At 42.0% G+C, this 72,089-nt stretch overlaps 1 protein-coding gene across 1 annotated transcript; it reads right to left on the reverse strand.

Moving 5' to 3' along the window:
- Positions 1–1,428: 1,428 nt before the first annotated feature.
- CrzR (corazonin receptor) lies at positions 1,429–43,851 on the reverse strand. The gene is made up of 6 exons (XM_069301402.1): positions 42,712–43,851; positions 15,868–16,051; positions 8,992–9,188; positions 7,614–7,750; positions 4,675–4,789; positions 1,429–2,634 (listed from the first exon to the last, which is right to left on the reverse strand). Exons 1-6 carry the CDS (start codon positions 43,408–43,410, stop codon positions 2,161–2,163), a joined length of 1,806 nt encoding a protein of 601 aa, XP_069157503.1. The 5' UTR covers positions 43,411–43,851; the 3' UTR covers positions 1,429–2,160.
- Between the last annotated feature and the right edge of the window lie 28,238 nt (positions 43,852–72,089).

Consider the following 72,089-nt stretch of genomic DNA (forward strand, 5'->3'; position numbering starts at 1 on the left):
TAGGTTGGGTTAGGTTGGTTAGGTTTGGTCATATATCTACGTTAGTTTTAACTAAAATTTAAGAAAATTAACTGAGCAGACTCATATGGGTTCATAGGCTTAAGTAGTTTCTTTTACTTTCATGTTCTTAAATCTAGATACACAAAAAGATTTAATATGATCTCAATAATGGAATGGTTAACATAACAGCTTTTGAAGTTTTCTCGGCAAATTGGTCATAACATTTGGGCTTAGTGACCAAAAAGGTTAAAAACGAATTTTAAAATAATCTGAAATAGATGCAGCCGAATAAGCGAGCAGGTTAAATGTTTAATAATAATTCATTTTATTTTTTCCTTTTTTCTGGAGCCACGCTAGCTGAATGTTTGTAATGTATTAAGTATTTCAACATATGAATGTAGTACGTAACCTGATGTATGACTTCACTTCATGCTATTGGTTCTTGATATGCCTGTTGTTAGGTCGCAAATTGACGTATTTGCTCCAGCTCCAAATTAACATTTCTCAGTACAAATAGGTCAACAATTACACCAAAGAATAAAAAGGGACAAAATAAAAGAATGACGACAGGTTAGGATTCTAATGAACCGTTTATTCACAAAAGAGATTTCAACCATCCAAAGGACTGGAATAATGGTGTTGGGTTATTAAGGCCTGTCAACCTTTGGAGGGTTATTATCCCCACCACAATAACTTACTGACCCACCAACGAGTTTAATTTAGTCCTGAACATTGCCTAGGACTAGAGTAAACTCTGTGAATATACACCGTCAAATTCTGGGTGCATATATCATAGCTGGAATAAAAAATACAAATGAAAATCAATTACTGGAAAAAAATGTTTTGTGGGAATTGTATTATAAGTGAAAAATACATTTAGATATTATCCCAGGGGCTATACAAATTACAGTTTTATAATTGGTACAATATGCCAAAAATTCTAATGTAAAAAAAAACTAAACTGTCGTTCAGTGTTAGATCACCTTTTGTTGGGCTCTTACCAACGTTCAACATTCATGGTCTATAAGCTAATCAGAGCCTCTGTCGTAGAAATTCATTTATACCCACCTTTTCTGATTATATCATATTCCTTAAAAATGTGCTAAATACACATTTCTGCATTTGAACTCTGCCCTGAATCGTGTAGAATTCAAGTTCGATTCCTCGATGACCCAAATGATTGGAAGGTATTTGTCCACGACAGAATTACCACTAGGGACCGTCGTGGTTTTCAAGGGAAGATTACCCCCCCCCCCCCCGCCATCCCCCCGAGAGTCACTCTGACTTCTCCATGGTTGTATATATATATTATATATATATATATATATATATATATATATATATATATATATATATATATATATATATATATATATATATATATATATATATATATATATATATATATATTGATTGATTGATGATATGTAGTTTTTAATATGCGTGGTTTAGAAATTTAAGTTATAAGTATTTCATATTTTGATCATGAAATAACATATTCGACTCAGAGGTACTAACGCTCCACTGAAAGGTACTAGAGCTTACTTCAACGGTACTAGCGCTCCCCTCATTGTCACTAGCACTCCTCTCATTGTCACTAGCACTCCCCTCATTGTCACTAGCACTCCCCTCATTGTCACTAGCACTCCCCTCATTGTCACTAGCACTCCCCTCATTGTCACTAGCACCACTAATTCAGCTATAAACGTCAGCTACAACACAACAAATATTTTTACAATATAATTTATTTTTTTAATCATAAACTGAATGAATGAATTGATCAACTTAATATTAACTGCTTCGAATATTTACAAAATAAATGAGCGATTGATATTTACAAATACCAGACACTAGTTTCCAAGTCTTTAGTAAACGGAAGTAACACTGAAGCTAAGAGTTCTAGCCTTATTTGGCTTGAATTGTTCCATGCACTCGAGAAAGTTGTCTGGAAATATCAGTATAAAGAGAGGTGACTTACTGACATTGTGGAAGTTCTGCTCATTCAAAATAAAATAACCTGTAACGTTTTGACCATTTTGGGCGTTAATGCAGTGATTTACATGTGACCCGAACACCAAGCAGCTGTGGCACTGATCACTTAAGCCGCTTCACGTTCTTGCTGGAAGTGACGTGATGGCACAGCGGGCTCTCAGCAGCACCTCACAGTTGAGTGTCTGAGTGCCGCTGCATATCAACTTGCAGAAGAGAGTAGCTGTTACAAGGACACTGTTGGAGTAGCTTGGAGGGAGGAACGACGTTCTCGGTCTCTGAATCTGACGGAAGTAGGTCGGGGGTGTTCTTGCTTCGAGACCACGAGTCTAAGGAGTTTCTTCTGCCGTTGCTGCTGGCCACACCGCTGTCTGCACGACTCCCCTGGTGCGTCTGAGACCATTCCAACCCCTCCTGTTCTTCCTCCTCCTCTGCTAAGCCCTGACTCAGAGGACTGAACCCTTCGTGAGGATAGCTCAGGGAAGTCTTAGGAACATGGCGGGAACCCAGGAGGCCCTTAGAGCTGCCGCCGTACCGGGAGTGTCTGAAGGATCCGTGTAGTCCTGAGTGCATGTCCAGGGCTCCTGCCCGAGGCGATGCTAGCGACCGCTGGCGGCTTGACTGGCGCCGGAACGAGTAGCGAACCTGTTGGGGGCAAGTATGGGAAACGGTTATTGACAGTTAATGGAGGACAGTGTGCAGTGCTTTCTGGCGATGGACAGTGGGTTAGTAGCGACGGGTAATTGTGGATATCGCAATTGTATAAGTGTTGGTCTTAGGAGCAATGGGACAGTAACATTTATTGGTGACTAGCTAGTAGCAGCTAATGAAGAGTGACAGTGATCGTGGCGACGGCCATATGTTATTATTGACGGCCAATTATCAGAATTGACGTCCAAGTGTTAGTATTGACGACCAATTGTTAGTACTGAGGGCCAATTGTCAGAATTGACGGTCAAGTGTCAATATTGACGGCCAAGTGGCATGGCGACGGTGGGAATCACTTCCAGTCTGCCAGTACCTCGAGACGCTCAGCCAACACACACGATACTTGTGGCAGTCTCTGTAAATGCCCCGGCTGTGTCCATGGCTATGACGGACATTTATCATCACGACATTGAGGAATTGTTATATTTTTCTCTTCATATGCAGCAACTTTTACTTTTATTGCATCAGCTGAAGTACTTTTATTACATCAGCTGAAGTACTTTTATTACATCAGCTGAAGTACTTTTATTACATTAGCTGAAGTACTTTTATTACATCAGCTGAAGTACTTTTATTACATCAGCTGAAGTACTTTTATTACATTAGCTGAAGTACTTTTATTACATCAGCTGAAGTACTTTTATTACATCAGCTGAAGTACTTTTATTACATCAGCTGAAGTACTTTTATTACATCAGCTGAAGTACTTTTATTACATCAGCTGAAGTACTTTTATTACATCAGCTGAAGTACTTTTATTGCATCAGCTGAAGTACTTTTATTACATCAGCTGTAGTACTTTTATTACATCAGCTGAAGTACTTTTATTACATCAGCTGAAGTACTTTTATTACATCAGCTGAAGTACTTTTATTACATCAGCTAAAGTACTTTTATTACATCAGCTGAAGTACTTTTATTACATCAGCTAAAGTACTTTTATTACATCAGCTAAAGTACTTTTATTGTATCTAATGTCTTAAATTTAGATTTAGAAGTTTAATCATAAGCTATTGATATAAATCATTACAAGTGTTTGGAGTGAACAGGTGTATAGCAGTGAAATCTAAATAGTTAACAATTAGAACAAATTAATAAGTAATTTCTAGCAACATGGAATCCGAACATCTCGACAATGACTTAAAAATTACCTTCTCATCAAAGAGCAAGGATATTCCCCTATAGTTGTTTACTGATGTCGAATGCTTTTTTCTCTCTGAAAGCTATAGGGCCATAACACAATCATGTTATGGCCCTATAGCTTTCATTCCGGCACTCCTGGCACTCCTGGCCCTTTGTATTTTCACAGAACCAAACCATCAGGAGATAAAATTAATGAAGCACTCACAACCAACTTTCCAAAACGTGCCCTCACTAAGGCACTTGCAAACAACTTGTCCATATAAACTTAAAGGAGTCACAGCACACAACAGAATTGTATGTCAGCCGAACTAGCAAATATGTTGAATGACCTCGTGTTACATAAAGACAATGTAGTATTGTGCAAAACACTTACGATCAGTAGAGTACATATTGATGTACAGATACGGTGTGTGGTTGATGACGTCAATATATATATACACTCAAATCTATTTTTGTACTAAATGGGGGGGGGGTAACTTAGACAATCATAACAAAAGAATTACATCAAATTTATTTAATACTACGTACAAAACGGACATATACTAATGTACGATATTGGTTATAGAATATGTTTATTAATATACTAATGAACTGTATATAATTCTACTTGAATAACATATAAAATATCAAACATGCTACTGCTCTAGCGTTAGGAAAAAAAATTCAACTAAAGCACATAACAGCAACACACAAGCGTCCGAATCTCGCCAAACAAAAACACAGCAACACAATAAAAACCAAACAAAAGTAACGCCACAACACAATAACAAAGCACTTCACAGCTCTCCAAACATCACACCCCCCCCCCCCCCACATAAGACAAGAAACACCCACCCCGTCTTCGAAGACATTGACCACTGATGTGTCCATCTCGGCGGCCGAAGACCTACAGGTGGTGGAGCGTGTGCTGTTCCTTCCACTTGCTCGATACCGGAGGTTTGATCCATTTCTGCAACGACACAGAACTGCGGTAGTGTTAGCCAGCAGCCTCGCTCCTGCTCCAGCAGCCTGTGTTCTTGAGTCCCACTGCGTCTAAAATCCAACCCTCCTAACCTAACCAGATACCGAAGAATCCAAGCAATCCACTTAACCTTATCACTCTGAGGCATAGAAAACGTCATTTGTGACACGTTACTTAGTTCCTGTTTAGCCCTCACTGGCACTCCCCATCACCCACTGAGATCTCCCCACACTTCGTGGGTGATGGGGAGGATATCGCGCTTCCATATGCCTCCAATATACTCATCTCGCGAGATCGGTACCTCGTATCTCAATCATGGAAGCTTAGTCTGCATTTGCGAGCCAGTTCACGAGCTCCAATGGGCTACGAGTTCATACAGAAACCAAGATTGTTATTGTTATGGTCGACCTCGTAGTGCTTAAGAGAGTGTAAACTGTTTAGGAAATACTGTCTAAGCTACAATGATCGAGGAAAGATGAAGAGATCTCATAAAGGGATATGAAATTGCTCTGTCAATCCTGCCCGGCTATGATAATCCCCCCATGGAATGTTGCTGCGTCTAACACAATTCATTTACCTTGGGATTAAAAGTTAAACATTACAATATTATTTTAATTTTAAATGTTGATAGTAGTGGGATTAGGTATTGACTTACTGAGATGGTTCAAAATGAGGGCTTACATTACATTAGCCCATGATGCTAATGTATCGAGACCACCACTAATGGTCTCGATATTTTCGAGTCTCGAGAGTTAAGAGGAAGACTGTAATAATTATTTAATTTTAGGCAATATTTACTCGACTAAATTCACCGAGAATGTTAACAATTCCATTTTAATAACGCAGCAAGACATGAAGATTGTCACTAAATTTACTTCAAAGCAGTGTGAAGAAATATTTTAACTCGTCTACCAACTCGTCCTGCCCTGTTTAGGGATGAAAAAAAAGAGATACTTTAGATACGACTTGCAGCTAATTACATTCGAACAATTTTTGTTTATGAACAATGCTTCGCTGTCTTCTTGTGTTCGAATCACACCTCTCAGAATGATCAGCTAGTTTTCGCTAACGTTGCCTGAACCATGCTCGATGAAGTCAGCTGCAATAAGGAGCAAGGAGCCGCAATAAGGAGCAAGGAGCCGCAATAAGGAGCCACATGCTCCGTGTTTCAGACCCCCAAAAATCCATCGTGTTCACGAATAAAAAGCACTTGACACGCGACTCACAAACGATGCCGTTCAAAATGTTCCCCGAACATTGCTTTGTTCTATTCCTTTGTTCAAATTGCACTTTTTGGAACCTTTATTGATGATAGCACTTATTAATTGTAAAAACAATTTACGATAAGAATTATTAATGATCACATTCTGTTTTTATTGCACTTATTGATTGTAAAAACAATTCACGATAACAATTATTTCATGATGAAATTTTCTTTTTATTGCACTTATTAACGATAGCACTTATGAGTGTTAGCACTTATTGATGATAACACGTATAGATAATAACATGCATTGACGATATAACACTTGTGATAGCAGTTATTGATAATAACACTTATCAGTGTTAGCACTTATTGATGATAACATTGGTAATAACGCTAATTGGTGATATTACTCATTGATAATAACACTTACTGATGACAGCACTTACTGATGATAACACTTATTGATGATAGCACTTTATAATAACACTTATTTACGATAAAACTTGTTGATAATAGCACTTATTAGTGATAACATTTATTGACGATGGCACTTATTTATGATAATACGTATTGATGATAACACTTATTGATGAAAACACTTATTGATGATAACATTTATCGATGAAAACACTTATTAATTCTAACACTAATAAAGGGGAAACACTGATGATAACACTTACTTAAGATAGCATTTATTCATGAAATTATTATTGATGATGTCATTTGCAGGCGATGAGTCACAATAACGTAGTTGAAGCATGTTGACCAGACCACACACACTAGAAGGTGAAGGGACGACGACGTTTCGGTCCGTCCTGGACCATTCTCAAGCCGGTTGTGAATGGTCCAGGACGGACCGAAACGTCGTCGTCCCTTCACCTTCTAGTGTGTGGTCTGGTCAACATGCTGTCATTTATTTGTAATACAATTTATTGGGATGACATTTATGATAACAGTTATTGAAGATGATATTTATTGATGATAACACTTATTAATTATAGGACATTGATCATAATATTTAATATTTATAAGATTTATTGATGACAACAATTGCTCATAATAAAACTTATTGATGACAGCACTTATTTATGAAACACGTATTGTTGGTAACACTTACTGATAACAACATTTACTGATGATAGCACTTGATGATGATAACACTTAATGATGATAGCACTTATTGATGATAACACTTAATGATGATAGCACTTATTGATGATAACACTTAATGATGATAGCACTTATTGATGATAACACTTAATGATGATAGCACTTATTGATGATAACAATGATGATAGCACTCACTGCTGATGATGAGAGTGTACAGTGATGACTGTGGCGCTTGCTTGTGTTGATGTTAACTGAGGGAGGAATCAGGAGTGAACTAATTGATGGTGATTGTTATACCGTGTTGATGATGATGATGATAATGATGATGATGATGATGATGATGATGATGATGATGATGATGATGATGATGATGGTCTGTACATGGTTGCTATGATGGTGCGAAAACGACTAATAGTGTCGTTCAAGGCCATTATGATTGATGGTAACATGAGGTTGATGAAGATAGCAAGACTAGCAGTGGGATGAGACGTGTACCTGTTGATGATGATGAGGTTAAAGGAGGCCTTGCGTCGATGGCAGCGACACAAGTGGAAGGCGCCATAGATGAGTGGATTCACCAGGCTGTTGGACATCCCGAAGAAGAAGATGCCAGACTGCAACTCCGCCGCCACCTGTCCGTTCAAGAGGAGAACCATAGGATCTTTATAGTGAAGCTCATTCAGCTATAGTTCGTGTGAAGCTTTTTGAACTATCGTGTGCACGTTATTAAGCTTTTCACCATAACTCACGCGCATGTGGAGGACTTATGGTGAGATTATGCTCAATTTTTACACATTAAAAAAATTTAATTTAATTTTTTAGCAAATCTGCCGTCATTGGCCACTTAAAACTGCAAAAAAACACGTGAATTACACACACACACACACAAAGATTTTTGGAGGTCAAAACAATTAAAATAACTGATCAGATTTCGTTCAAAATACTTAAAGGACAAAAAGTATGTGGCTCTGAATTCTATCCATAAGGATGGGCTAATGAAAGGACAACTTAATTAAACATTTTCTCACCGTGTGTGAAGATTCTGTAATAAATTGCAAGGCTCGTTAGGGAACAATTTGTCGAATGGGAAAACTGCCGTCATTGGTGGAACCCCAAAATTACAGCAATAAATTATGCCCAAGAAAATGGAAAATTAATGGCAGCCACAGTCAGGAAAATTACCCTGGTAGATTCCAAGCCTTAAAATGGCAGAAGCAGTTACAGAATTTTGTCCTGACTGCAAACCATTCTTTTGTTAAGGAATGAATCATTATTTATCAGATGAAAATGGTAAAAATATTTATTACATATATATATATTTTTAAAGTTCCATTTTTGAGCTTTTCGCTTCGAGTAATTAGCGGTGCAGAAACGAGATAATTTGAGGGTAATATTTTAGCACTAACTCCCTCGCTAATTGGCAAAGCCAAAGTGAGGGCAGACACGATCACAGAAAACTACCGTCTATGTAAATGGAGAAAAAAGAGAATATGCGTGAGAGAGAGAGAGAGAGAGAGAGAGAGAGAGAGAGAGAGAGAGAGAGAGAGAGAGAGAGAGAGAGAGAGAGAGAGAGAGAGAGAGAGAGAGAGAGAGAGAGAGAGAGAGAGAGAGAGAGAGAGAGAGAGAAGAGAGAGGGAGGGAGGGAGTTATCAGGAGGAAGGCACCAAGCCATTACGACTATAAAAGCCCTTGGAATGGATCAGGATAAGGAATTGTGTGTGAGAGATAGATAAAGAGACAGACAGACAGACTGACAGGCAGACAGACAAAGACCAAAATAAGGAGAGTGACACATAGGAGCGTGATTTGAATTTACTAAACAATTTACGAGTTCCAACAACAATGTCGTGACATCAACAGTGGATAAACTCACATTCTCTTCCACTTGCGTGAACATGAAGATAATCATCATCATGTAGTAGGGCGTCCAGCAGATGACGAAGGCCAGCACAATCACTACAGATATCCTCAGCGCCCTCATCTTCGCCTTCCTCAGCAGCCGGCGACGGTTGAATTCTGGGCAAGTGTTCCCTAAAGTGGTTCGCTCGCTCCTGAACACTTTCTCGCTCTCTATGTGGAAGATACGAAAAACGAAGTCATGGATGAGGACAATACTTTCTATGTGTCGTTCAGTTCTAGCAAATTTCAGGACCTCTGTGTGCCGGAATGTAGGTCGGTGTCTTGCATTATAGAAAGATGAAAACAAAGCTTTGGACTGCTAGTGTTCTGATCTCAGTTTTAAACAGCTAAGGAGAGGTATTGATTTTAGGAAGGATTTCAACATTGGACCAAAAAAAGCACACGCACGCACGCGCGCGCACACACACACACACACACACACACACACACACACACACACACACACACACACACACACACACACACACACACACACACACACACACACACAGAAGATTCAGAGGAATGCCACAAGATTGGTCCCGAAACCGAGAGGAATGAGCTACGAGGAAAGGCTAAGGAAGCTGAACCTCACAACCCTGGAAAACAAAAGAGTAAGGGGAGACATGATAACCACCTACAAAATTCTCAGGGGAATTGACAGGGTGGACAAAGACAAACTCTTCAGCACGGGTGGGACACGCACAAGGGGACACAAGTGGAAACTTAGTACCCAGATGAGCCACAGAGACGTTAGAAAGAATTTTGTCAGTGTCAGTAGTTAACAAATAGAATCCATTAAGTAGTGTTGTGGTGGAGGCTGACTCCATACACAGTTTCAAATGTAGATATTACAGAGCCCAGTAGGCTCAGGAATCTGTACACCAGTTGATTGACAGTTGAGAGGCGGCAGGACCAAAGAGTCAGAGCTCAACCCCCGCAAACACAACTTGGTGAGTACAACTAGGTGAGTACACACACACACACACTCACACACACACACCACACACACCACACACCCACACACACACACACACACAGATGCCCAGACCCCATTCGCCTACCAGGCACTCCCAGGCACCCCCCTAGCACCCCCCCACTCGCCCCCACAGCCCCCACTTGCCCCCCAGACACCCCCCAGTTCCCCCCAGACCCCTGGTGAAAGGGGGAACTCTGACACCCGAGTTTCCAAGAAGAGTCTCAAGGTTTGGTACACCAATGCTGATGGGGTAGCCAATAAAGCAGAAGAGATAAAAGAAAGAGTTAGTGAGGCAGACCCAGACATAGTGGCAATAGTGGAAACTAAAATAAATGGCATGATCTCGGATGCAATCTTTCCAGAGGGGTACCAGGTGATAAGAAAAGAAAGGACACAGAGACAGGGAGGTGGAGGGGCACTACTAATAAAGCGGAAATGGAAGTTTGATGAGCTGGAAAATCCGGGTACCAATGAAAGCACAAGCTTCATACATGGAACCCTGACAGTGGATGGGAAGAAGATTGTAATCTTGATACTCTACAATCCCCCACCAAACAGTAGAAGGCCCAGGCAGGAGTACGAGGACAGCAACAAGACATGTATGGATGAACTGCAGAGGGCAGCAACTTTAGCGCATAGAATGAGAGCGAAGCTGCTGGTCATGGGGGACCTAAATCACGGAGAGATAGATTGGGAAACGAGGAATCCCCATGGCGGGGAGGAGACCTGGGGAGCGAAGCTGGTAGACGTTATTGACAGGAATTTCCTAACACAGCATGTGAAAGAAGATACTAGGGAAAGAGGAGGGGATACGCCCAGCCTATTAGATCTCATTATCACTCAGAATGTAGAAGACATCGAGCAGTTGGAACATGAAATACCACTAGGAGCTAGTGACCATTGTGTCCTAGCCTTTGACTACATGATGGAGCTTAAAATTGTGACCAAAGGACAAGAGGTCCGGGAAAGGAGACTTGATTACAGAAAAGGGGACTACAGAAGGATAAGGGACTACCTGGGAGAAGTGCAGTGGGAGGAAGAACTTAGAGGAAAAACAGTGCAAGGTATGATGACCCAAGTCATATTGAAATGCAAGGAGGCTGAAGATAGATTTATTCCAACAATAAAGAAAAAAAGCAGGAGGGAATATAATAACCCATGGTTTAATAGACAGTGTCAGGAAGCAAAGGTGAGAAGCAGGAGGGAGTGGAGGAAGTACAGAAGACAAAGGACAGAGGACAACAGGATTAGATGTAACAGAGCTAGGAATGATTACATTAACATAAGACGAGTGTCGGAAAGAAATTATGAGAACGATATTGCAGTCAAAGCGAAAAAGCAACCAAAATTACTACATAGCCATATAAGAAGGAAGATGTCGGTAAATGACCAAGTGACAAGACTGAGGAAAACAGAAGGGGCATATACAGAAAGCGACAAGGAAATCTGCGAGGTACTGAATGCAAAATTCCATGGAGTGTTCACTACCGAGCCTGAGCAGCTCCCATTGTTAGAAGAGATTACCCAAGATGAAAGACTATCAGATATAGAGGTGTCAGCAGAGGATGTAATGAAACAGTTGACAACACTGGATGCAAATAAAGCTGTTGGACCAGACAAAGTATCACCGTGGATACTTAAAGAGGCAGCGCAGGCTCTCAGCGTGCCTCTGGCAATGATCTTCAATGAGTCACTTATGTCGGGAGAATTGCCCAGTTGCTGGAAGGAGGCAAATGTCGTACCGATTTTCAAAAAGGGGGATAGGGAGGAGGCACTTAACTACAGACCCGTATCACTGACAAGCATCCCCTGCAAAATACTTGAAAGAATAATTAGGCTAAGACTTGTTGAGCACCTGGAGAGCATTGGGTTTGTAAACAAGCACCAACATGGGTTCTGGACAGGGAAATCATGCCTAACAAACCTTTTAGAATTCTATGATAAAGTAACAAGGATAAGGCAGGACAGAGAAGGCTGGGCAGACTGCATATTTCTTGACTGCCAAAAGGCCTTTGATACGGTACCGCACATGAGACTGCTATACAAACTTGAGAGGCAGGCAGGAGTAAGCGGAAAGGCCCTAGTATGGGTGAAGAACTACCTAACAGGAAGGAGCCAGAGGGTAATGGTAAGGGGCGAAAAGTCGGACTGGCGAACAGTAACAAGTGGAGTACCTCAAGGATCGGTGCTGGGACCAATCCTCTTTCTAATTTACGTAAATGATATGTTTACAGGAGTGGAATCATACATGTCAATGTTTGCACAAGACGCAAAATTAATGAGAAGAGTTGTGACAGACGAGGATTGTAGGATCCTCCAAGAGGACTTACACAGGCTGCAGAGATGGTCAGAGAAATGGCTACTGGAGTTTAACACCAGTAAATGTAAAGTTATGGAAATGGGATCAGGTGACAGGAGACCAAAGGGACAGTACACAATGAAGGGGAACAGCCTACCTGTAACGATTCGAGAAAGAGACCTGGGAGTGGATGTGACACCTAATCTAACTCCTGAGGCACATATAAATAGGATAACGACAGCAGCGTACTCTACACTGGCGAAAATTAGAACTTCATTCAGAAACCTAAATGAGGAAGCTTTTAGGGCGCTTTACACTGCCTACGTGAGACCCGTCTTAGAGTATGCCGCGCCATCATGGAGCCCCCACCTGAAGAAACACATAAAGAAACTGGAGAAGGTTCAGAGGTTTGCGACGAGGCTTGTCCCGGAGCTACGAGGGATGGGATATGGAGAGCGGCTGAAGGAACTGAACCTTACGACACTAAAGAAAAGAAGGGAGAGAGGAGATATGATAGGGACATATAAAATACTCAGGGGAATTGACAAAGTGGAAATAGATCAAATGTTCACACGTAATAATAACAGAACGAGGGGACATGGGTGGAAACTGGAAACTCAGATGAGTCACAGAGATGTTAGGAAGTTTTCTTTTAGTGTGAGAGTAGTAGAAAAATGGAATGCACTTGGGGAACAGGTTGTGGAAGCAAATACTATTCATACTTTTAAAACTAGGTATGATAGGGAAATGGGACAGGAGTCATTGCTGTAAACAACCGATAGCTAGAAAGGCGGGATCCAAGAGTCAATGCTCGATCCTGCAAGCACATATAGGTGAGTACATATAGGTGAGTACACACACACCACACACACACACACACACACACACACACACACACACACACACACACACACACACACACACACACACACAGCATGGCCCCAGCATGGCCCCATGGCCCCAGCATGGAGCCCGTACCTTGTCAAGCACAAGACGAAGCTGGAAAAAGTCCAAAGGTATGCCACTAGACTAGTCCCAGAACTAAGAGGCATGAGTTACGAGGAAAGGCTGCGGGAAATGCACCTTACGACACTGGAAGACAGAAGAGTAAGGGGAGACATGATCACAACCTACAAAATCCTCAGAGGAATCGACCGGGTAAACAAAGATAAACTATTCAACACTGGTGGGACGCGAACAAGGGGACACAGGTGGAAACTGAGTACTCACATGAGCCACAGAGACGTTAGAAGGAACTTTTTTAGTGTCAGAGTAGTTAACGGATGGAATGCATTAGGCAGTGATGTGGTGGAGGCTGACTCCATACACAGTTTTAAATGTAGATATGATAGAGCCCAGTAGGCTCAGGAATCTGTACACCAGTTGATTGACAGTTGAGAGGCGGGACCAAAGAGCCAAAGCTCAACCCCCGCAAGCACAAATAGGTGAGCACACACACACACACACACACCACACACACACACACACACCACACACACACACACACACACACACACCGCACACACACACACACACACACACACACACACACCACACACACACACACACACACACACACACACACACACACACCACACACACACACACACACACACACACACACACACACACACACACACACACACACACACCACACACACACACACACACACACCACACTACACTACACCGAGGTACTTTATAAACAGTTGTGTGAAGTAATTTATAATTTTTACACCAGGAGTAATAAATGCTGAACTCCATTGTAACTCGGCCACTTTCTCTCCTCTTAACGACTCACTGTTTCTGATACGACTTCCAGAGACTTAACCAACTTCTCGTTCCTCGGACCGGCATGCAGTTCTCTCAAGGTAAGTCTCCCCTTTCCCCTCTCACTCTCTCTTCCCCTCCACACCGCCCCCCCTCCCCTCTCACTCTCTCTCTTTCCTTCCTCCTCTCTCTTTCCTTCTCATGCTTTACCTACTAGGGTTCACTAGAAATAGTGCTGATGTTTCCAATGAGACTGCTAGCTATAACCTGCAATCCTTCATCAACACATTTCAATGGCGATCCTAGAAAATGATGGAATTAAAACCATTTTATATGCCTTTAAATCAAATCCATCTCTTGTATGTGTTAAGGTTCAAGGGCAATCAGGATCATAGAATACAGCATAAAAAAATTAAATGATGTAGCTCTCTCAAGTTGACATTTCATAGTCAGGGACCAAGCACACTGCTCTACGGAACGCTGGTCCTGGTTGATTGCCTTTCAAATTCTGCTCTATTAATAAGCTACTCCTAGAGTCTGATCTTGAAAGTAGACCAAAATTAACTGCAGATTGAAGCCTCAGATTCCAAGTGATTTAGACTTCGTCACACAGGAGATCCGTCTATCTGCTTACAAACCACTAAATATTTATCCATCGTGGTATAATCACGATGGCTATATTATTATCCATTTATTTCAATACATATATTATATATTATATATTATATTATTAATATATTATAATATATTATAATAAAATATTTTATTATTAGTATTTTATAATTATAATAATTTTATATTATTATATAATATATTATTAATATATTATTATCCAATTATTTCAATACATCTAAAATGATTGTCAGATGTATACCATAAAAGAAATTCAATCGTAAAAATGTTCATGAACAGTTGGGTCGACATCGCACCTGTTTTGTCGCACCTGTTTTAGAGAGAGAGAGAGAGAGAGAGAGAGAGAGAGAGAGAGAGAGAGAGAGAGAGAGAGAGAGAGAGAGAGAGAGAGAGAGAGAGAGAGAGAGAGAGAGAGAGAGAGAGAGAAAAAATAAAACGTAAGCTCAACTAGGTGAATACACACCCACACACCGTTCTGACACCAAAATATTTACATAGTTCCCGAGCACCTGATAATGACTCGCTAGCCCTCTCTCTCTCTCTCTCTCTCTCTCTCTCTCTCTCTCTCTCTCTCTCTCTCTCTCTCTCTCTCTCTCTCTCTCTCTCTCTCTCTCTCTCTCTCTCTCTCTCTCTCTCTCTCTCTCTCTCTCTCTCTCTCTCTCTCTCTCAGTCTCTCACACTCTCTCACTTTATCTCTACCACTATATCTCGCTATAGCCCTGCTCTACGTGTTTACGTAACCCTGCAAGGAGAAAATTATAGTTTTACCTTTTATTTTATCAAGAGAAAAAGACGTAAATCAAGACCCATACAAAAATAGATTCACGATAAGCATATACAATAGGTGAATCGAAGGGTTGGGGATATAGCATGGGCATTAAACTCTGATCAGGCCATAGGATCCACTGCTCTGAGAAATGGACGGACGGAAAGGAGACACTGCTATTCTTGTCTGAATATAAATGAGGATTTGTGGGTGGACGGAGAACGGTCTGCAGCCGCATGCAAATAGTACAATATTAGAGACACAGATCTCTCAGTGTCTGTGTGGACCTCTGCCTACTTAATGTGGGAGAGATCCCTCCCCCCTTACAGTGCAGAGAGAGACCCCTCCCCTGCGTACTTACTGAAGAGGGAGAGAGAGAGACTCCCTTCCTCTTCCCACTTACTGTGGAGGGTGATGAATGTGGAGACGTAGGTGACGAGGAGGACGAGGAGAGGCAAGACGAACATACAGACGAGGCTGAAGATGCCGTAGACCTGCTCCAGCCAGGCGGGAGAGTACAAGCCGTAGGTGACACACTGGTAGAACTCCTCGTAGAAGGGACCTCTCACCACGTGGAACACCAGCGCCTGGGATAACAGAGTACACACACAATTTCAGTCGTAACATAGGTTCGACATAGGTATAAATTTGTTATTTCTTGGTATTTAGTCCAACACAACCCAATTATATTCAGTGCACACATGTGATTGTATACATGGCACCCAGGTGGCTCAGCACACTGCAGAGGGGGCTGTATACACCACAGGTGGTGGTGGTGATCTTCGCAACATCACTACTGAGAGCGTAGGAGAGACTTGTATGCATAATACATACAAAGTAAGCAGAAATGCTGCATTTTCTGTTGAAATAAAATGGCTTCTGTTAAAATAGAATCCTGTAAACCCATATCAACGTATGTGAACCCCTGTAAACCCTTGTGACACTCCCACCTGTGAACCCCTGTGAACCCCCCTGTGAACACCTGTGATCTCACTAGATCTTTCAGAACCTGCACATAGACGAACTGATAAATAGTTTTCTATTCATCAGCTGTAGTTTTCTCAGATGCTGGGAAACATCATCTATCTAAGAAATAGATGCTGAGTTAGACTTTATCAAATAAGCTGATTTTTTTTTTTTTTTTAGAAAATTATAATTATTAGGAAAAAGTGTTAAGCCAGTGTGACTATATAGCTGTTGTAAGTGATACGAGAACAGGATAGGACCTGGGATACGAGGACGGAGGGGAAGGAACAGTGCTTAACCACTTGGACCATTGGGGGATCGAACGCCGACCTGCAAGAAGCGAGTTCGTCGCTCTACCGACTATACCAAGTGATTTCTTAATCTTTCACAAAATAAAATTGATTGATAAAAATATAAATTGCTGACACCGATCTGCAAATTGCAGACAGTTATAAAGCACTGACAGGCGATGTATAACTTGCTGACAATGATGTATAAATGGCTGACAACCATGTATAAATTGCTGATAATTATAAAGCACTGGCAGAGATGAATAACTTGCTAACAACGATGTATAAAGTGCTGACAACGATGTATAAAGTGCTGACAACGATGTATAAAGTGCTGACAACGATGTATAAAGTGCTGACAACTATATATAAGACTTGAAACAATGTATAAGGAGCTGACAGCGATGTATATATAAAGCGGTGACATCAATGAAGTAAGACGTGTTTATTTATTGGATTTAAATAGTCGCTCCTATTTATTGGATATAAATAGAGGCAAAACAAATCCACAAGGGCCGTGATGAGGGTTCGAAACTACGTCCGAGAGGAGCCTAGAAGCGCCTTGATCGAGTGTGCCTCGTATGGGCCTAAAGGTTTTCTGCAGTTACCTTCATTCGTATGTTCTCATGAAACCATGTATAGAGCGCTGAAGCAATACACAAAGCTCTGATTACAATGCATCACGCTCTGCCACCGCTGTATATAATACAGGCAACGCTGTATAAAGCTCTGTAAACTATGTGGATGTTTTCATGCCCGAAACGCTTTGCGTAATAGTGGCTTTAGGCATTGTATGTACTAGCTTTACCTATAAGTCAACCAATCTTTGTAAAAATTTCTTGTATGTATGTACCTTACCTAAATAAACATTTATTTATTTATTTATTTATTTATTTATTTATGTATAAGCGGTGACGACGATGTTGTATAAAGCGCTTTATACAACGACATGGTAAAGCAACAAGCTCCAAGTTGTTGTTTTACTCTTTGCTTTATTTCAAATAAATAATTTCCTAGTTTTTAAACACAGAAATTGCTCCCACATTTGGCAAACAAAAAATGTTTATTACTTTTTATCACGCCTGGTTAACTTCCTTAATGGCGCTAATTTAGTCTTTATTTTTGTTGGCTCCGGCAGATATTGTCTTGTACGCGGCGAAATTTTCAGAATTTTCCAGCCGAGGATCCTGGAGCCGTGTCAACAAGGTGTTGCGCAAGCACCTCGGTCCTGGAAACGATCGCTGACGCTATATATATTGTGTGGGGATGGGCACGTATTGACGAGAGCCGGTGGTTGAGCGGACAGAACACTGTACGCGTGATCCTGTGGTCCCGGGTTCGATCCCGGGCGCCTGGTAGAAACAATGGCCAGAGTTTCTTTCACCCTGATGCCCCTGCTACCTAGCAGTAAATAGGTACCTGGGAGTTAGTCAGCTGTCACGGGCTGCTTCCTGGGGATGGAGGCCTGGTCGAGGACCGGGCCGCGGGGACACTAAGCCCCGAAATCATCTCAAGATAACGTGCCGGTGGGCGTTCAATCCGTGACCGTCCAAGTGGTTGGGCACCATTCTTTTCCTCCGTCCAATCCCAAATCCTTATCCTGACCTGTTCCCGCTGCTATATAGTCGTAATGGCTTGGCGTTTTGATAATTGATAATATCCACTTGTACATCGTAAACACTTACGAAACCTGTACATCTATCAACAATCTTGACGGCATTATTTACATTTATTAAACAGTTTGTGAGCGCCGAAGAGCCACGATGTTATCTATAACAATAATTACCTTGGCTGGTGAAGTCTCACAAACTCGTAAAATCTTGAATAAGTGTTGACCAAACCGTCATGATTAAGGAAGGATATACAGGTTTCGTAAATGGTTGCCTCTCCAGAAGTTTGGATGGTAACACGATGTGGTTACCGGGTTTTCAAGCTAACTGTCCAGGTATGGTGGTCATTGAACGGGGGGGGGGGGGGGGAAATGAGTGTCGTCGACTGGTATACGTGGAACTTGCACCACGGTCAAGCTCTTGCACCACTGTCAAGCTCTTGCACCACTGTCAAGCTCTTGCACCACTGTCAAGCTCTTGCACCACAGTGAAGCTCTTACACCATTGCACCACTGTCAAGCTTTTGCACTGTCAAGTTATAAAGCACTGACAGGCGATGTATAACTTGCTGACAATGATGTATAAATGGCTGACAACCATGTATAAATTGCTGATAATTATAAAGCACTGACAGAGATGAATAACTTGCTAACAACGATGTATAAAGTGCTGACAACGATGTATAAAGTGCTGACAACGATGTATAAAGTGCTGACAACGATGTATAAAGTGCTGACAACGATGTATAAAGTGCTGACAACGATGTATAAAGTGCTGACAACGATGTATAAAGTACTGACAACGATGTATAAAGTACTGACAACGATGTATAAAGTGCTGACAACGATGTATAAAGTGCTGACAACGATGTATAAAGTGCTGACAACGATGTATAAAGTGCTAACAACGATGTATAAAGTGCTGACAACGATGTATAAAGTGCTGACAACGATGTATAAAGTGCTGACAACGATGTATAAAGTGCTGACAACGATGTATAAAGTGCTGACAACGATGTATAAAGTGCTGACAACGATGTATAAAGTGCTGACAACGATGTATAAAGTGTTGACAACGATGTATAAAGTGCTGACAACGATGTATAAAGTGTTGACAACGATGTATAAAGTGTTGACAACGATGTATAAAGTGCTGACAACGATGTATAAAGTGCTGACAACGATGTATAAAGTGCTGGCAACGATGTATAAAGTGCTGACAACGATGTATAAAGTGCTGACAACGATGTATAAAGTGCTGACAACGATGTATAAAGTGCTGACAACGATGTATAAAGTGCTGACAACGATGTATAAAGTGCTGACAACGATGTATAAAGTGCTGACAACGATGTATAAAGTGCTGACAACGATGTATAAAGTGCTGACAACGATGTATAAAGTGCTGACAACGATGTATATATAAAGCGGTGACATCAATGAAGTAAGACGTGTTTATTTATTGGATTTAAATAGTCGCTCCTATTTATTGGATATAAATAGAGGCAAAACAAATCCACAAGGGCCGTGATGAGGGTTCGAAACTACGTCCGAGAGGAGCCTAGAAGCGCCTTGATCGAGTGTGCCTCGTATGGGCCTAAAGGTTTTCTGCAGTTACCTTCATTCGTATGTTCTCATGAAACCATGTATAGAGCGCTGAAGCAATACACAAAGCTCTGATTACAATGCATCACGCTCTGCCACCGCTGTATATAATACAGGCAACGCTGTATAAAGCTCTGTAAACTATGTGGATGTTTTCATGCCCGAAACGCTTTGCGTAATAGTGGCTTTAGGCATTGTATGTACTAGCTTTACCTATAAGTCAACCAATCTTTGTAAAAATTTCTTGTATGTATGTACCTTACCTAAATAAACATTTATTTATTTATTTATTTATTTATGTATAAGCGGTGACGACGATGTTGTATAAAGCGCTTTATACAACGACATGGTAAAGCAGCAAGCTCCAAGTTGTTGTTTTACTCTTTGCTTTATTTCAAATAAATAATTTCCTAGTTTTTAAACACAGAAATTGCTCCCACATTTGGCAAACAAAAAATGTTTATTACTTTTTATCACGCCTGGTTAACTTCCTTAATGGTGCTAATTTAATCTTTATTTTTGTTGGCTCCTGCAGATATTGTCTTGTACGCGGCGAAATTTTCAGAATTTTCCAGCCGAGGATCCTGGAGCCGTGTCAACAAGGTGTTGCGCAAGCACCTCGGTCCTGGAAACGATCGCTGACGCTATATATATTGTGTGGGGATGGGCACGTATTGACGAGAGCCGGTGGTTGAGCGGACAGAACACTGTACGCGTGATCCTGTGGTCCCGGGTTCGATCCCGGGCGCCTGGTAGAAACAATGGCCAGAGTTTCTTTCACCCTGATGCCCCTGCTACCTAGCAGTAAATAGGTACCTGGGAGTTAGTCAGCTGTCACGGGCTGCTTCCTGGGGATGGAGGCCTGGTCGAGGACCGGGCCGCGGGGACACTAAGCCCCGAAATCATCTCAAGATAACGTGCCGGTGGGCGTTCAATCCGTGACCGTCCAAGTGGTTGGGCACCATTCTTTTCCTCCGTCCAATCCCAAATCCTTATCCTGACCTGTTCCCGCTGCTATATAGTCGTAATGGCTTGGCGTTTTGATAATTGATAATATCCACTTGTACATCGTAAACACTTACGAAACCTGTACATCTATCAACAATCTTGACGGCATTATTTACATTTATTAAACAGTTTGTGAGCGCCGAAGAGCCACGATGTTATCTATAACAATAATTACCTTGGCTGGTGAAGTCTCACAAACTCGTAAAATCTTGAATAAGTGTTGACCAAACCGTCATGATTAAGGAAGGATATACAGGTTTCGTAAATGGTTGCCTCTCCAGAAGTTTGGATGGTAACACGATGTGGTTACCGGGTTTTCAAGCTAACTGTCCAGGTATGGTGGTCATTGAACGGGGGGGGGGGGGGAAATGAGTGTCGTCGACTGGTATACGTGGAACTTGCACCACGGTCAAGCTCTTGCACCACTGTCAAGCTCTTGCACCACTGTCAAGCTCTTGCACCACTGTCAAGCTCTTGCACCACAGTGAAGCTCTTACACCATTGCACCACTGTCAAGCTTTTGCACCACTGTCAAGCTCTTGCACCACTGTCAAGCTCTTGCACCACTGTCAAGCTCTTGCACCACAGTTAAGCTCTTGCACCACAGTTAAGCTCTTGCACCATTGCACCACTGTCAAGCTCTTACTACACCATTGTGAAGCTCTTTCTCCACCATGAACCTTTGGCACCACCGTGAAACTGACGCAGAACCAGCAGAATTATGCATTTGGTTCCGACCTGAGAGATGGTTATTCGTCAATATTCTCTGGAGGATGGAAGGAAATACGTGTTGGTGTATAAACAATACGTATTAATAAATAAGCTATGTGTATTGGTGTATAAGCAATACGCATTGGTGTATTAGCAACACGTATTGGTGTATAAGCAATACGCATTGGTGTATTAGCAACACGTATTGATGTATAAGAAATATTTACTCACACGAATTTCGTACACTACACTGCTGGTCTCAGAATCAGTTCTCTTGGATCCTCCACTATAAACAATCCTGTGGTTTAGCTTAACCAAAAGCGTCAGACTCTAGGTTAACCAATTAACCTACCAATTAAGGTAACCAATTAAGGTCTGTCGGCCGTCTATCACTCCATCAAAGGAAGACGTAATGTATGGGGGGCTTTGATAGGGCTGGTAAGAGCCCGACTTGTTCATAAGTATTAGGCCCATGAAGCGTCAATATTGCGATGGTTTTAATTTCCCTAAACCACAGCATTTTTGGCGCTGGGGTCAAAAGTGTAAATAAAAAAAATACAATGAATTATTTTACAATCATTTACAGCACATTAATCCTGTAGCATAGTTGTCCAGGAAGTCGATTCATAATTGCAAGAACTATTGTTCAATTCATCCGGCAGGACAGTGGTACTTTTCCCTAACACCTGATGCGGCTGTTCACCTAGAAATAAATAGATATCTGAAAGATAAACAACTTTCGTGGGTTGCATCCCGAAGGTGGTCAGTAGTTGACCTAAGTTGAGGGGGGGGGGGGAAGGGAGACCTTGATAAGCCTAACAGCGTTCCTGTCCTCAACTATATAATTGAAACTCTACTCACGAAAATAGTGAGTTCTGTATTCGTTTAAAAAAAATTCTCTGTGATTGGCAATCGTGCATTGAAATATGTCGTACGTTTTGCAACAACATATCTTTGTGAAGGATCCTTTTGTCTTTACACGATAACAAAAACATTATATACAAACATATGCTAGAAAAGGAAAAAATCCAGCGGTAGATAGCATCAATTGCTCAATATATTTGACTTCTATCCAAAGAAAAGCAATTCGCATCAAAGTAATTGAAACAAACATATCTTTAAGTAAATATTAAAATTGTCCTTCAGATAACAACTGAATAATAGCGTTGCAAAATACAACGCTTATATTTAGCTTTGAAAAAATTAATTTTACAAACAAAATATTATTATAATTATTTTTTTTACATTCAATAAACCTAGAACTGTTCTGCTATGCTGATTTGTGCTGGAAAATTAATTTACAAAATAATAGATCATTAACAATTTGTTGTCTCTTTATCCTATTGTTTCCTTTTCCCTTCTCTCTGTCTCTCTGTCTCTCTCTCTGTCTGTCTGTCTGTCTCTCTGTCTCTCTTTTTCGTTCTCTCTCTCTCGTTCTCTCTCTCTCTCTCTCTCGTTCTCTCTCTCTCCCCTCCTCCAAACATAACGTAAATACTCTGCTAATCTTGTAGTATACTATTAAGGCAAGTGTTGCCAACTATCTGGGATCCATTTAAACCACATGAACTCCGCCAAACACAAACTTTAAAAGTGTAGAACCCAAAATAGCTATGAAAGAATTTTGTATTAAAAGTTCGAAGATTTATCCCAGATATAAAGTTTTCTCGCACCATTTGAAGACACTGTGAGGGAAGATATGCAATAAAAAAGATTGCAATAAACTAACTCGTCCACTTTATCCCCTCTTTTAACCCGATTTGTTAGAAAAGAAATCTCCGGATGAATTAAATGTATAATTGATGTCGTTGGCATAAATAATAATAATAATAATAATAATAATAATAATAATAATAATGATACATAGCGAGTAATCACACTAACATGATGTGTGAATGAGAAAATCAGTAGGGGTTGTGTCGAGGATTCGAACCTATGCAGTGGGTATTCCCACGCACAAGCTCTAGTTAACTAGACCAAGACATGGTCAAACACAACATCTTTTTCTTATTTTAGGCTACTGAGTCCCCTCCAAACACACACACATTATATATATATATATATATATATATATATATATATATATATATATATATATATATATATATATATATATATATATATATATGGGAAAGTGTTCTAAAGTTGTATACTTAACTCTCGTGTTTAGGAGAGTTGTGCCTTAAGCATAGACACTGTGTCTTCCCATATTAACAGGGACTTGATGAAATTAACGTCTAAATGACCCCTCACTTGCTCTAGTGCTCTTGGGAGGTGGTGATCTTTGGTGTATTTAAATACTCCGAAATTACCATCTCTTTTAAGGGTCTGAGCGGGTGGTGGAGCGGGTTAAGGCGTACCTGTTATGCCAGTTGCTGGAAGGCTTCTGTGCTGGCTAGGGTTCGAGTCTCCTGGTGGGAAAGTGTTCTAAAGTTATATATATATATATATATATATATATATATATATATATATATATATATATATATATATATATATATTATATATATTATTAAATATGACAGAAAAAGTAAGATTAATAATTCTAACACGAATTTTCTCGATCTTTCTTACGTTTCTTTTCACTGTTGATGGTAATTCAAAGATCAATTCTCCAAAATTCATTTTTATTTCTAGTCTGACGCAACACTTGAGCGCGTTTCGTAAAACTTTTTACATTTTCAAAGACTTTAGTTTACACAAACACACACAACTTTAACTGAATAGAGCTTAAACATCTTTCGAGTTTTTATACCTATATTTGGGTGAGGTGACATGTTACAATAGTTTTGGATGAGGTGAAAATAAACTTTTAACACAAAACAGAACACGAAACAATGAAATACAAACAGGTATTAAAAGTAGGTAACTGCAGAAGGCCTATTTTTATTGGCCCATATTTGTTGATGCTTCTATATTGGAGCGGAGTCTTGAAGTGGGTAGAATATAGTTGTGCATTAATTGGCTGTTGATTGCTGGTGTTGACTTCTTGATGTGTAGTGCCTCGCAGACGTCGAGCCGCCTGCTATCGCTGTATCTATCGATGATTTCTGTGTTGTTTGCTAAGATTTCTCTGGTGATGGTTTGGTTGTGGGAAGAGGCTATATGTTCCTTAATGGAGCCCTGTTGCTTATGCATCGTTAAACGCCTGGAAAGAGATGTTGTTGTCTTGCCTATATACTGAGTTTTTTGAGGCTTACAATCCCCAAGAGGGCATTTGAAGGCATAGACGACGTTGGTCTCTTTTAAAACGTTCTGCTTTGTGTCTGGAGAGTTTCTCATGAGTAGGCTGGCCGTTTTTTGGTTTTATAGTAAATTGTCAGTTGTATCTTCTGATTTTTGTCTGTAGGGATAACGTTTCTACTGACAATATCTTTCAGGACCCTTTCCTCGGTTTTATGGGCTGTGGAAAAGAAGTTCCTGTAAAATAGTCTAATAGGGGGTATAGGTGTTGTGTTAGTTAACACAACACTATCACCACCACCCCACAAGAACATAACCACCACCCGGGCCACCACCCCACACCAACATCACCACCACCCGGGCCACCATTACACGCCGACATCACCACCACCCGGGCCACCACCCCACACCAACATCACCACCACCCGGGCCACCATTACACGCCGACATCACCACCACCCCACACCAACATCACCACCACATGGGCCACCACCCCACACCAACATCACCACCACCCCACACCAACATCACCACCACCCGGGCCACCATTACACGCCGACATCACCACCACCCCACACCAACATCACCACCACATGGGCCACCACCCCACACCAACATCACCACCACCCCACACCAACATCACCACCACCCGGGCCACCATTACACGCCGACATCACCACCACCCCACACCAACATCACCACCACATGGGCCACCACCCCACACCAACATCACCACCACCCGGGCCACCACCCCACACCAACATCACCACCACATGGGCCACCACCCCACACCAACATCACCACCTCCCGGGCCACCACCCCACACCAACATCACCACCACATGGGCCACCACCCCACACCAACATCACCACCATCCCACACCAACATCACCACCACCCGGGCCACCACCCCACACCAACATCACCACCACATGGGCCACCACCCCACACCAACATCACCACCATCCCACACCAACATCACCACCACCCGGGCCACCACCCTACACCCACATCACCACCACCCGGGCCACCACCCCACACCAACATCACCACCATCCCACACCCACATCACCACCACCCGGGCCACCACCCCACACCAACATCACCACCATCCCACACCAACATCACCACCACCCGGGCCACCACCCTACACCAACATCACCACCACCCGGGCCACCACCCCACACCAACATCACCACCATCCCACACCCACATCACCACCACCCGGGCCACCAATACACGCCGACATCATCCCAATTTCCCTTACAATTTCCACATGAACCTCAGGACCAACCTCCAAATCAACTCTCCCCCATTTGTACGATAGTTTTTTGTTTAATCAGCGAATAAACCATTTGAATCGTTATTTCCGGTTTATGAGATAAAATATTCCACGAAACGTTTTTTAGCGCAAACTTTTGCGGGACACAATCCAATTTGTTGAGTAAAAAATAAAATGTGTTGTTTGGATAAGGGGGAGTATGAAATAACACAAACCTTTTATGCTACGCATTTGTTGCAACTTTCTCTCTCCCGTCCATAGGGAGTGAGTGGTATAGGAACGGCCTAGCTTTATATAAGGTCGGGGCTCGATTCCTGGTTTCCATATCTAAGGTTTCTTGTCAATATAATCTTCCATGTAATATATTGCTGTGGCCCAGCGTCGCACGTGTGTTTCTGAGCCACAACAACCTTTCCCTGTCTCCCAGTCCTCTCCACTATTGCCCCCCCCACTCCCGTCCCCACGTCCTCCCACCATTCCCAACTCCCCCGTCCCCTCGTTCTCCCCGCCATTCCTCACTCTCACGTCCGATGCATTCCAAAATGATCTGAGGTTCCCATCATAAAATTGGGAACATCGAATGATCTGATGTTTCCATCACTGAAATATAAGAAAAACAGTTTAAAAAACGAAATGAAAAACAATGTAAAAATACAAAAATAAAGTATACTCACGAAATGAACAGTATGGTAAACAACGTAGCTCATTTCCAACGCAATGTCACACAAACTAATTAAATCAAAATGAAAATAAATCGAAATCCATGAAAATTCAATTTACCAATGCAATAAAAAATATTGAAATGTAATCATAACATATTTAGTATAGAGTGTTTTGCTCTTACGTGCAACAGATGGCACTGTTTTTCAAAAAGAAGCATTGTTTTTACCTGTCACAGGTGTGGCATCACAATTAGTTATATAAAAACCCGTGCATATTCGAATGGAACGTTGTGTCAAAATTACCAAAGCAATCGGTGAAGGACTTTCGGAGATTAGCAATTTTGAACAAACGAACAAGAGAAATCTCAAACGAAGAGAAATTATCTCAAACGAAGAGAAATTATCTCACGCCTTAGGTAGCTAGCTATTCTCACTATGTCATGGAGACGGTAAATTCCTGAGACTTCATTACAGCGTTGACCATTTAGCTAGATCCTAAGATCCGTGTCGCTGGAGAGAGCGCAGCACGCTGTCACAGAGGGGGTACAACTGGCCACACACACGACGACGGCATGTCGACTGGATGGGAGTGAGTAGAGTACTGTTACTGCTCACGTTCCCACCAGTACTCATTGCCTCGCCCGGTGATTCTGATTGGTTATCAGAATTCCCGCCACCGGACGAGCCAAGCCGTGCTGATCGTTAACAACCCTCATGGTCGTTACCTTCGTTCTCATTGCAACATTTTAGGTGGAAAACATTACTCTTAAAGCTTGCAACTTCTACCTTGATGCGACGTAATAACACGACGAACATCTTCGCGTTACAGATTTTAACATTATTATCCAGAATAGATTAAATGTTCGCGAAAGCAGCAAAATAAGTTAAATTGTATGTGCCGATACCGTAGGCTTTTTCGAATATTTCCTCTCTCCGAATAGTTCCTACCTCAATATGTAGGAACTCAACACCACCCGTGCCAACACCACCCGTGCCACCACCACCCGTGCCACCACCACCCGTGCCACCACCACCACCCGTGCCACCACCACCCGTGCCAACACTACCCGTGCCACCACCACCCGTGCCACCACCACCCGTGCCACCACAAACCCGTCAAGAGCCATCTGTCTTACTAAGTCACCAAAGCTGTGAAAAAACTTACAGAAAAAAGTAATATGAAAAAAGGTTTTCTCTAGGTTTGTAAAGATGATAATAGAAATTGTTTGTTTTGGCGTGGGAGGTTTCCTTGGGACCTATGTTGCCCACAAGTTTCACGAGGCACTCCCATGTCTCCCAGGGCCCTCATTCTTTGCGTACGCCATCATGGACTGCCTTGCTGACCAGGAGGACGATGACCTACAGGACGATGACCTACAGGACGAAACCTGGCAGAGCGCCACCCGGCAGAGCGCCACCCGGCAGAGCGCCACCCGATAGGACGCCACACGCCAGGACGCCACCAACGGGGACCAGAAAATGATCCAAGGGGACCGGAATGCCACAAAGGTGATGCATAACGCAACAGAAAGCGTATAAAACCTCCCCAAAGTGCCCCGGAACTCTACCCATGAGACCTGAAAACGGTCTAGTGGTGTTCTGGGCCTGAACAGCACTGGCCTACGTCCAGAACACCAGTAATGAGGCAAAGAACGCCACCAGGGGACCCCAGAACCACACAGAACGCCACCAGGGGACCCCAGAACCACACAGAACGCCACCAGGGGACCCCAGAACCACACAGAACGCCACCAAAGGGATCCAGAACGCCGCCAACGGAGTCCGGACCGACGCCAAGGGCGCCGCAGACCATCACAGGCTCGGGCCGCGCCCACAATCACGATCTTATATATTTTTTTTTAAGTCGCTGTAAGTCTCCTGTTGCTTGTTCTTAAGTTTCTGTAAGTCTCCTGCTGTTTGTTCTTAGGAACTGTGCGTCTCCTGCTGCTTGTTCTTAAGTCGCTGTGCGTCTCCTGCTGTTTGTTCTTAAGTCGTTGTGCGTCTCCTGCTGCTTGTTCTTAAGTCGCTGTGCGTCTCCTGCTGCTTGTTCTTAAGTCGCTGTGCGTCTCCTGCTGCTTGTTCTTAAGTCGCTATGCGTCTCCTGCTGCTTGTTCTTAAGTCGCTGTGCGTCTCCTGCTGTTTGTTCTTAAGTCGTTGTGCGTCTCCTGCTGCTTGTTCTTAAGTCGCTGTGCGTCTCCTGCTGCTTGTTCTTAAGTCGCTGTGCGTCTCCTGCTGCTTGTTCTTAAGTCGCTATGCGTCTCCTGCTGCTTGTTCTTAAGTCGCTGTGCGTCTCCTGCTGCTTGTTCTTAAGTCGCTATGCGTCTCCTGCTGCTTGTTCTTAAGTCGCTGTGCGTCTCCTGCTGCTTGTTCTTAAGTCGCTGTGCGTCTCCTGCTGCTTGTTCTTAAGTCGCTGTGCGTCTCCTGCTGCTTGTTCTTAAGTCGCTATGCGTCTCCTGCTGCTTGTTCTTAAGTCGCTGTGCGTCTCCTGCTGCTTGTTCTTAAGTCGCTGTGCGTCTCCTGCTGCTTGTTCTTAAGTCGCTGTGCGTCTCCTGCTGCTTGTTCTTAAGTCGCTATGCGTCTCCTGCTGCTTGTTCTTAAGTCGCTGTGCGTCTCCTGCTGCTTGTTCTTAAGTCGCTATGCGTCTCCTGCTGCTTGTTCTTAAGTCGTTGTACGTCTCCTGCTGCTTGTTCTTAAGTCGCTGTGCGTCTCCTGCTGCTTGTTCTTAAGTCGTTGTACATCTCCTGCTGCTTGTTCTTAAGTCGCTGTGCGTCTCCTGCTGCTTGTTCTTAAGTCGCTGTGCGTCTCCTGCTGCTTGTTCTTAAGTCGCTGTGCGTCTCCTGCTGTTTGTTCTTAAGTCGTTGTACATCTCCTGCTGCTTGTTCTTAAGTCGCTGTGCGTCTCCTGCTGTTTGTTCTTAAGTCGCTGTGCGTCTCCTGCTGCTTGTTCTTAAGTCGATGTACGTCTCCTGCTGCTTGTTCTTAAGTCGTTGTACGTCTCCTGCTGCTTGTTCTTAAGTCGTTGTACGTCTCCTGCTGCTTGTTCTTAAGTCGTTGTACGTCTCCTGCTGCTTGTTCTTAAGTCGTTGTACGTCTCCTGCTGCTTGTTCTTAAGTCGCTGTGCGTCTCCTGCTGCTTGTTCTTAAGTCGATGTACGTCTCCTGCTGCTTGTTCTTAAGTCGTTGTACGTCTCCTGCTGCTTGTTCTTAAGTCGATGTACGTCTCCTGCTGTTTGTTCTTAAGTCGTTGTGCGTCTCCTGCTCCTTGTTCTTAAGTCGCTGTGCGTCTCCTGCTCCTTGTTCTTAAGTCGCTGTGCGTCTCCTGCTCCTTGTTCACCATCTTGACGTCGTGTGTAATGAAGATCTGCACAATCATTTAGAGTGAGAATTATGTGGATTAATTATTAATGCAAATGATAAATTGTGATAGAGTACTTCTTGCAGATCCGATAAAGGCCGCCTGAAGTCAAGAAATTCTATTAAGTTGTCAATAAAGCTATTTCGTTAGGTTATTTCTTACTGATGTACGTCAGTGGTTTCCCCGGTTAGATCATTTAAAAGTGTTGAAATGTCTAGAGAAGCTAAATGAACATGACAAAGACCAGTTTCGTTCGTTCAAGACCTGAAAATTAGTCACTCAGCGGACTGAAACGTCGTCTAGGAAATGAGGACGTTTCAGTCAGCCCTTGACTATTATCAAGTCCTATTAAGAAAAGGCGGAAAAGGAGTAAAAATTTGGTAAGAAATGGAGTGGAAAAAGGTTATGATCACAACAATCAACAAAGGAAGTATAATATAAAACGATTCCATACCAATATTTTTTATATGTTATTGTTTAGTTAGTTTTACGGAATTTGACAATTTTTATATATATGTCTGTTTTATACTTAATTTTTTTTTTTACCGGGGGAGGGTTTCTTCAGTTCTTCTCGGAGGTACTGTTTGTAAGACGCAATATTTGCTTTGTTTCATTACCATTCTCTAACGTTGCCAAACTCCGCGTTACTACAGCGTTGCTTAGAGAAGCCCAGCCTGACATCATGGACCATTAACGCGATCAAAAACAAAAAAAATAGTTCAGATGTGTTCGCAGTTTTGGATATTTCTTCTACTAACGATGCGTTAAGACAGACTAGGAATTATGACAGGGACGATGGGCGTCGACCTGGATAGAGGAGGAAAGGAATCTTTTTGACCTGTTCCTTAATGATAAAATTTCTGACAATTTGCTCTATGGGGGATACTAAAGCTATTAAACCTTTTATGCAGTTAAGAAATTTACACGAGCACATGAGTGAAGCAGATTTTGAAAGTAATCTCATATAAATATTTGTAAAGGAGCAAACATCTGCCGTATAAAGAATAACACCAGTATGTCAGGCAGGCACAAGCGGTGACATGAAGCACTTCATGTGAGTGTGAGGGAGAGGAAAGTTTAAATTAATTTAGGGAGATTCAGCGCTGTTTACGTGTACTAATATACACGTAATTCAGTACTAATGTTACAACCCATTATCATCTGCAACTGCCTCTTACCTCCGCCTCCCATTTCCCATATCCTTTATTGCCTCCTTCAACGCCGCCTTCTTCTCCATCTTCTGCCTCTCTGGTTCTTAATTCCCCATTACCTATATCCAGTATTTCCCTCCTACCTCATCATCGTCACCTCCTCATACCTTGCCCCCCATTCCCTCCCACTCACCATCTCTTTACCGCCTCACCTACCTGCTCTCATTCTTTCCAACGAAGCCTTGGAGGTCGAGACCCTCATAAAGTAGACCTCATGGACCCAGGGCACCAGGCACCCGCCGTGGGAAGACAGGAGTTGAGTGAGTGCCACCTGTTCTCTCCGAACATGGATAATCTCTTCCTTAAAGAATCACTTGTTCAGACGACTCTCATTAGTAGTAACAGGTTGAAGTAACGCTAAAATCAACGCTCAATGACAACGACGGCAAAAGATTTCGCTAATGTTAAATTATACTTCCAAATGAAATATAGTTATATTGTGGCATTCCGGTCATATGATACATAACGGTAAGAAGTCGAGTTTAGTGAATAAATAATAGAAGTCGGAGCTGGTTACAGGAGGTGATGAGTAAAGACGTCATGCTGCATAATAACAGATTGGTGGAATGGTGGCACATTGGGGGGGTGGTAGCTGATCAGCTGTATCAGACACCAGTTCACGTGTACACGTTTAGATACGAGCATGAGGAGGAGTTGTGGGTTTGTTGCATCAAGCCAGCTCCTTATTTCCCCTGCAGTAGTAGGCATCCTGCAGTCTCCGGAGATTATGGCGTTGCGCTCTGGTTGTCGAGGCTGACAACCCTGCAGTATCCTCACTTTATCGTGTGTTAATAATGGCCTGTACTAATGACCGTATTGGTAGTGAAGTGTTAGGTTGTTAGGTGCTCTTTCTGTGCTTAATAGGCTGCTTTGTGGGCAGATGTAGTGAGTTGTCTCACTACATCGTGGGTGCGCTCTTTGACTACATCATGGGTCGGTTTGACTTGATCTATCCTGGGTGGGTTATTACACACAACACCACAGGCAAGTTAGGATGCCCACTGTGCCGTGGGAGCGCTATGAACAGCCCACCGTGGGCAAGATACAACCAGCTCCACGCCGTGGGCCAACATGCACAACGTGGGTGAATAATATCTCTACTCTATCGCGGGGGTACAGCTCGTGGCATTATCCGCCTCCCGTGAGGGCGATAATATCCACACCTTATGGTATACATTCAGGTCGAGACTGATTGTGGTAGTTTGGGGGTACTGTATCGTAGCTACGCTGGTATTCTACAGTGCCGTGCTAAAGGCGTGGTATTAAGAAGAATACCACAGCAGAAGCTCTTTACGCAGTATTTTGCATTCTAGTGCCTCATCACCGCCGAAATTGCCAGCTCTCATTGCATGGGTTGCAAAATGCCTACGAGGGAACCCATTTTTATGATTACACCCATTCTTACGACAGAACTCATTCTTAGGAATGAGACCATTTTAACAAGCGAACTCGTTCTTACGAGCGGAAACACTTTAACAAAGTGAGCTAGGAAAGTATATCTCCCTGAATTGGGTGGATATTTGTGAACCATTCTGTATAACTGACGCGAAATAATATAAAAGTTTATGACTGGAAGGTTTGTTGTTAACGGGTCGTGTCCTGTTACATAGAGACGCGTCACTCACAGTCTAGGAAATGTTCAAGGAACATTTCAGCGTTTAAACACATACATAATCATGATAAATACTGACTTAGCTTATCAAATAATATAAATAACTGGATAAAATGATAAACTATTTAGCACAATGACGAAGAATGTGTTAATGAGCGAACATGGATGTGTAGAGTAGGATTCTGTACACATCTCACTTAATTTAAATTGGTTTGCATGGTCCAGCAATACTCTAGAGCAAGACAATGCTCTTGAGCCCGTTAAAGCTGTGTATATAAAGATCCCGACCACTCCTTCCATCTAAATGGTCTCGAAGTACAGGTGGCTTCCTTCTCTACTCAAAATCGGGGGATCCCGGATTCGATTCCTTGGAGGGTCTATAGGGGCTGCATGTTTCCTTTCACCTAGTGCTTCGGTTTACCTAGCAGTAAATAGGTACCCTGGAGTTAGGCAACTAATGTGGGGGTTACATCATGGGGAAAAGCAGTAGTTTGATCAAAGGAAAGGGGGGGAAGGGAACTCGATGCAAACCCAAGTATTTATATATACACACAGGCTTCCTGTCTCAAATAACGGGAACTAACCCGTGCAACTGATTTAAGTCATGCTGAAGAGGTTCTTCCTGACGTCACTCTGCTCTGTGTTGATACACTACATCTCTGACTTCTCTTTCTTCTGATCCTCGTTTTGTGTACACTTTGATGCTCTGTTTAGTATCAATGGAGAGATTCTGTCAGATCATAACGCCCTATTTCCTGTGTGTATGTCTGTATTTGTTTTGTGTGTGGAGGAAGGTGGATCTGAGGTAAGGTAATTTTTTTCAGGTGAATGCATTAAGCTATTTCGACTGTAGAAGGAAGGAGGCTTGAGTGTTTTCGTACTCACTTTGTAGTTATTATTTCCCTGAGGTAATCATGCCTCAGAACCGAATGTCGGCCCTTAGGCGCTGAATTTTCAGCTGTCGATATTGTAATTCAAAAGCTCCTGATACGCGAGATTTCTATCATATATGCATTTAAACCTACAAATAACATTGTTCTTTAAATATTTTTTATAACGCAATCATTTCCCCTCTTTCCTTTCTATTTCCCTACGTGGGAAGGGCAAGCAATATCTTCCTTTTATCTTACCTTGCACTTTTAATGTTACGACTTGTAGCGAATCATTACGATTTTCTTTAGTTATACGTTATGGGATTTATGAAGGGAATTCCACATTTAGTTTGCGTATTCTAGTACTGAATTTTTATGGATAACGCAGTGTCTCATAGGTAGTGTAGTGTCTCTTATCACAGGTAAATATAGTGTCTAAGCTTTTCCATACTCAGGTACCTGAAGGTAAGACAAATGTTCGCCAGAATTACATAGGACCCTGATGTTATTTAGCTAGGATGTGCCTGTATCAAAACACAATACAGTGAATAGTCAAAATGGTGAATAATTATGTCAGGGAATGTTTTATCACAAAATGTCCTACAGTGGCTAAAAACCTGAACCCAAGATCGAATTAGTTGCCTTCAGCTAACATGATGTTTCTAAACTTACATCATCTGGAAGAAAAAACCTAAAGGAATGGGACGTATCCATTAAGGTAACGAACTAATTACTTTAAGAGTGAGTGGATGTGTCAACTCTGTGCTCTCAGAAACATTTGTAGCTTCAAAGTAGGTGGACAACCTCAAAGTAGCATGCAGGATCAGGAACATTTTGTAGATTCTTAGTGACTTGAATACTACCGAGCCATTATTTTGCCACTCTAAAATGTTACAAATTAAATCAACAGTCTCAGAGATAACTTTGCTATATACAGCAATGGTACATAGATCATAGACTTCCAAACAGCCCCCAAGGCAATCTGGAGACACTTGAGCATCTTGTAGCGCGAATGTACCCTCATAAGCGAGAACGATAACAGTGTTTTAATAAAGACTTGCGATCAGAAGCCAATTATACTCTGCTGGGTGAGAAGGGACTCGCGGGGGTTGGCATAGTTATTGCACAGTTTTGTAATGTTTGACTCGCTGGTCCTCGTTCACTCAGCCAGTGTTGGGTGACCCTTATCCACCCCTACCAGTGATGGCTGCTCATCATCCAACCTACCAATGACGGTCACTCATCATCCATCCTACCAGTGACAGCTGCTTGCCATCCACCCTACCAGTAGTGCCAGCTTGTCATCCACCCTACCAGTGATGGCTGCTTGTCATCCACCTTACCAGTGATGGCTGTTTGTCATCCACACCCTACCAGTGACAGCTACTCATCATCCATCCTACCAGTGATGGCTGCTCATCATCCACCCCTAACTGTGATAGCTGCTGCTCTCCCACGCTTCACCCAAGCCACTATATCTCTACCAAAATCTTACAATAACATGAATCCTGCCCTTTGCGTCTGGTGGGAATATATATACATATATATACATATATATATATATATATATATATATATATATATATATATATATATATATATATATATATATATATATGTATATATATATATATATATATATATTTTTTTTTTTTTTTTTTTTTTTTTTTTTTTTTTTTTTTTTTTTTTTTTTTTTTTTTTTTTTTTTTTTTTTTTTTTTTTTTTAAATAGGAAGGGAGTACCACCTCTAGCTGGAAGAAGGGGGACCCCTAGCCTCGGAGGAAACCACGCATAACGCATTAGAGGGAATGTTTAGATCCCCTCCAATACAGTTTCTGTGTGCTTTTCTCCTACCACCCCCTTCCTTGAATATTTTTTGTGCTTTATTATGCATTTGATGGTTACAAGATATACATGGGTTGATACAAAAATAATAATGCAAAAATGTGCTTAAAGGTTATGGATCTCTTGAAGAACACAACAATGGGAAACATTGATGAATGTCACAGATGGGTTCGATCATTGTTGCAAGTCAAACACTTCTTCGAATTCCTCTGAAGTTGGACTAGTGCCCAAGACGCAACAGGCATTTCCCCTCTGAATCGCAACACTGAGGCGCTGGAACAAGAAACTTTTTGCTCTCTGGTCTTTTGTAGCGCTGATCAATTTGTCCCCCAATTCCCCCAATTGTCCCCAGCGCTATATATATATATATATATATATATATATATATATATATATATATATATATATATATATATATATATATATATATATATATATATATATATATATATTATATATATATATATATATATATATATATATATATATATATATATATATATATATATATATATATATATATATATATATATATATATATATATATATATATATACCCTTCGCCTTGCCGCCCCCATCCTCACCGAACATAGGTGCATCTGCGGAACTGCGATGGCAGACCAATATGGTCGTCATGGTCTGGTATGTCGTAAATCACAGGGTAAAATTGCAAGACATGAAGAAGTCAACGACATCATCAAGAGGAGCCTCGCCACAGCCCGCTGCCCGGCACAAAGAGAACCACACTTATCCAGACCTAACGACCCTCAGAAGCGCCCTGATGGGGTCACCTTGCTACCTTGGAAGGATGGTAAGCAAGTGGTATGGGACTACACGTGCGCTGCCACACTTGCCAGTACCTACCTCCACTACAGCACACGTGAAAGCGGTGGTGCTGCTTCTTTCAGGGAATCGCCGAAAATTATTAAATACAGAGGTCTAGCACACTGCTACAGCTTTGTTCCGATCGGCTCGGAGACCCTCGGTTCGTGGGGAAAATGTGCATTGAAGTTCCTGAAGGAATTGGGGGACAAATTGATCAGCGCTACAAAAGACCAGAGAGCAAAAAGATTCTTGTTCCAGCGCCTCAGTGTTGCGATTCAGAGGGGAAATGCCTGTTGCGTCTTGGGCACTAGTCCAACTTCAGAGGAATTCGAAGAAGTGTTTGACTTGCAACAATGATCGAACCCGTCTGTGACATTCATCAATGTTTCCCATTGTTGTGTTCTTCAAGAGATCCATAACCTTTAAGCACCTTTTTGCATTATTATTTTTGTATCAACCCATGTATATCTTGTAACCATCAAATGCATAATAAAGCACAAAAAATATTCAAGGAAGGGGGTGGTAGGAGAAAAGCACACAGAAACTGTATTGGAGGGGATCTAAACATTCCCTCTAATGCGTTATGCGTGGTTTCCTCCGAGGCTATGGGTCCCCCTTCTTCCAGCTAGAGGTGGTACTCCCTTCCTATTATATATATATATATATATATATATATATATATATATATATATATATATATATATATATATATATATATATATATATATATATATATATATATATGTATGTATGGTGTTCGTGGCTTGCGTACTATGTATCCTTAAAGTCATTTTAATTTACATTTTATCCCAGTGAAGAGAAATGCAAACTTAGGTTTTAATAAGTTTCTTTCCCGATATTCTATATAAATCAAATTAAGTTGAATTACCACGTGGTTTAATTTATTAATTATCTGAGAGTTTATTACTAGTTTTTACTGATTGAATTTCCTGTTATTTGAACTAGTTCAATAAAGCTTATAGCTGAAGTAAGAAACTTGACCTTCTCGGTGAATAACATTATAACTCTGTTCATGTTTTCGACTATTCTAGTGTACCGTGTAAAGGTGTATGCAAAGGTCAAATAGCGTATACCTTGCAAATAATGTCGTCCTGCACGTGGATGCCAGAGTTGCAACTGTACTGTTAATGTTGCTACATTGCAAAATACAAAACGCTGCTGTAGCGTGTGAACTAGTGAGGATGTAGTATAGTGCCGCATGCTGGTTTGTTGTAGCTCTTAGTGTAGTGTGTTGTAGTGTGGTGTTGTATGCTGAGGCGTTGTATTTTGTTGTAGGGCGTTGCAAGGTTGATTTTGAATGATGTGTGGATGTTGTATGGTGTTTAATGTTGTGGAGAGGTGCTTGTTGGGATATCGTATGATGTTGTATGTTGGGGTTTTGGGGATGTATATTATTGATGTGGTGTGTGGGAGGATTTGTATAATGTTATATATTTAACCTTGGGGTATTATATATTGATGCTGTACTGTAATAGTGTATATTGAGTCTGTATTGTGATCTTTAATGTAATGACTGTGATGGGTGTTGCTTTATTGATTTATTTATTAATAAATAAAGCTTGTTCTGTAGATAAACTCAATATTCTTGTTTTACACCATCCTTATTATCCAACCCTTACTACTGAAGCACCAAATTACAAAACAAATTTTACTTGTTTCTGAAAAAGGGGGGAAATTAACCCTCTTTAAGGCCAAATTTGCTGCACGCCTTCATCAGTCATTCTTTAAGTAAGATAAATGGAGAATATCTGGGACTTAGGTAATGAACGATCATTATTCATGCTCATTATTTTACCATTCATTATGAGCAGTCTTCATTATCCTTTATCCGTGGGTTAATTTTCTTTGGGGGGATTTTTAACCTTTATGTAAATGTGAAAATGTCGTGTCGTTTACTGGATGTGTTTTGTATTTACATGTATAGTGTATATAATAAAAAATGATGTAAGTTTTTTTTTACATGTTTAGTATACGTTGCATGTCATGGGGTACAGACTAGATTTGGTACTTAAATGTGAGAATATTAAATAGTACTCACATTTAACCTGCTGCTTGGGTAACAGCTTCTCCTCCAAATCAACTTACCCTGGCTTTGAGCCCTGGAGAGGCCACTCCAGACCGACAAACCAGAACGAAACTCCATAGTCTCCTGAGACTGATGGCTGCCTACTACACACACACCCTATGCACCCTATGTGGTCTGGTCAACACACACCCTACCTTCGGAAGGACACTGGGTTTAAAGGCGTGTGCTGGGGGAAGTACCCAGTGTACAGGTTCGAATCTCATCATGGCTTCTACTGATTTTCTCTTTGATACAACAAGTGTAATGTGATTTCACATCACACAGAGAGTAATCACACTAACGTGACTGAACTAATGAGAAAATTCCGTAGGAGCAGTGATGAGGGTTCGAGCCTTTGCAGAGGGATTTTCCAGACAAACGCTTCTAGCGCCTAGACCACGTATAGAACTCCAGGTTGCGATCCTTATGACCATGTCGTGGTCTAGTCGCTAGAGCGTGTGCGTAGGAAAACCCACCGTTTAGGTTCGAGCCCTCAGCACGGCTCCATACGGATTTTCTCATTGTCATTAATATTAGTAGTAGCGGTAGTAAGAGTAGTAGTAGATTTAGTAGTAATATTAATATTAATGGTAATAATCCCATTTCACATTTTACACAATATTCACATTTTCTTTAATAGTGGATCTAGTAGAAGAATTTGAAGCAGTAATATTAATTACATACAAAAAACTCCAAAGATAACACAAAACCAATTAACCTTTACTCTGAGAACTCCGGGGGGCCGAATTGATCAATTCTTTACTTAAGTGAAAGACAAAAAATTTTCATATCATCTAGTTAGAAACCAAAAATTATGAACTTGACCAAAACATTTCGAGAGCCTCAGATTTGTTCTGATTACTTATCAAAACTGGTAAGACTCAGAGTGTAATTTGCTGTGAATTAAAAAGCAAAGTTTGTATCTGGGCTCATTAATGATCCCTTAATTAGCTGTTTCATCTATGTGACATTAATAACATTAATATTACAGGCTGGAAATGTTGAGCTGATTAGGTGTATTGGGTAAAAGGTAAGGGAATTATCAGGAGAGAGCGCTAAGCCATTACCATTATTTAACACTTGTACCGGGTACTAGATTGCCGGGAAATGGTGTACCGGGTATTAGATTACCAGGAAATGGTGTACCGGGTATTAGATTACCAGGAAATGGTGTACCGGGTATTAAGTTATCAGGAAATGGTGTACCGGGTATTAGATTACCAGGAAATGGTGTACCGGGTAGGAGATTACCACTAAATGGTGTACCGGGTATTAAGTTATCAGGAAATGGTGTACCGGGTATTAGATTACCAGGAAATGGTGTACCGGGTATTAGATTACCAGGAAATGGTGTACCGGGTATTAAGTTATCAGGAAATGGTGTACCGGGTATTAGATTACCAGGAAATGGTGTACCGGGTAGGAGATTACCACTAAATGGTGTACCGGGTATTAAGTTATCAGGAAATGGTGTACCGGGTATTAGATTATACTGGAAATGGTGTACCGGGTATTAGGTTACCAGGAAATGGTTTACCGAGTAGAAGATTATCGGGATATAATGTACCGGGCAGGAGATTACCAGGATGTTGTATATTGGAAAGACCGTTACCGGAATATAGCGAACAGGGAAGGCAAATACCAGGATACAATGAAGATGATCTTAAATAACGTGAAATAATAGAAATAGCGAGTGGATTATTCTTCCTGCTGTTGGATAATAACAAGTGAATTATTTTCTTCTGATGTTGGATAATAACAAGTGGATTATTCTCTTTTGTTGTTGGATAATATCCAGTGGATTAACGTCTCCTGCTGTTGGATAATAAAATAATAACAAGTGGATTATTCTCTCCTTCTGTTGGATAATAACCAGTGGATTATTCTCTCCTGCTGTTGGATAATAGCCAGTGGATTACTCTCCTGCTGTTGGATAATAGCCAGTGGATTACTCTCCTGCTGTTGGATAATAGCCAGTAGATTACTCTCCTGCTGTTGGATAATAGCCGGTGGATTATTCTCTCCTGCTGTTGGATAATATCCAGTGGATTACTCTCCTGCTGTTGGATAATATCCAGTGGATTATTCTCTCCTGCAGTTGAGAAAATTATTATTAATATTCACTAGTAATATTATTACCGGGTATTGTTATTCGTTAGTAAATTTTTCGCTCACTACAACCACCGTCCATCGCATCAACCGCCATTGACAACATAATATAAATTATTGGATAAATTTCTTTTGATTCTGTCATGCTTTATAAATTCATCGCACCTCTAAAATAATTAGCGACCATTTACAATGATTAAAGCAACGTCATCCATTACAGGCCAAGTCATTATCAGTCAGTTTAATAAGGCAGTAATGTGTGTGTGTGTGTGTGTGTGTGTGTGTGTGTGTGTGTGTGTGTGTGTGTGTGTGTGTGTGTGTGTGTGTGTGTGTGTGTGTGTGTGTGTGTGTGTGTGTGTGTGTGTGTGTGCTCACCTATTTTAAATCACCTATTTGTGCCTGTTGGATCGAGCACTGACTCTTGGATCCCGCCTTTCGAGCCATCTGTTGTTTACAGCAAAGACTCCGGTCCTATTTCCATGTCATACCTAGTTTTAAAATTATGAATAGAGTTTGCTTCCACAACCTGTTCCTTAAGTGTATTCCATTTTTTCACTACTCTCACGCTAAAAGAAAACTTCTTAACATCTCTGTGACTCATCTGAGTTTCCAGCTTCCACCCATGTCCCCTCGTTCTGTTAGTATTACGTGTGAACATTTCATCTATTTCCACTTTATCAATTCCCCTGAGTATTTTATACTCAGGGGATAAATTTTATACTCATTGAGTATAAAATACTCATATCCCTCCTCTCCCTTCTTTTTTTTAACTCTGGTGTGTGTGTGTGTGTGTGTGTGTGTGTGTGTGTGTGTGTGAGGATATAATATATGTGTGTGTGTGTGTGTGTGTGTGTGTGTGTGTGTGTGTGTGTACGTTCGTTTATGCTTATGAATGAGTGGGTTTGTGAATACTCTCCAAATTATACTCCCCCTAATTATGCTGGCGGTGGTTGAGCTTCGGGTCTTTGATCCCGCCTCTCAACTGTCAATCAACTGGTTCACAGGTCTTTAGCCTATTGAGATATATCATATCTACATTTGAAACTGTGAATGGGGTCTGCCTCCACCACATCACTGCCTAGTGCATTCCATTTGTTAACTACACTGACATTGGGACAGTTCTTTGTAATGTCGCTGTGGTTCATTTGGGTACTTTGTTTCCACCTTTGTCCCCTTGTGCGATTACCACCCGTGTTAAGTAGCCTGTCTATGTATTTCCTAACAATTCCCCTGATAATTTTATATGTCGTGATCATGGCTTCCCAAACTCTTTGGTCTTCCAGCGACGTGAGTTTCAATTCACGCAGCCTTTCCTCATAACTCATACCTCGTAGTTCTAGAACTAGTCTAGAGGCATATGAACCTTCTGTAACTTCATCTTGTGCTTCATTAGGAATAGACGCCTCGCTGGAGCCGCATACTCCAGAATTGGTCTGACATATGTTTATGATTCTGTTGAGGGGAGAGGGAATTTATGGGCTGTCGATCTGAGGATATAATATATGATTCTACAAAATATCTTAACGTTATTTTTGGCGCAAAAAATTAGATTATATTGATCAAATCAATGAAGATATTAAGATGTATGGTTTAACGCAGAGGGCAGAGTCTGCCAGCACTTCAGCCAGTGACACACTTGACCGCAGTGACGACTGTCTGCTCATAATGTATTGACAACAAACCAGCACATTGTACTTGACATATATATGACTTATTTTTGCCAGTGTTTTATATTTATGAAGAGAAGACGTCAACCCGGAAGACCATACAAGGATCACTACATCCATAAATAACATATATACAAAAGACTGCTAAAGTGTTATTATTATTCATATTATTATTGATGTTTAGGAGAATACCTTACCCCCGTGCCCCACGTCGTGGTACAGGGGGTAAGGAGCGAGGCTGGCTGTACCTTGATCGCTGGTTCCAGTCACCTCATGACTTCAATTGATTTTCTCATTATTATTATCCTAAAAGATCTACCTGTGGCATTACACTTCTTACCAGTTGAGGACCTACCTGAGGTATGCTCAAGACAGCGCTCAAGACCCAGACGAAGATGATGCCGTAGCCAGAGTGCCGTTGAGTGCCGGATCGTCTCATCGGGTACCTCACCGCAGTGAACCGGTCCACTCCGATGAGAACCAAGATGAAGGTGGAGAGATACAAGCTGAACATTTGCAGGTACTTGATGAGCTTACAAAGAAAGTTTCCGGCCACCCACTGCACTGTGAAGGTCCAGATGGACTCGGCGGTGAGGCAGGTGAACGTGACAAACAGGTCCGCCACTGACAGGTGGTGAATGAGCGTGTAGACGGTGGAACGGGAACGTCTCTTTTCCCTGGCTATACTGACGATGGTGGCGGTGTTGCCCACCAGAGAGAGCGCGGCCATCACAGCCAGCACGATGCTGCGGACCTGAGACTCCGAAGTGAACTCCGGGGCGTGGTTCAAACACGTCAGGTTGGGCAGGGAGTAGTTGATCTCCAGCAGGAAGTCGCACTTCTCCCGCGGCAGTACTCCGCCCTCCCACGCTGACACGTTGAGGTTCAGAGTCGCCAGAATGGTCTCCGTCAGCGCCTCCGATGTGTCTTCTGTATCCCAGAGAGCGTCTGTAGTGCCTTCGGTGTTTACAAATCTTCCCGTCGAAGCTGCCGGCTCCAACAGGTTAGCTGTGACCTCGTCCATCATATCCAGAGAGTTGGGCATTTGAGCCATGTCAATCACAATATACTTCGTTCACTGCTAATTCTTGTGCCACACACGTATGTTGCGCTGACCTTTGACCCACATATGACCTGTCATCTGCTCACTTACACTAACGATATGTTTTACATGTGCAATGATTATAGTTGGGGTTCATATGTGCAGACTTCAGAGTCACATGCTGCAGTGTGCATAGTAAAAATCCATTTTGTTTTTTAGATGTTAGATCTTTGATTCTTTTTTTTAATAAACGTTATATATAAAATATTTTCAGAATGTAATGCTTATTGTTCAAGTCATTTTTACTACTATTTGTTGTTGTTGGTTACCACTCATAACAAAAATAAACACCCATAGTTTATAATGAATATTATTATGCAATGCTTTGCTATAATGTTCGTTATAATGTTCATAGAAAACGACACTTGCCCCTCAGGCAGTAAGAGGGGTAACTAAACATCTGGAACAAAACCTTTTATCAAAAAATATTAATCACAGAAATGCTACCTCCGCAAGTCTTAACACTGAATACGGCAATCAAAACATAATTAGCACAACTTTGACCATCAAATGCTAACTCTACCCTTGAACTTTATCCATTAAGCTCAAGCAAATTAATCTCGAGACATAAATGAACTTTGCAAAAACTGAAGCAAAAATATAAATGAAGAGAACGTATTTTCTTTAGGAATTTTGTGTTTGAGAGAGAAAGAGAGAGAGAGAGAGAGAGAGAGAGAGAGAGAGAGAGAGAGAGAGAGAGAGAGAGACAGAGGGAGAGAGAGACAGAGAGAGAGAGAGAGAGAGAGAGAGAGAGAGAGAGAGAGAGAGAGAGAGAGAGAGAGAGAGAGAGGGAGAGAGAGAGAGAGACAGAGGGAGAGAGAGAGAGAGAGAGAGAGAGAGAGAGAGAGAGAGAGAGAGAGAGAGAGAGAGAGAGAGAGAGAGAGAGAGAGAGAGAGAGAGAGAGAGAGAGAGAGAGAGAGAGAGAGAGAGAGAGAGAGAGAGAGAGAGAGAGAGAGAGAGAGAGAGAGAGAGAGAGAGAGAGAGAGAGAGAGAGAGAGAGAGAGAGAGAGAGAGAGAGAGAGAGAGAGAGAGAGAGAGAGAGAGAGAGAGAGAGAGAGAGAGAGAGAGAGAGAGAGAGAGAGAGAGAGAGAGAGAGAGAGAGAGAGAGAGAGAGTTACACAAACCGTAGAATAACATAAACTATGCCGTTTGACCGTACTAACTGAGCGTGAAAATCAATTATAAGGAGCGCGTGGTTAATGACTTGTATTAAAAAATTAGTTTAACTCAATCAGGCCTCGGTGTGAGGCCTCGGTGTGAGGCCTCGGTGTGAGGCCTCGGTGTGAGGCCTCGGTGTGAGGCCTCAGGTGTGGGGCCTCAGGTGTGAGGCCTCGGTGTGGGGCCTCAGGCAGGCTCTGGCAGCACTGTAAGCGTCTCATCGATAAACCAGACGATGCCTTAAGCCTCTTACGTTGAAGGTAAAGAGAGACAGGTGTGTGGTGATGGACAGGTGTGTGGTGGGGGGAGGGACAGGTGTGTGGTGAGGGAGGAACAGGTGTAGAGGGGATGAAGAACCAACCGGTGGAGAGGAGATGAATAACAGACATATGTGATATGTTCTCACATATGTCCAGATGCCAGGTCCCTGTAAGGCTCTTAGGGGGGAATGTGCTCATGTCCGTGAGAGGAATTAAGGATGTTTAAGATATGTCAACGTTTAGGGATGAGTCAAGCCTCGTAAAGCATGAGATAAGATCCTTGTTAGCGAACAACGACGTGTTCAGAATCTTGTACGTAGACAAAAAGCATATGTAGACGATGAGTCACATTAACGAGGCTGAAGATATGATAACCAAACCACACATACGAAAGTGCAGAAACGGCGACGAAACGAGGATGTTTCGGTCCTGGACCGAAACATCCTCGTTTCTCCGCACAGTTTGATATTAATTTGGGGCCAGATTCACGAAAGCACTTACGCAAGTACTTACGAACGTGTACATCTTTTCTCAATCTTTGGTGGCTTTGTTTCCATTTATTAAACAGTTAATGAGCTCCGAAGCACCAGGAGGCTGTTTATAACAATAACAACAGTTGAATGGGAAGTTTTCATGCTGAGGAAAGATGTACACGTTCGTAAGTACTTGCGTAAGTGCTTTCGTGAATCTGGCCCTTGGTCATCAAAGAAAGAGAGTATGTTCAGATACATGTAAAGGGTAGAAGGGACAGCAGTAAACGTGATCTTAGAATTATCATTAGAAGGGAAGAGTAATTTTGAGCCATAGAACGGCTACTGAAGAGGGAACCGTAACGTAACAACGTAACAGAGATCAGGTACCACCTTCGGGGCTTGGATCAGACCCATCTAAAGGGCTCAGAACAGGTGCCACCATCAGGGCGTGAATCAGGTGCCACCCAGAGTCCCCCAAGGGTCCTGCCCACAATGCTGGAACACCTGTCGATTCGAATCCCAGCCTGGAACGACAAGAAGGCCATATTAATCTTATCATGTGCATAAAATATTAATATATATGTATGTCAGCCAGAGAACATGCTAAAAGGAATGCTTAGATATACTAGCAGCAGCAGCCGTAGTAATAGTAGTATAAATAGTACTTATTATTAGTTGTTGAAGTAGTATAAGTATTAGTAGTAATAGTAGTAGTAGTAATAATAGTAGCAGTAGTGGTGGTTGTAGTAGTAGTGGTCAAATGTTTAGTGTATGCAGAAATCAATAACTGAATGATATAATTAGTGTACATATTAATCCTTCAAATTGTAAAAAAATAAAAATATGCTGTATGTTTTGCCAAGATAAATCTCAGCCATCTAATTGGAAGCTGTAAGTTATTTTTCCTATGGCTGTATACCTGTTTACTCCAGCCAGAACTTTAATGATATATGAATCACTGACGAATAAGCTTTCTAAATCTAAATCTAGATAATACGATATATATTTATAGTGATTACATGTTTTGCTATTGTTACGAACTTTATGGAAATAATGTTCTGAAATTTAGTTTAACAGTCAGTTATAAATGTACAACCAATTGTGAATAAAGTTTTCTTGTTTGATTCGATAATAGCAGCAATTTTATTGTTAATATTACTGTTAATAAATTTTAATTGGCCTATTCTTCTCTGTCTCTCTGTCTGTCTGTCTCTCTCTCTCTCTCTCTCTTCTCTCTCTCTCTCTCTCTCTCTCTCTCTCTCTCTCTCTCTCTCTCTCTCTCTCTCTCTCTCTCTCTTTCTCTCTCTCTCTCTCTCTCTCTCTCTCTCTCTCTCTCTCTCTCTCTCTCTCTCTCTCTCTCTCTCTCTCTCTCTCTCTCTCTCTCTCTCTCTCTCTCTCGAGCCGTGACGTCAAAACCTTGACCTTGTTTTACCTCTAGTTATACTGAGGTCGTTTTTAACATGTCCGCCGCCTGATTTATGACCCCGGACGTCCTATCTTGACAGGGGATTATCCGATCGCTCTTGTTGGTCTCGCCGGATACAATGTCAACACTGAAACCCGCTTTCCTTTGAGGTTTTATTAAAACATGGTTCATTTCTCTCAGGTGGGGGCCACTGTTTGGCCATGCGGTACATTCTCACGTTTTCAGATTTATATTATTACATCACTAAGAAGTCTTAACCTAGATCGTCCGTCAGTTCTCTAGGTTAAGACTTGCTTGTGGGTTAAACCTTGGGAGGAAGGTAGCCAGTTCGCTGCTAGAGTTTGAGTTGTTTTTGTTGAAGATTAAGCCACCACAAGAGGTGGTATGGGCATGAATAGCCCGTAGGTGGTAGATATTCAGAGTCGTGTAACATCTTTAAGTGTCTCAAAATAGGATAACAAAAGTCTTCTTTTGGTTATCTATTTCCGCTAAGTCTTGATAACTTCGTCGTACTTAAGAGTAGAATCTGTGAGGAAAGAGATACTACCCTGGAAACACAAACCGAAACTGTCTCTATTTTCCGCTTGTTACAACTTGTAATAAAGTTGTTACATCTTGGCTTAACGTGTTTATGACGTATTAGAACGGATTTACAACTTGGTATATTGGTTGTTATAACTGGTTAGGAAGTGTTAAAACTTGTTCGAACGTTGTACCAACGTCGTAGTTTCGGTGTTTGTTTGGCGGGTAAGGCCCTTGAGAGAGAAAAACGAAAAAGAACTAAAGTTACCAACTTCAGTTGATAAGTTGAAGTCCTTAAAGTTAAGTTAAGTGAGGCCGTAACTCGAAGCCTTCTATGCTCTTAATCACAATGTTTGCTATGATAAATATATTGAATTTATTCGTGAATTTTCAATCAGGGACTGCATAGATCTACTATAAATAATGTAGTTCCCATAATTCGTTCAGATCCACATTCCTGAAAGCAACTCGAATGCTTGTCAGGTTTGCACATGCCGATGGTATGACAACGTTTACATGTACTTTAGGTGAGTATAGGCTTGGGACTAGGTGTACTCGTATGTTCCTTCCCTTGTCAGATCCCGGGAGTTGTCTTTCCGTTATGGTTCAAGTTCCTTGCTGGAGTCTTCTCGTGTTATCACCTCTCGCTTTCCGGCACTCAAGTGTCAGGGGGGGGGATGTTCTCATAACCTCTCTCGTAATCCAGCTTCTAAACGCTCACTTCTCCCTCACTCTGCACTCAATTACTCCCACACACACGCACTTACACCCACTTCAACACTCATCCTACAACACAAATGGCTATTGGTCCAACATATGGCTACTAAAGTTCAACCAATTATATGTAAGGTAATGACACTAGGCGGAGGATACCGAGTGGTAGTTGAAGTCCTTCACGAAACGGACAGAGAGGAAGATCTAGGAGTTGATATCACTCCAAACCTGTCTCCTGAAGCCCACCTCAAAAGAATAAAATCTGCGGCGTATGCGAGGCTGGCTAACATCAGAACTGCTTTCAGGAACCTGAGAAAGGAATCTTTCAGAACCTTGTATACCACAAATGTAAGACCAATCCTGGAGTATGCGGCCCCAGAATGGAACCCATATATTGCCAAGCACAAGATAAAGCTGATAAACGTTCAGAGGTATGCCACTAGGCTAGTCCCAGAACTAAGAGGCATAAGTTACGAGGAAAGGCTGTGTGAACTGCATTTCTCGTCGCTGGAAGACAGAAGAGCTCGGGGAGATAAGATCACCACATACAAAATTCACAGGGGAATTAACATGGTTAGACAAGGATGAATTATTTAACACAGGAGGTACACGCACAAGGGAAAACAGGTGGAAGCTGAGTACAAAAATTAGCCACAGAGACATTAGAAACAACGTTTTCAGTGTCAGAGTAGTTAGTAAATGGAATACACTACGAAGTGATGTGGTGGAGGCTGACTCCATACACAGTTTCAAATATAGATATGATACAGCCCAGTAGGCTCAGGAATCTGTACACCAGTTGATTGACAGTTGTGAGGCGGGACCAAAGAGTCAAAGCTCAACCCCCGCAAACACAACTAGGTGAGTAAAACTAGGTGAGTACATACCCCAACTCCTCCATTTTCCAGTTATCACGCCCTCCCCCCCCCCCCCCCCACCCCAACCCACGTCTCCCGCCCTCGCCAACGCCCACACTGCCATCCACACCCACCGCCCACGCGAAACCCCTCACTCCCCTCTTCCACACTACACGCCCATTCTAAAAGCAACCCCCCCCCCTAACACCTCACTTCTACTCTATCATCACTTATCCACCATCCCCAACACTAAGCTGCCCCCCACCACAACCCCCACCCCGTGCCCACGGCAGCACTCGCCCCACCCACACACACTCCAACATGCACACACCCCTCTTACACACACACACACACACACCCCACCTCAGTTCCTACCTCCTCGTTAAGAGGACAGTTATCACAAATTTTGGTAACAAGACTACTTTGTGACGTAGAAAGGGAGTTTTGGCTGCCACGTTCTGCATTGTAACAATTTTACTCTTCCCCATTGTTGGGTGGGTTAGGGAGGGGCACACACACACACACACACATACACACACACACACACACACACACACACACACACACACACACACACACACACACACACACACACACACACACACACACACACACACACACACACACACACACACACACACACACACACACACACACACACATACACACATACACACACAAATACACACAAACACATCCAAGCAGTGAGAGGAGGGAATGCACCCTTCAGCTACACATTTTTATAATTGATAATTGTTTCACTCTCTCTCTCTCTCTCTCTCTCTCTCTCTCTCTCTCTCTCTCTCTCTCTCTCTCTCTCTCTCTCTCTCTCTCTCTCTCTCTCTCTCTCTCTCTCTCCTGTCCATCCTCTAGGGGTCCAAACCACCAACAATCAAGGAACAAAGGAAGTCAGGAATGGGGCGATGATGCTCACATTTCTCCGGTGTCCTGGCATCGATCTTCCAAATGGACATTTGACTTCTTTTATATAACACTTCCATTATTGGTACCGCCTTGCGCGGGTGTCAGTTTGTGCATGTGTGTGCGTGACTGATTGGAATGTATGCGTGTGTGAGCATTTGTGAGGTGTGTGTGTGTGTGTGTGTGTGTGTGTGTGTGTGTGTGTGTGTGTGTGTGTGTGTGTGTGTGTGTGTGTGTGTGTATGTGTGTGTGTGTGTGTGTGTGTGTGTGTGTGTGTGTGTGTGTGTGTGTGTGTGTGTGTGTGTGTGTGTGTGTGTGTGTGTGTGTGTGTGTGTGATTGTGATTGTGTGCGATTGCGACGTGTTTCCGATTAATTGTGAGGTGTGCGCGAAGTTGATTGTGATGCATGAGGGATGATTGATAGGTGCGCGGGCGATTGTGATGTTTATGCGATTGATCTGAGACGTGTGAGCGGTTGATTGTTACGTGCGCTTTCGATTGGATTGTGACGTGCTTGCCAAGGTGATGGTGATGTTTGTGACAGGATGATTGCGATGTGTAAGAGAATTACTCTAATGTGATGTGAGGACCCGGATAATTCTCGTGCAAGTAATCCCTCTATTAATCCTAAAAAATCCTAGTACCATGAAGCCTCTGTGTACAGCGAAGCTTCAAATTGCAACTAATCCTGAGAGCTCTATGAAGCCTCAGAATACACTATACCGATGGAATTCCATGAAGTAATTTTCTACCTCCACTTCCCCCCTCCAAAAAAACGCAGCAAAATTTGCATATGGCTGTGTTAGCAGAATATTGACCTCTCCAAGAGCATTCTGTTCTCTTCAAAACACTCATATAAGATGCATTTTAAGACGAAATCTATACCGTTGCAAAGATTATTGAGCCATAAAGCTGCCAATATTGCTAGCAACTGTGAGGGTGATATTTATAATAAGTGGCAATGGCTTTGATGTCTAGGCGTTGATATAATGTTAACTTTCAAGGCTTTATCGTGCTTTAATAGATTTAAACATAAATCAAATCTGTGCACTTTCTGGGGATGCACCTTAAAACGGACGGCTTTCAGAGAGTTACTGAATTGTAACTCCTCAGTAACTCTCTACTGAATGGTTACTGTATTGTACAACCAGACAGTTGTACTGTCTGGTTACAGTACAATGGGCAGTGAAGGATGAAGTCATACCACGCACACATTCAAGTTTTAGAGCTTACGTTGGGACATTTGTCGAGAATAATAAGTATATTCGTTCGTCTGTTCTCATTTACACCTCCCACTCCTTGTTCACACACTCTCCCCTCTCCCCCTCTCCTGACACTCCTCTCCTCTCACTCACACTTACCCCTCCTCATTCACTCTCCCCCCGACTCAGTTCGCGTGCGCGCACACACACACACACACACACACACACACACACACACACACACACACACACACACACACACACACACACACACACACACACACACACACACACACACACACACACACACACACACACACACACACACACACACACACACACACACACACACTGCAATGCCGACAATTTAAGAAAACAGACTAACACGAGACCCTAAATCCCAGACCAGTGTCTCTGATGTTCACCCTTTGCGTGGTTATGAATAAAAAATAATTAGAGACTCTGGGGACAATCTGGACAGGTCCAGCATCATAACCGAGAGACGACACGGTATCCCCAGAGTGCAAGTCGTTCCCAACGACCCTCATAGAGTTCCTCGACAACACAAAGGCGGGAGAAAGTACTAAGCCAATGAGAACACATATATAGCCCTTGGGAAAAGGGTTATGAAGATAAGGAGCTTTGATATAAGGCAGGAATACAGGAACCGTGTCCAACCATTTGAGCATTCCGAGGGTAGAACAGTCTAAGTTCTACGACTTTCACCGGAATAAGGCCGAGAGAGAGAGAGAGAGAGAGAGAGAGAGAGAGAGAGAGAGAGAGAGAGAGAGAGAGAGAGAGAGAGAGAGAGAGAGAGAGAGAGAGATGTGTGTATATATTCATCTTAGAATGCTTAAAATCCTTTGGCACTATCTCCCATAAAGGACTGACATAGAAAACTTGAGAAACAGGCTGAACTATGAGGAATGATACAAGGATTATATAATCATACTGGCTTAGCACTCACTCCTAATAATTACCATTCCATTTGTTTCCGTTCGTGACACTGGCCATATCACTGATTCTTATAATTGCAAGAGAATAAATTTTCAAGTATAGCGAATTCGTTAAAAGACGAATCGTGGAATCAAACGTTATTTCGTCAATTCCGAGGATCAACACATCTGAGGGTAAAATTTCATTTTAACAAGATAATTCGTGCCAATGGAAATTTCCGCTGGTCACGTGAACTGAGTCAGTTATGAGATCATGTCAGGGGTTAACTCACTCTCTTCTGTCGTGGATGAAGATATCCTGTTGCCAGAACGAAATTCTTTCTCTATCAGTCTTCTATAATTGTGGATTGTCTTTACATATATATATGTGTGTGTGTATATATATATATATATATATATATATATATATATATATATATATATATATATATATATATATATATATATATATATATATATATATATATATATATATAAGTGAAAACTCAACACCCTAGAAGTGACTCGAACCCATACTGCCAGGAGCACTATGCAACTGGTGAACAGGAGACCTTAACCGCTCGACCATCACGACCGTACAAAACATGATGGTAACCGAGGCTATTTGCCCATCATCCCGACGGCGCTCTTATGGTAATCTTGGGCATAGTATTTTATCAAATCACCTCATTTTTGGGGGGATCACGTGAGCAACACAAGTTCAAATCGCATTTGCATTTGCAGAGAGAGAGAGAGAGAGAGAATATTATACACTCACTAGGTTTCCCTTGGCCGTGTTTCTGACCATTAATGTGCCTGTGGTGTTCGAGTGTCTATAAACCAATTTAACGTCCTCTGCTTGACACGGGTTCCTAAATGTGTCGCAACATGATAGTAAATTGCTGTTTCTAAAATTGCCCCTCTCATATCTCTCTCTCTTTCTCTCTCTCTCTTTCTCTCTCTCTCTCTCTCTCTCTCTCTCTCTCTCTCTCTCTCTCTCTCTCTCTCTCTCTCTCTCTCTCTCTCTCTCTCTCTCTCTCTCTCTCTCTCTCTCTCTCCCTCTCTCTCACCGTCTCATTTGTGGCTGTCGCCATGATACTCAAACAATGGGCCCCAAGAAAACCTGACCACCTCCAAGCCACGAAAATCCAATGTTGGTGAAACTTCCTTCGGCAAGTTCTCCCTGTGGTTCTTGCTGACTCCTGGGACAAGACGGAGTTAGTCATCCTGACCATCTGGAGACAGGACTAGTACTGAGTTTCCCATTGGAATTGTGGTTGGTTGGCGATAGGTCTATAGGTAATCTGGTAATATGAATTCATGCCGTCTGGTGACAGGAATTTAGGTTAGATGGTAATGTGAATTTAGGTCAGGAGTTTGAAATTGTCTTTACGGTAAATGTAACATTCATGACTTGTGTGGCTTTAATTAATGAGGAAATGATTAGATTATAAATGAGTAATTATTGATATTGTTCTGGCTTGTGTGTGTGTGTGTGTGTGTGTGTGTGTGTGTGTGTGTGTGTGTGTGTGTGTGTGTGTGTGTGTGTGTGTGTGTGTGTGTGTGTGTGTGTGTGTGTGTGCACTTACTATTTGTGTCTGCAGAATCGAGCTATTAGCTCTTGAACCCTGCCTTTCCAACCAATCTTTTCTTCTCTATAATATATATTACATATATTTCTCTAACCACCCCACACACGCACACACACACATTCAAAGGAAACATGGCGTAGCAGCTGTCTAACTTCCAGGTACCTATTCACAGGTAGGTGAACAGGTGCAAAAAAGTGAAAGAAACTCTGCCCACCTCCAGAGTTGAGCAGAGTGTGTGTGTGTGTGTTTAGATAACGCGATACTGCCACAATTACATAGGTATAAATACACACGTTTCTGCACCGACACAGTTTGAGAAAATTATCAGGTAGCAACTAATATATTCAGAGGAAGAAAGGATATCACAAGGATATCACAAGGATAAGAAAAGATATCAGAAAGCTACAAGAATAAGGCCTGAACCATGATACACACAGTAATCTCACTAACCTGATATATATCAATGAGAAAATCCAGTGGTCGAGTATGTGGCTTGTCAATGCCTTGGTGGCAGGTTCGAGCCCACCTCACAGCCCAAGTAGATTTTCCCTAGAAACCATGATAGCTGAATGCCACTATATTATTTAGCCAACAGCATATTTCGGTGGATAAATCTAGGCGAGTACACACACACACACACACATATATACAGGTTCGATTCTTGGATATGTGCAGTTTCTTCTATCTGATGCACCTGTTCACCTAGCAGTAAATAGGTACCTGAGAGTCAGAGAGCTGTTGCAGGCTGCGTCCTGGGGTTGTGTAAGTGTGTGGAAAGATAAAAATGTTATGTAAGAGATATGATAGAGAAAAATAAGTCTGAAGTTAACACATTATAGAACCGATGGTCAGAAAGGCGGAGTCCAAGAGTTAACAGCTCGCAGCTCGATCTCGATGCCGCAGGCACAAATAGTAATACAATTAGTAAAAACACACACACACACACACATACACACACACACACACACACACACACACACACACACACACACACACACACACACACACACACACACACACACACACACACACACACACACACACACACACACACACACACACACACACACACACATACACACACACACACACACACACACACACACACACACACACACACACACACACACACACACACACACACACATACACACACACACACACACACACACACATACACACACACACACACACACACACACACACACACACACACACACACACACACACACACACACACACACACACACACACACACATACACACACACACACACACACACACACACACACACACACACACACACACACACACACACACACACACACACACACACACACACACACACACACACACACACACACACACACACACACACACACACACACACACACACACACACACACACACACACACACACACACGCCCCGCAAGCGACTTACCACCAAGGACACGATATTTTTCTCTCTCTTAATTAGTCCAAAAGCAAAAAGCTAACTAACTTAAGGGCGCAAACTTTCAGGTTACCATCTCTCAAAACACTTATGATCTTTTTCAGCTTCTACTAAGCTAAAATGTTTGAGTGTTTATACACGAATAATCTGTCAAGAGAGAAAAAAAGAGAGCTTACCTAGAATACTTAATACACCAGACCATTGTACCTTAATTAACAAGGAGATGTACCTGAGAAGATCTTAGTCTGATGCTGCAGAGGAGGAAGAGGACATGGAGAAGGAAGAGAAGGAGTATCTGAAGAATAAGATATAAAACAGAGATAAACAAATGAGAAGAGGAGGAGAAGAATAACGAGGAGGGGGGCAAAAAAAGCAGAAAACCCTCACCGGGAAACTGAAAGAGATTTATATATTCCTTTTGAAATCTCCAGGTAAATTTCGAGAAAGGTGGAGAGCGGCGCACGAGCCGAGATCAGAGAGTAAAGGGTGCATACGATCATCTGAGGACCAACAGATCAGACAACCAGCGCATCAGACGACCAGAGGATCAGACGACCAGCGGATCAGAGCACAGCAGTGCCAAAGGTTCAGACGACCAGATCAGGTGAACGGTAAATCCTTACCAACAGAAGATCACACGGCTGTAAGATCATAGTGCCAAAGGATAACAATTCCCGCAGAGCATAGTGCCAGAGCATCACAATGAATTATAATCACAGTGCCAGAGGATCACAATGAAAGAGAATCACAGTGCCAGAGCATCACAATGAATTATAATCACAGTGCCAGAGGATCACAATGAAAGAGAATCACAGTGCCAGAGGATCACAATGAAAGATAATCACAGTGCCAGAGGATCACAATGAAAGAGAATCACAGTGCCAGAAGATCACAATGAACGATAATCACAGTGCCAGAAGATCACAATGAACGATAATCACAGTGCCAGAAGATCACAATGAACGATAATCACAGTGCCAGAAGATCACAATGAACGATAATTACAGTGCCAGAAGATCACAATGAACGATAATCACAGTGCCAGAAGATCACAATGAACGATAATCACAGTGCCAGAAGATCACAATGAACGATAATCACAGTGCCAGAAGATCACAATGAACGATAATCACAGTGCCAGAAGATCACAATGAACGATAATCACAGTGCCAGAAGATCACAATGAACGATAATCACAGTGCCAGAAGATCACAATGAACGATAATCACAGTGCCAGAAGATCACAATGAACGATAATCACAGTGCCAGAAGATCACAATGAACGACAATCACAGTGCCAGAGGATCACAATGAACGATAATTACAGTGCCAGAAGATCACAATGAACGATAATCACAGTGCCAGAGGATCACAATGAACGATAATCACAGTGCCAGAAGATCACAATGAACGATAATTACAGTGCCAGAAGATCACAATGAACGATAATCACAGTGCCAGAGGATCACAATGAACGATAATCACAGTGCCAGAAGATCACAATGAACGATAATTACAGTGCCAGAAGATCACAATGAACGATAATCACAGTGCCAGAGGAACACAATGAACGATAATCACAGTGCCAGAGGATCGCAATGAACGATAATCACAGTGCCAGAAGATCACAATGAACGATAATCACAGTGCCAGAAGATCACAATGAACGATAATCACCGTGCCAGAGGATAATGGAACCATGAGATCATAGACCCAGAAAATCAGAGTCACGGAGATGCTAGAAAAAAAAGTATTGTAATTAATAGCATTGAACAAACGCAACGAATTAGAGAAAGAGATACAGACATAGTTACAGACATAGTTACGAGTTACAGTCTATGTCTTATCTAAGTTACAGACATAGACACGACAAGAAACAGGAGGGTTGGGAATTCTTGAATTAGAAACCCCGACAGCAAGTAAGGTTTGAGCCCGAGTCTGTAATCACAGTTGATTAATTGACCTACTCGGACGCCACCAAACAAAGGAGTGAAGCACCATCACCATAATATAAGACTGGGCGTTTCTAGCGGGCTTATATATGTAGATTTTGATGCACAGCTTTCGGCTGCGTATAATGCTGCGTCTCTGTGTTGCTGTGCGTCTGTCTTTGCTTGTTTTCATTAGTGATCTGTTTTGTTGGTCTGCTTGAACAATTTAGTCTGTACTCTGTGTGCATGTAAGGGTTTACAAGAATATATATATATATATATATATATATATATATATATATATATATATATATATATATATATATATATATAATATATACATTGTAGCAGGCGTATAGTGTGAGATAACACATGGTCTTCTGTTTGTTTGAGAAATGTCAACGCAGGCCAAAGTGTAGGAGTTGTCTTAACTACGGTTAAAATTGCTGTAACTGTTTTGTTACATTGCTGTTGTTTAGCGACCAAAATTGCTGTTTTTTTGCGACTGTTACAGGTTAAGACGCTATTCATCTCTCAACAGCCCGTCCTCCTAAGGTTTCCCATCGTCAAGAAAACGGTCAGTTTAAAATGTCCTCTCCTAACCTACCAGAGGACCCAAAACAGAAAACGGGACAGTACGTCACTTTCGCCAGCCCCTTCTATTTTCTAGTACAATTTTTGGGCTTACATAACGCATACGAGCGAAAAGCGACGTTCTTCATAGGAGTATACGTTGCTCACAAAGTGATCTTTCAGCATTCCTCGCAGAGTTGCAGAACGGGACTGTCAAACATAAGATGCTATCACAAAGCTAATGACATACAGAACCAACGTAAATGTGAGAATCATCTCAAAGGAGGACATCACTCGGTGAATACCGAGTCACTCCATTCTGCTTTGACAACGGAGAAAGAGCCAGTCCATCAAGAAAGTTAAGCCGAGACTAGAGACCAGCGAATGCAATTACTGCAATAAGACAAGTTTGAGAGATATGAAACGATGAACTCAGGAATAAAAGGGGGTCATATGCGACAGAGCCTTCGAAGAAGGTCTATACCAAATTTCTAAAAGTGAAACTTCATGATATAATAACGAAGGGAGAAGGAGCAATAATAATAATAAGAGCCGGTATCTCCTGGGAAAAAGAGATCAGATCTACGAAGACCTGAAAGAGAAGAGACAAGTTGCTGAATGGTTTAGAAAGAGAGACTCACTCTCACGCCAAGCATCAGACACCCGTCAAGGTCATGTCAGGTGTCATGACCTCGTCGGATTGTAGTCATATAAAATACAATAGTGTTTCGCAACAGATTACAATTGATTTAACATGAAGCAGGAGCTGAAAAATAACGCTTCCTATCACTACAGATCACTTACAAGATGACAGAGATAGGTATTCAATACATATAATATATTAAATACGCACTTACAGACTACATTCTTTTTTAGTCCCCCCCCCCCCCATGATTTGATTTTTTGGTGCTTATTTTGAGTGATATGTTCTTTATAATTATTTTTAATTAATTAGGGTACCGAGAATAATGATTGGTGTTCCTTATTGTGTAATATTTTTTGTTTATAAAGTGCATTATTGGTAATGTATAATTTGACATAATTCTTTTGTCTTTGTATAAGATTTTTGAATTACTCTGTTTACAGCTGTAATTTCGAACTAGTAATTGCTCTTTGATGAAATTTATCAGGTCTTACTTTGTTGGATTAAGTCAGGCAAGTTGAGTTTATGTGTTTGTTATTAATATATACATATTAATATATACATACATACAAGTGCAATTAATCGACAATTGTTATTAATGGACGACAACAGCTGAGCACATGAGGCGAGGGACCACATATTTCAATGACCAATAAAATACTCATGAAGACAAGGAAATAATCCCCTAAAGAAACTAATACCTGAGAGATGAAGGCGAAAGAATTTTTCAATTTTCCGGGTGAGTTGTAAATCAAAAACTTTATAAAAGAAATGGGTGGCAATGGAACGTTCGAGGGAGGACCCTCATATATCAAAATTAAATATTAAATGGCGTGTGCTGATGAAGCTTTTTTTTGGAGGATGAGATATTGAAGCCAGAAGACAGTGGAATTTGTGGAGGCTGAGAAGGAAAGTTGTGTCGAAGGGGAGTATCGGTGTGGAGGAAGGTGCAAGCATTGATCCGGGGGGTTTAATTTGCAGAAAACACGAGCCGCTGAAGATTTGCTCTCCTCTGGGATGTGGCGAGATCGGGCCTAATGTGAGGTGGAATGCTGTAGCCTGAAAAATTATAGTGCAGTGATTCAGCCAAGAACCAGAATAGTGTGTTGCGTCGGTTTCCGTGGGAAGAGAAGGCGAGTTTCCGGCCAGAAACTGATCTGGTTTTGTTTCTTATAATGCAGCTCTTTTTTTTTTTTAGGAATGTAAGGAAATAGGAGATGGAAAGGGAGGAGAAATGTAAAGAAATAAGAGATAGAAGGAAAGATGGGATGGGAGTGGAGAAGAGATAGAAAGCGATTGGAGAAGAGAGAGAGAGAGATGGAACAAGGGGAGATGAAATGGAAGGAAAGAGAAGGGAAGATGCGGAGGAATGGGGAAAGGGATAGATAGAGTTTACCTGAGGAACAGACAAAGAATCCCAACCTGACGAATTCATTCATTTAGCTTCCTAACAATACTTTTAAAACATTAAACAGACACTTTCAAACACAGTTTCCCGAGTCCGGGTGCCATTAATGTTTAATGTTTTATTGCGAGTTCAGTTCCCATTATTTTAAATACCACCGTATGTGAGGAAAGCTTTACCTCACTCACATGCTCCTACACTTATATATATTGTGTTTTTAAAGCTGTATATTTATGTAGTTGCAACTGCTTAGTTTAAACCACTTCCATTCTAGTGCTGGTTTAGCGTTGAAGGTTATTAAGCGTGATAGAGTTAATTCTCGCCGGAGTTGGATTTGTGAGGTAATTCTAAGCACATAAGGTGCAGTGAACGTGGGCGACTAAGCCGTTGTTAGATCTGTTGAATGCCGGATCCCAACGTGAGTTAATACAAGGGGTCGTAAAAAGGTATCGGACAAACGAGGGTTTGCAGGCACGGCTATTGCAAAATCGAGAGGGAGGAGCATATGTGATTTTTGAGAATAGGTTCTTGTGTTGAATCCAATATTCACTGATGATTTTTGTAATGGAATGGAGTAGAATAGAAGCTTTGAGGACATCGGAAACTTCCGCAAGTTTTCAGTGTTGAAGAGCACGGTAAAGTGAGGGCTAAAAAACATTTTAGAACGGAAAAGTTTCCACGAACAATGAACTGTCGTGGAGTCAAGAGTTAGAGTATTCTCTCGCTATATATATTTCTTATAGTCTTATAGTCTGTCGGTCTGTCTCTTATCTCTCTTTGTCTCTATCTGTCATTCTCTCCATCACTCTGTGATAGAAAGAATGGCAGAGTGTGTGTGTGTGGTCGAGGAACTTGTGTAGGCGTTCAGGAAAAAGAGAGAGCGAGAGAGACATAAGAATCTCTCTCTCTCTCTCTCTCTCTCTCTCTCTCTCTCTCTCTCTCTCTCTCTCTCTCTCTCTCTCTCTCTCTCTCTCTCTCTCTCTCTCTCTCTCTCTCTCTCTCTCTCTCTCTCTCTCTCTCTCTCTCTCTCTCTCTCTCTCTCTCTCTCTCTTTCTTTCCTGAACACACACACGCCTACACAAGTTCCTCGACCACACACACACACACACTTAACCTCCGAGGCCCCTACGAGTCTGGTGTTTACTCTCCTCTCCACCTTGCTAATCTTCAGGCTTTAACAGCACGACCTGGAAGATCATCCCCAATACACGTACGTGTTCACGTCCACAGAACAACTACTGCCACCATAATATTGATTGGAAGCAAGTTGGTGAGGAACTCAGTAGAGTAAAGCTTTAACGGACATGTCGATATTGAAAGACTGGAGGAACATCCATGCTACCCCTGATGAAACACACACACACACACACACACACACACACACACACACACACACACACACACACACACACGCACAATAGGTTATAGGTTATACCTATATTAGGTTAAGTAATAATTGTAATTACGAAGCAATAAGATGTTTATCTTAACATACTAAGAAGGTTAAGTAAGGTCGGTGTTTTCTATGAAGCTTTTCAAGGTAAACTAGTTTGTTTAGTATGTCACATATGCACGTATTTAATAAGTCAATATTGATTTTACGAAAGTGCGAGAACGGGTTGCTCTGGGATAGGCCGGAGGGAAGGCATGGTGCCCAACCATTTTGGTCAGTCCGTGATCGAACGCCGACCGGCAATAAAAAACGCCATTGCTGTGCTCTCACTCCAAGTGACGTGTTACCTCTTCCAGCTACTTTACCCATGAATTGTGTGACAGCAGCGGGTAGGTAGATCAGCGTGAGGTAGGCAAGACCACACACACACTACAACAGGTAGACAAGACTACAGTAGGCAGGGAAGACTCTCTCTCTCTCTCTCTCTCTCTCTCTCTCTCTCTCTCTCTCTCTCTCTCTCTCTCTCTCTCTCTCTCTCTCTCTCTCTCTCTCTCTCTCTCTCTCTCTCTCTCATATCCCTCTCTTCCCTCTCACACATATTGCTACAAGACACCCCTTCCCCTGGATTAATGTCACACCTCATTACCCAAGAAAGTTACACTTTGGGAAGAAAATCAAAGTTCGTCCTGTCTGCTCCCCTTTTGACTCTAAAACTTTTCTTTCTTCATTTTTAGCTCATCTCTAAAAATGTCATCGTAATAACTCATTTATATATATGTATATATATATATATATATATATATATATATATATATATATATATATATATATATATATATATATATATATATATATATATATATATATATGAGGAAATTCCGTTGATAATTCCACAACAACGTTAACATTTATTGATTAGTCTCTGGGGACGGCAGCTGCCTGGACGAACATAGCCCGAGGGATCAGATGTGTTTATGGGCACACGGGGAGCGTGAGTGGGTATTCACTCCAATTACCCATTGTACGCCGTTTGCAGGCACCAAGGTGCACACAACAAGAGCAGAGGTACACACACTCTAATAGAGCAGAGGTACACACACTCTACTAGAGCAGAGGTACACACACTCTACTAGAGCAGAGGTAAACACAACCTACAACAGCAGAGGTACACACACTCTACTAGAGCAGAGGTACACACACCCTACAAGAGCAGAAGTGCACACACCCTACAAGAGCAGAGGTACACACACACCCTACAAAAGCAGAGGTACACACACCCTACAACAGCAGAGGTACACACACCCTACAACAGCAGAGGTACACACACCCTACAACAGCAGAGGTACACACACCCTACAACAGCAGAGGTACACACACCCTACAACAGCAGAGGTACACACACCCTACAACAGCAGAGGTACACACACCCTACAAGAGCAGAGGTACACACACCCAACAACAGCAGAGGTAGACGCCCTCAAAGAGCAGAAGTAGGCACTCGTCAAAGTACCCACAAAAGGTACCCACAAAAGGTACCCACACCTCAATAATAGAGGTTCCCATGTAGTGTGTCAGCTGCGCGGGTTGATAACTAGTCATGAGGTGTGTCAGCCTGACTCTATGCTTGTTCGCCCACTGAAGTTGAAGTTCTTAAGACTCCCGCTAAGTCGGGGTATTAACTTCCAGAAACTCTTGATTAGACGAAGCATCTCCTTCCCCCCTGCTCTCCTCCATCCTTAATCCCCTTCCCCCATCCCATCCCTGACCTTTCCCATCCCCCATCCCTTCAGTGTCTTGCCTTAGCCTCCTGTCCCTCTGCACCCTGCCCATGCCCTAGAGGATAATCCCTCCCCTCTCATTTCTCAAGCCTTTCCTCCCCGTCCGTTGATTAACAACAAACTCGGCGGTTTCCTGTGTCAATCTCACGTCTGTGGGCTTCTTTATCCTTATTTCTTCACCAACATCGTCAGAGTCGAGGTGATTAGTGGTCCGGTACTGCTATTATTACTTTTATAATCTATATATATCTGAGAGAGAATGTCTATCTGTCTATCTGTGTCTATTCGAGATTGGGGGAGGGAGGGAGGCAGACTCTGAACGGGCTATCCTCACCAAATATTGCAGGGTGATGGGTCTTTGACTTGGGATGGTCATAGGCGGGTCTGGGTCGACACTCATATTCTCCTCTTTGTATGATATGGCAAGTTATACTACTCTCTGATCTCGCTAAATAAATGATTTCATCTTCAGTGTGATTCATCAAGCATATTATTTTCTACGTGATGACTCAATGTTAGCTTGTCTTATGTTGTTTATTTTTCGATGAAGACAATGTATTGAAGATGGCTATTGTGATGAAGGGAAAAGCGTCGAAGAGTAAGGAAAGGTGGTGAAGGGTAGGGAAGATGACGGAGGGTAGATAATGTAGTCAAAGGTCAGGACAACGGTAAAGGGTTGGGACGGTGGTGAAGGTGGTGGAAGATAGGGAAGGTGGTGAGGGAGAGGATGATAGGGAAGATGGTGGTAAAGGTTAGGGAAGATAGGGAAACACAAACACACACAAACACACACACACTGAGACTGTACCCCCTTCTACTGTATTTATACAGTGTTAATGAGTCAGTATTCTGAAACCAAATACATCCTATATTATTATACAATATTAGATCAAATGAACCAGAATATCTAGAAATTTGTTTCCAGCGTTCTACATTCTTATCTGTATCTTTCTCTAATCTCATCTACATCCTCGGTTCATGGAGTAACGATGGCTTTTTTGTGTGAACGGATATTATTACTTGGTTTAATTTTACTAATAGTTTCCAAATATTTTTTTACAACTAAACAGATGGATCATTCTTTGATTGTCCTCCTCTGGATAAAAAGCACAATTAAAATTAATGGGCACACAAGCGCATTTTTTTTAAGGAAGTATTATAAAAGACCTAATAATGTGTTGCTGGTCGAGGCAGAAACAAGCAAATATCAAAATAAGACACCAAGGTTATGTTCATTCACTTAGCTGTAAATTGACACCTGGGAATTAGGCAGCTGTTACGGTCAGCATCCAGGGAGAGAGAGAGAGAGAGAGAGAGAGAGAGAGAGAGAGAGGGAGAGAGAGAGAGAGAGAGAGAGAGAGAGAGAGAGAGAGAGAGAGAGAGAGAGAGAGAGAGAGAGAGAGAGAGAGAGAGAGAGAGAGAGAGAGAGAGAGAGAGAGAGGGAGGGAGGGAGAGAGAGAGAGAGAGAGAGAGAGAGAGAGAGAGAGAGAGAGAGAGAGAGAGAGAGAGAGAGAGAGAGAGAGAGAGAGAGAGAGAGAGAGAGAGAGAGAGAGAGAGAGAGAGAGAGAGAGAGAGAGAGAGAGAGAGAGAGAGAGAGAGAGAGAGAGAGAGAGAGAGAGAGAGAGAGAGAGAGAGAGAGAGAGAGGGAGGGAGGGAGAGAGAGAGAGAGAGAGAGAGAGAGAGAGAGAGAGAGAGAGAGAGAGAGAGAGAGAGAGAGAGAGAGAGAGAGAGAGAGAGAGAGAGAGAGAGAGAGAGAGAGGAGAGAGAGAGAGAGAGAGAGAGAGAGAGAGAGAGAGAGAGAGAGAGAGAGAGAGAGAGAGAGAGAGAGAGAGAGAGAGAGAGAGAGAGAGAGAGAGAGAGAGAGAGAGAGAGATGATATCATAGAGAAAGTTAGGTTGGAAGACAGTACATTAGACAAGCGACTGGTTGAAAGGTGGGGCCCAAGAGCTAATAGCTCGCTCCTGCAGGCACATATAGGTAATACCAGAAGGCATCAATAGCACAGTTTTGTTCTGAATATGGTAACATACATTCACTCATTATTATTTATAAAAGTGATGCACTTAAGAATATTTTAAGGTTTCTTCTGTAACCAGTCTTGGCAGGTTTCTTGAATTACCTTCGCTCGCAAACAATTGGGCTGATGTACAAGACACAGTTAATGATCACTCCAGTGTTCGTCCTCTCAATGATGATAAAGTTATTGATAATTGGTTGTTTAGTTACTAGATACATGATCAAAACGATCTTCAGTCAGGTAAGAATACAGAAACTGCATCAGTCACATTAAGACAGTTAACAAGAAAGTATTAAGTATAACGTATTATGTTATACGTTATAATAAAGTATTACCGGAGGAGCCATTCTAGGACACAGTGAGCTCATCACCAACTTTCCCAACTTTCCTGACAAAGATTTAAAAGCACACTCGCCTTTTACAAACGACAGGAAAGTAAACCTTCACTTTCCCCATCATACTGATCTAATCTTACGCCCCCACCCGTCTCTTAAAACACACTTGAAGCTCTAAATATATAAGAGTAATCGCATATGAAACGCCCAGCCCCGTCCCTGTCGATAAACACTGTCTCAGGTCGAACGTCTCAACACAGACTGTCTAATTACAAAAGGTGCATTGATGGGTTCTAAGGTGTTATTGAGACGTATATCTCCATATACGTTGAATGACTGTTTTTAGACTCAAAACGCAACAGTGGGTGAAAAGGTGAAGTAAAAGATGTCATGTAAGCAACCCTTGTTCTACTGGTGATTAGCGTAATAGATGAACTAATTGGCATTCATTCCCAGAACTTCGAATATATATTTTCAGTAAATTACCTAATTTACTAATAGGGTAGAGGGTGAAGACTAGTTTATAGTACGAACAGAACCGAACAAGATGCAGAGTGTTATCTATATATTCTGGTACAGAGAAAGGGGGAATATTATTTTTTTGTAATATCTAGTGGAAGGCTATATGGGGGATGTAATCCATTTCTTTTTTCACAGAGGAGGGTGGAATACAAGCGTTATGTTTTAGAGAGAGGGGGATGCCCTCCTCTTTTTAAAGGTCAAGGATGGGAGGGAGGTTTAGATGTCACATAACTGTAACACAACACTGTAACAACACTGTAACACAACACTGTAACAACACTGTAACACAACACTGTAACAACACTGTAACACAACACTGCAACATAACACTGTAATATAAGGGTTGGTCGAACGCCAAGGTGTTGCAAATATTTACATCATTTTTATTCTACAAGTCAACTGATTGAATTTACTTAAAAGTTTCCAAACTACAACTACACGTTTTCTGTAGTAATATAAAGCAATGCTTAGGCTCTACACTTGTATTTTACAAGAGCTTTGAATAGTTGAAGTCTCGGTATGTTTTGGTCGCCTGCAGCCTCTTGCTAAAATGAGTTCCATAATGTTGCTTATTTCGGGTGACAGGAACCTCGGAATTGCTCCGTTCGTGCGAATGGAACATCTATTTGGCCGCCACATATCGCACCTCGCGCGGGGTAGCTGATTATAATGCTTCCCTTAAGAATAAACAAACCACACAATGGAGGATTTTAGAATGTTATTATTTGACTGTTCCGTATTTGAAAGGGGACACTTAAAGATGAGAGAGGGAGAGAGAAGATGAGAGGAGAAGGGGGGGGGCAGCATCTGGGTACATCCCCCCTATCTTAATGTGCTATGTATTCAAACTATCTTTTCTTCTGATAATTAGCTATGTTCTTCAAAAGCGAACTTTTTATCCAATATGTGGGTCACTGTGAGCTTATTAAGCTCTGATCAGTCCATTAATTATCAACACAGCCAGCAACGATGCGTGCAGTAATTAGCAGTCATCCATATTCATCCAAAACTAACAACATCTTTGCTTGTTAACATTTTCTTATTTTTCTTTTTCATTTTTTTAGCTGAGATTGTTTGCGGTTACTATAGTGATAACTGTTCGTAATACCTGTTCAGAACTCCTTACTATACTGTCATTCTCCTTACCGAGTGAATAACTTCATTCCCGATTGAATAACTTCCTCAACGAGTGAATATATTTCTCCCTCAATAGTCATCTTCCTTCTCCGAGTGAGTAAATTCCTCCCAGGGTAAATAAATTGCTCCCGGAGTGAATAAAATACTCCCCGAGGTCTCATCTTCCTGCTCAAGGGTGAATCGGACATTACGGACAATTGGACACAACAAAGGTGAACAAACATTAACATTCAGATTACTGTCACTCTGACGGTAAACACCTCAGTGCAGTTTGTGCAGGAAACTTGCCTCTGTCTCTAATTTGCATAACAGCGCGGATTTGGACACAGTGGAGCAAACTTAGGGGCTACTGGCGGGAACCAGACATGTTCTCGGACCCTTTCCATAAATTCTATATTAGACAGAGTTTAAGTAGATATGAATAGGAGAAGTAGAAGGAAGAGTAATAATTATTAATTATTTATAATATTATTATAATAATAATAAAAATTATAATAGTAATTGTTGTATATAATAATTATTACTCTTCCTTCTGCTGGGTCATGCAGGAAGCCGGCCTCGGGTGAAAGAGGGCTGTGATGATCTCTGTCTGGAACCCGTAGGTGCGGGACCGGGCCGTCCACCTCCTGGGGCTCGTGCGGCCCCCCAGGCTCTGCTTCAGGAGGCTGGGGTCGTTCTTGCCCTTGCTGGGGTGGTTCTTCTCCGGCCACGACCACGGCGGTCTCCGGGGTTGGAGTCCCTGTGCCTTCTTTTACCAACTTCGAGGTCAACTCCGGAGCTGGAGCCTCCTGGGGCAGTTTGTTGTTGCCTTCAACATCGTTCTGACAGTTCCTGTGACGGCGCTGGAACCAATCGTATTGGCGTTTGCCTTTCCATTGGAGACTTTCGGCGCCGTGGTGACGAGGGAAGGGGACCTGCTGCTTGGGTAACAGCTTCTTCCCCGTATCAACCTACTCTGACATTGCGCCCTGGAGAGGCCACTCCAGACCGACAACCAGAGAGCAACTCCATAGTCTCCTGAGACTGATGGATGCCTACTACTACTACTACTATTAAATAAGAACTGCTACGCAAGGGGCCCATACCGGCCTTTACCTTATTATTCTGCTCTGATGTTTTGGTTCTGACTCCACCTGAGGAGTGAGAGTGGTTGCTGCCCGAGCTATCTGGTAAGAGGCTCCTGAGGGCCTGAGGTTAGATGCTGGCGTATGGCACTGTCCGGTAATGGTGCCTGATTTCTCTGGTGAGATAATTTAAACAGTAATACTGGATAATAATGACGTAAACACCTCCTCTGGTGGTAAAGTTTATAACCATGTATAACATTTTTAGTTGTGCACGCAAGTCACTTCCCTCATCTCATCAATTACCAACATTAATATAATTATTTGATTGAAGCCTGGAGGATAGTTCCACTTCGGCCTCACACACGTGGGGTCCAGGGTTCGAGACCCATACAGCCCAGGTGAATGGAACACAGATATTTCGAGCATGGCTCACGTTCATCTCAGCCTGGTCTCAGCCTGGTCTCAGCTTGGTCTCAGCCTGGTCTCAGACTGGTCTCAGCCTGGTGTGAATATGACCACAGCACCTACCACCAATCCCATTCCATCACCTTGAAGGAGAACCTAGAGTTGTCTCATCCTTTCACTAACTTCCTCAAATTAGCTCCTCCAGCTCACAGAAACACTGAAATGCCACCTTAATGCAAAAACTTTTTCTTCTCCCTCGGTGAATTAACTATACCTCAAGCATTGGGATTTTTTTTTTTTGCTTCTTTCTCTCATTTGTCCTTCATGGATTTCTAAATGGGGAAAGATATGTTCAGACGAGATGGAAAATATATATATGATTTTTAATATTCTTACTGTACAGAAACACACTAGACAAATATACAGGCATATACACATTCGTACACACACACACACACACACACACACACACACACACACACACACACACACACACACACACACACACACACACACCCACACACATTTCAAAGCAACCCAGACTAGTGCGTCACTTAACATCGAATATTTGGTGGGGTTACGTGTTTGTATATATATATATATATATATATATATATATATATATATATATATATATATATATATATATATATATATATATATATATATATATATATATATATATATATATATATATATGCTTGTCGTGGCTTCTCGGGATCCATTTGCAGATCCCGACAGTCGTTGAGATCCCGACATTTGCACGTCTTGCAATTTTTCGGAAATTGTTCATTTATGGATAACCGATATATAAATGTTGAGGAACGAGAAAGAACTCGCTTTTGATTTCTGCAACCTTGAATTCCTGCAATACACATACACACACACGCACACACACACACACACACACACACACACACACACACACACACACACACACACACACACACACACACACACACACACACACACACACACACACACACACACACACACACACACACAAGTTCAAACGCACATACATTCATAATAAATATTATAGTGTTTATATATATATATATACACATAACACTGAAGTATGGATGGAAACAGTTAGGCTTCCCATTGCTGAAACCAAGACGACTATTAATGTTATCGAGGTTTCCCTCCCTTATCAAAGGGGCCTTTGTCTAAATGGTTTGTGAAACGTACAGTTTCCCACACGTTGTGTGGTGTTCATGATGTTAGTAAGTTAGCAGCTACTGAGTAAAAACACCGCTGCTAATCATCGTACAATCAAACGGTTTTCTGTTACTCGTGAACTCACTATTTACGCAGCCACATGAGAGGTAGCGTAAGTTTTTGGGAGTTGTGCTACGTTGCAGTCATCAACATCTGCAGAACAGTCGTAACTTGAGTGACGTCAGTCTTTGTATATTTCTGCTTGATGCAACAATGAGAACTGTTGCCAAAGGCATGGATGGAGTAGTGCTCCACAACCTAATAAACGAAACACTCATGCCTGGCATTACGTGCTAGATGATCTATGTAGATAAAAATGGAAATGTTCGTTTATTCAAAATCGCTAATCTCCGAAAGTTGTTCACCGATTTCTTTGAAATTTTCACACAACGTTCCATTCGCATCCGAGCGGGTTTTTATATACATACTATATAGATGTCACGTCTGTGACAGGAAAAAACTGTGTTTTTCGTGTATTTTTCATGTGAAGGAAATCTTCTTTACCGATTGCTTTGAAATTTTGACACAACGTTTTATTCGAATACGCACATGTTTTTATATACACACTATATAGATGGTACACCTGTGACAGGTAAAAACATGCTTTAAAAAAACAGCGCTATCTGTTGCACGTAATAGCAACACACGCTATACTAAATATGTTTCAATTCTATTTCAATGTTTTCGATTGCATTGATAAATTTAATTTTCATAGATTTCGATTTTTTCATTTTGATTTAATTATTTTGTGTGACATTGCCTTGGAATTGGTCTGTGTTGTTTACCATACCGTTCATTTCGTGAGTATATGTATAGGTGCCACACCTGTAACTGGTAAAAACATGTTTTTTTCGAAAAACAGCGCCATCTGTTGGACGTAAGAGCAACACACGCTATACTAAATATGCTGCAAATCCATTTCAATGTTTCCGATTGTATTGATAAATTTAATTTTCAATGATTTCGATTACTTTTCATTTTGATTTAATTATTTTGTGTGACATTGCATTAGAATTGAGCAGTTTTGTTTACCATACCGTTTATTTCATGAGTATAGATTATTTTTAAAAACACTTTCTGTTTTTCATTTCGTTTTCTTAACTGTTCTTATTTTTTAGTGATGGGAACACTGAACATCAAATGATGGGGTCAATTGATGTTCCCATTTTTCTGATGTGGAGCATCAGATCATTTGGGAACGCATTGGAAGAGGGAGTGGGGAATGGTAGGGAGGACGAGGGGACGGGGTATGGGCTAATGGTGGGGAGGACGAGGGGACAGAGGAGTGAGGGATGGTAGGGAGGACGAGGGGGACGGGGGATGGGGGGATGGTGGGGAGGACGAGGGGACGGGAAAAAGGGGAAGGGTGTGAAGGACCAGGGGATGGGGGGAATGGTTGGGATGCGGGGACAGGGGTAGGTTGCTGTGGCTCAGCATGGCGCGCATGCATTGCTGAACCACAGCAACGCGTGGCCGAGTACAGCTAGTAAACAATAAAAAGGATCATAGATTCGCTTGCTATCTTGGATGAGTAAATATGTTGAAGAATTTTGAGAGAGAGAGCGAGAGAGAGAGAGAGAGAGAGAGAGAGAGAGAGAGAGAGAGAGAGAGAGAGAGAGAGAGAGAGAGAGAGAGAGAGAGAGAGAGAGAGAGAGAGAGAGAAAGAGAGAGAGAGAGAGAGAGAGAAAGAGAAAGAGAGAGAGAGAGAGAGAGAGAGAGAGAGAGAGAGAGAGAGAGAGAGAGAGAGAGAGAGAGAGAGAGAGAGAGAGAGAGAGAAAGAGAGAGAGAGAGAGAGAGAGAAAGAGAAAGAGAAAGAGAGAGAGAGAGAGAGAGAGAGAGAGAGAGAGAGAGAGAGAGAGAGAGAGAGAGAGAGAGAGAGAGAGAGAGGAACAGAGAAAGAGAGAGAGAGAGAGAAACAGAGAGAGGGAGGGAGAGAGAGCTACAAGGCCCATGTATATATTTCTCTTGGCTCCCAGGGTGCATCAGAGTTCCTAAAGGCGTCGCAATGTCACTCAGGACGAGATATTAACCGCACAGTGTTTCCTCCCAAACTGCTGCTTTTATTGGAATCAGCGGCCGTGATGAGAGCCCTCTGGCGGCGCCGCTCACCGTCACTCACCCTTACTCAACCCCCAAATTGCCCTGCCTCACGTGTCAGAGCTTTTAATGCCTCCCTTAATTATGGCACATTTACGCCATTAGAGATTCCCCATGCATGAATATCTGGCCAAGTTCGAGACATTATTTCGTAATATTACATCGCGGTGCAAGTGCCGTAATCTGCCTTGAAAACTGAATCATGGGAGAGACTGCGCAACCGGTATATTTGGTAGTCCAAAACTATTGACATTAAAAAGCTTTTTGGGTAATTTGGTGAGGCTGAAGCAGGAATGGAGCTCTTACTAGAGTTACTGGGATGAAATGAGCCTTGCTACTCCCTCCTGTTACCGCGCAATGCCACGCAGAGTAACATGATCCTGGACTTAAAGTTTCATTGTTACTTGAGACAAAGTAGCAAAGCAAACTGGAAAGCGTTACTTTGCGACAGGTGGCGTTCCGTGCCGCTAGAGGGCACCGAGTGGAGCCAGGAAAGGGTCGATTAGTCCCAGAATAGGAAAATGGTCCAAACAGATGTCGGGTGGCGACGGCAGGTGCTAAATGTTTACTCCAAGTTGTTGCAATGTTGACTA

The sequence above is a fragment of the Procambarus clarkii genome, chromosome 5 (genome assembly GCF_040958095.1).
Source record: "Procambarus clarkii isolate CNS0578487 chromosome 5, FALCON_Pclarkii_2.0, whole genome shotgun sequence".
NCBI lineage: Eukaryota > Metazoa > Arthropoda > Malacostraca > Decapoda > Cambaridae > Procambarus > Procambarus clarkii.

Bases quoted from the DNA above. Each gene is read 5' to 3' on its own strand.
- CrzR (XM_069301402.1), bottom strand. From the start codon at position 43,410: ATGGCTCAAATGCCCAACTCTCTGGATATGATGGACGAGGTCACAGCT. The intron at 7,751-8,991 runs GTGAGTTTATCC...TTGAACGGACAG, and splicing joins TCACGCAAGTGGAAGAGAAT to GTGGCGGCGGAGTTGCAGTC. The intron at 2,635-4,674 runs GTGGGTGTTTCT...TGCCCCCAACAG, and splicing joins TCAATGTCTTCGAAGACGGG to GTTCGCTACTCGTTCCGGCG.